The sequence below is a fragment of the Gopherus evgoodei genome, chromosome 2, assembly GCF_007399415.2.
Source record: "Gopherus evgoodei ecotype Sinaloan lineage chromosome 2, rGopEvg1_v1.p, whole genome shotgun sequence".
Classification (NCBI taxonomy): domain Eukaryota; kingdom Metazoa; phylum Chordata; order Testudines; family Testudinidae; genus Gopherus; species Gopherus evgoodei.
In genome coordinates this window covers 255893057-255965145 of record NC_044323.1, presented here as the reverse complement: position 1 = coordinate 255965145, position 72089 = coordinate 255893057, and positions in this window count along the sequence as shown.

Below are 72089 nucleotides of genomic sequence, written 5' to 3'. Positions count from 1 at the left end.
CAACGGAGAGAGGAGGATGTGCAATTGGTGTTCCAGGCCCTCAAAAGGGGCCCATACCATCAGGTACATACACCAGTCCCCAACCTCTCTCTCAATTCACTGGGTTTTGGAACCCATGTCCCTTGTCTAGCAAGTGTCACTTAATTTAGGTTGTGTCATTTCTGTCATAAAGCAGTCTCATATAGTTTCTCTTTCACATAATTAGGGTGACAGCACTTTTTTTTCCTTCTGCCCCAATAACAAAGAAATTGGGGATCCCAGCTGTCAAAATAACCATCCGAGGCTGCCGTGGGTTTATGCTAGATGGGGTGGGTGTGCCAATGCAAATACTTGGAATTCCTTTCCACACTCCCTGAGATTCTCTCCACACTCTCCATAATTCACTACCAGATGTCAGGGTAGAGCTCATCCTGACTCTGCTTACAATTAGTTACAATCACTGACTGTGGTTGGTTTAGAATCCTCAAGTTGTCTTCTTGTTCTGTGTCCAATATCTGTAGAGTTTACTCTGTTGATTGGTCTTTCTAAGGAACAAACTACAGTTGTCAAAGATTTCTGTTGAACTCTCCACTGTCTGTCTCAATCACATGTGATCTGGACAGTGAATTTTTTTTTAAACACATGACAGCTAGAGGTGTCCAACCTTTTTCTCCATCCAATTTGACATCAACACAGTCACCAGATTCTACACCTGGCAGTTCTCTGAGTGGCATTTGTTGTAAAAGACTCATAAGCTCTTTTATACTTTTTATCCAATTTAGCTACTCTCTTCATACCTGGTCAGTTTGGAGATGGATTCATTTCCAAAGTTGGAACAATAATTCTGAGTTGTCTTTCCATCTGGAGTTTTGCTAGACTATTTCCAGTAGCTGCTGTTGGTGTTTTTGTCTAATTTAGAAGAGCAAGGAATGGATTTTCCTGCTGTTGGATTTTCTTAGCAGTCTGTACAGCTCTCCCAGCCTCTCTAGATGATCAAAAGAATGACTTAAATTCTGCTGCAGTGAATTGTGGACCGTTGTCCATCCCTAGTTGTTCTGGAATACCCAGAGTGAGCAATAAGTGCACTTCAGTTTCTTGATAACACTGTGACATACTATGTCTTTCTAGTAAATTATTTCTATATACCTGGAAAAATAGTCCATGATGACCAGGTAATAATGTCCTCTATATTTGCATAATTCTGCAGCTAGTCTCTTCCAAGGTCTCTTTGTTAGGGGGTTTGTTGTTAAATATTCTTTGTGTTGGTCTGTCAGTCCTGTAATGTTCACACGCAGGTAAAGAATATAGTATGTGCTTGCTGATGCCCAGCCACCACACTGATTGGACAGTTTGTTCATAGCATTTAGTTAACCCATGATGTGCTTCATGGATGAGGTTTAGGATTTCTCCTTTCATTTCATTTGGATTTAGGATGTGATTGCTTTTAATCATGAGACCATTTGACTCACTTAATTGTCTACACACCATAAAGTAGATTCTTGTCATTTCTTCAGAGTCTTTTAGATACTTGGCCCCTACCCTTAATGTAACTTAAACTTCCTGAAGTTTCATGTTTGTTGAGATTGCTTTTTGTAGCTTGTGTACTCTCTTTTCTTACACTGTATGTATCCACAACATCCATATGCACCTTTACATCATCTTTGAACTCTCGGATAGTTCAGAGCAATGCTGGGCTTCAGGACAGAGTGTCTGCTACCATGAGGTTTTTCTCAGGAATATATTTACAATTGGGTTAAATCACATTTATCTTATCAATAGATGCTGGCATCTCAGCCATGCTTGATCCAGATCTTTTCTGTTGACGAGGGTTACATGTGGTTTATGGTCTGTTATCAATGTAAACAAATCCAATCCACCTAGACATTTGTAAAATTTCTCACATGCCCATTTGCTTGCCAGACACTCATTTTTCTGCATCTGTGAGTATGCAAGAGTAAAATGCAACTGGCTTCCACTCACAGCCATGTTATCGCAACAATACACCACATAGGCCAAAGCTTCTTGCATCTGCACTGACCATTGTGGGCAGGGCCGGCTTTAGGAAACGTGGGGCCCAATTTGAACAGTTTCAATGGGGCCCCGGCAGGGAAGACAAAAAAAAAAACCACGTAAAAAAAATACTTGGGGCTTGTGCTCACTGGGCGGTGCTCCGAGTCTTCGGTGGAACTTTGGTGGCGGGTCCTTCACTCGCTCCAGATCATCGGCGATGCTGAAGGATCAGAGGCCGAAGTACCGCCGAAGACCCAGAACAAGCGAAGGACCCACCGCTGAAGTGCTGCGGAAGACCCAGAGCGCCGCCAGGTGAGTAAAAATAAAAAAGGCGCCTCTAGCCAGGGAAGAGATTCTCACTGGGCGCGGGGCACGATTTGGGGGAATTGGTGGAATTGGCCTAAAGCCGGCCCTGCTTAGGAACTCTAACCCTAGGGAGAGGTGCCCTACCCATAGGAACCCTAACCCTAGCTCAAAGTGCCCTACCCTTAGGAACCCTAACTCTAGGGCGGGAAGCCCTACCCATAGGAACCCTAACCCTAGTTCCAAGTGCACTACCCATCGGAACCCTAACCCTGGCTCCAAGTGCCCTACCCATAGGAACCCTAACTCTAGGGCGGGAAGCCCTACCCATAGGAACCCTAACCCTAACCCTAGGGTGGGAAGCCCTACCTATAGGAACTCTAACCCTAGCTCCAAGTCCCCTACCCATAGGAACCCAAAACCTAGGGTGGGAAGCCCTACCCATATGAACCCTAACCTTAGTTCCAAGTGCTGTAGCCATAGGAACCCTAACCCTAGCTCCAAGTGCCCTACCCTTAGGAACCCTAACCCTAGTTCCAAGTGCCGCACCAATAGGAACCCTAACACTAGGGCAGGAAACCTTACCCATGGGAACCCTAACCCTAGCTCCAAGGGCCCTACCCATAGGAACCTTAACCTTGGGCGGGAAGCATTACCCTTAGGAACCCTAACCCTAGCTCCAAGTTCCCTACCCTTAGGAACTCTAACCCTAGGGCGGGGAAGCCTTACTCTTAGGAACCCTAACCCTTGCTCCAAGTGCCCTACCAATAGGAACTCTAACCCTAAGGTGTAAAGCCCTACCTATAGGAACCCTAACCTTAGCTCCAAGTGCCCTACCCTTAGGAGCCTTAACCCTAGGGTGGGAAGCCCAACCCATAGGAACCCTAATCCTAGCTTCATGTGCCCTATCCAAAGGAACCCTAACCCTAGGGCAGGAAGCCAGACCCATAGGAACCCTAACTCTAGCTCCAAGTGCCCTACCCTTAGGAACCGTAACCCTAGCTCCAAGTGCCGTAACCATAGGAACCCTAACCCTAGTGTGGGAAGCCCTACCCATAGGAACCCTAACCTTAGCTCCTAGTGCCCTACTCATAGGAACCCTAACCCTATGGTGGGAAGCCCTACCCATAGGAACCCTAACCTTGGGCGGGAAGCCTTACACTTAGGAACCCTAACCCTAGCTCCAAGTTCCCTACCCTTAGAAACTCTAACCCTAGGGCAGGAAGCCCTACACATAGGAACCCTAACCCTAGGGTAGGGTGCCCTACCCTTAGGAACCATAACCCTAGGGTGGGAAGCCCTACCTATAGGAACCCTAAGCCTAGCTCCAAGTGCCCTACCCATAGGAATCCTAACCTAGCTCCAAGTGCCCAGGGGTGGCTCTAGGCCCCAGAACGCCAAGCGCGTGCTTGGGGCATCATGCTGCAGGGGACACTCTGCTGGTTGCTGGGAGGGTGACAGGCAGGGTGCCCTTGGCGGCATGCCTGTGGAGGGTCCGCTGGTCCCACGGCTCCACCAAAGCAGCAGGACCAGCGGACCCTCCGCAGGCACGCCTGTGGGAGGTCCACCGGAGCCGCGGGACTGGTGAGCGGCAGAGTGCCCCCGTGGCATGACATTGTGCTTGGGGAGGTGAAATGTCTAGATCCACCCCTGCAAGTGCCCTACACATAGGAACCCTAACCCTAGCTCCAAGTGCCCTACCTATGGGAACCCTAACCCTAGAGAGGGGCGCCCTACCAATAGGAACCCTAACCCTAGCTCCAAGTGCCCTACCAATAGGAACCCCAACACTAGGGCTTGGCGCCATACCCATAGGAACGCTAACCCTAGCTCCAAGTGCCCTACCCTTAGGAACCCTAACCCTAGCTCCAAGTGCCCTACCCTTAGGAACTCTAACCCTAGGGTGGGGCCCCCTACCCATAGGAACCCTAACCCTGGCTCCAACTGCCCTACCCTTAAGAACCCTAACCCTAGGGTGGGAAGCCCTACTCATAGGAACCCTAACCCTAGCTCCAAGTGCTCTACCCATAGGTATCCTAAACCTAGGGCGGGGCGCCCTACTCATAGGAACCCTAACCCTAGCTCCATGTTCCCTACCCTTAGGAACCCTAACCCTAGGGTGGGATGCTCTACCCATACGAACCCTAGCCCTAGCTCCAAGTGCCCTACCCATAGGAATCGTAACCCTAGGGCGGGGCACCCTACCCATAGGAATCCTAACCCTAGCTCCAAGTGCCCTACCCTTAGGAACGCTAACCCTAGGGCAGGAAGCTCTATCTATAGGAACCCTAACCCTAGCTCCAAGTGCCCTACCCTTAGGAACCCTAACCGTAGGGTGGGGCACCCTACCCATAGGAACCCTAAACCTAACTCCAAGTGCCCTACCCATAGGAACCCTAATCCTAGCCTCAAGTGCCCTACCCTTAGGAACCCTAACCCTAGGCCGGGGCGCCGTACCCACAGGAACCCTAGCCCTAGCTCCAAGTGCCCTACCAATAGGAACCCTAATCTTAGCTTGAAGTGCCCTACCCTTAGGAACTCTTACCCTAGGGCAGGGTGTCCTACCCATAGGAGCCCTAAGCCTCACTCCAAATGCCCTACACATAGGAACTCTATCTCTAGCTCCAAGTGCCCAACCCATAGGAACCCTAACTCTAGCGCTAAGTGCCCTACCCTTAGGAACCCTAAACCTAGCTCCAAGTGCCCTACCCTTAGGAACAGGCCTGGTTTTAGGAAGTGCAGGGCCCAATTCAAACAGTTTTGATGGTGCCCCAGCAGGAAAGAAAAAAAACAAGTAAAAAAAACCACGTTCGGCTTGTACTCACCCGGCAGTACTCCGAGTCTTCCGCGGCACTTCGGCGGTGGGTCCTTAACTCGCTCCAGATCTTCAGCGGCACTGAAGGATCCGCCGCCGAAGTGCCACCGAAGACCCAGAATAAGCGAAGAACCCACCGCCGAAGTGCTGCGGAAGACCCGGAGCACCGCCAGATAAGTAAAAATTAAAAAGGCGGCTCTAGCCAGGGGAGAGATTCTCACTGGGCGCGGGGCCCTCTTAGATGTGGGGCTCGATTCGGGGGAATTGGTGGAATTGGCCTAAAGCCGGCCCTGATTGTTGGGTTGTTCAGATTGTAGTACTGTACTTGAGACCTGGAGCTACTGAGATCATTTCTGCTACTTCTTTGAAAGCAATGTCTTGATTTGGCCCCCATAGCCAAGATGTGTTGAGCTTTAAAAGTTCATTCAGTGGTTTTGTCACTGTAGAAAGGTCTTGTAGGTATCAACCAAGATAATATACCATCTCTAGTATGCATCTCAGTTCTGGTACATTCGTTGGTGTGTTCAGTTCTCAAATTGCTTTTACTTTCTGAGGGCTAGGACTGATTCCATCTTTGTTAATTGTCTGTTCCAAAAACTCAATTTGGAGTAGATGAAAAATGCATTTTTCCTTTTTTAGCTTCAGTCCAGACTGACTGATCGGGCTTAGGACTTCATTACAGATTTTGTTGCATTGTTCCTTGAAGATTCATATATTAAAATCTTGTACATAACTACAACTCCATTTGTGTTCTTTAACAGTTCAGCCATCTTTCTTTGGAGAATTTCAGGTGCACTGGCAATCCCAAAAGGGGATTCCTCAAATGGAAAATCTCCCAAAGTCTATGATGAATGTAGTCAGTTTAGCACTTTCTTTAATGAAAAGAATTTTCAGAATTCACTTGAGGCATCCAGCTTGGAAAATACTGTAGCTCTTTTCACTTTAGGGAGGAAGTCATACAGTGTTGAGAGGATATATTTTTCTCTCACATCTGCTTCATTAAGTCGTTTAAGATCCATACAGATTTGTATTTTCCTAATCTTCTTTATAACTGGTACCATTGAGGCACACCATGCTATTGGCACAGAGATTTTCTTGATTATGCCAATCTATTACATTCTCTTTAACACAGTTCCATTTTATGAAGTAATGGGATATGTATCCAGTGAGGTGTATGTACACTATAGGGTTCAGCATTGTCTCAAGATTATTTGCACCGAATCTCCTTTCAAAAGTCTAATATCAGCAAATATTCCATCGAGTTCTTTCACCTTTCTCACTAGGCCTATCATGGCTGCCATGCTGCGGCTGAGAAGGATTTTGGTCTATGGTCCTTTGATCACATACACTCTGAATGCATAGCTTTTGTTTTTATAAATTGCTTCTGTGGTGAACTGGCTCATGCAGTTCAAAATACTTCCAGGGCTAGTCAGAACTGTGTCAGGTGACTTCAGCTCTGAGAGGGGTTGAAGGTGATTACAAGTCCCTTCTGAGATGACTGTGACAACAGGTCCTGAGTCAATTTTAAAGTCAATAGTCTTGATGTGAATATTCAGTTTCACTCTCCAGGATGGTTCTGTGTTGTCACAAGTTCTAGATGACAGAAACAATAGTTCTTGATTGACTATAATATTATTCAACTCCCGGATTGCTTTAGTTTGGCAAACAGCTGCAAAATGTCCATAGTTTGTGAATTTATTACTCCTTTTTCTTCTGGCTTGACATGCAATATCTTTTGGGATATGACTTTTTCCACAACTTAGGCAGGTAGGCTGGAATTTGTCCCTCTTAGCCTCAGGGGTCTTATGATAATATCTTTTAACAGTCTCCTCCTGCGGTCCCTTCCAACCCTGATAGTCAATGATTCTATGATTCTTTACAGCTTCTAAGATAGTTGCTTGTCTTTCATAGCTGGTCGGTGGTTCTTGGTTTTGCTGTCTTATCAGCTCAGTCTGCTTTGCTGTCTGAATAGCTGTGTCTATGGTTAAGTCTGTCTTCAGTTGTAACTATTATGAAAGATTTTTATTTGTTAATCCAATAACCAGCCTGTTTCTGATATTTTCATGTTTTTCAATCCCCAATTAATAGTTTTCAGCCAATGTCTGCAGAGGTCTTATAACACATTCAACATTTCCCCCTTATTCTTGAATTCTTTGGTGGAAATAGCCTGTTTCATAAACCACATTTCTCTGAGATATAAAATATTCATCAAACATAGCCAGAGCCCTTTTCATAGTCATCTTTGTGACTGTCTTCAGTAAGTCAAAGAATTTAAAGACATGTTCTGTCCACTTTCCTTTAGCATAAATTAAAGAAGATATCGGTACCTCCAGGTTCTTTGTGGAGCTTGTTTGCAATTCATTGCCACCTAATGGCTGAACAGTATAATGCAGTTTAGTGTTCCATTACACCAAGGTCAGTCTATAAGGGTATGTTTATACTGGAGTTAAGGACCCATGGCACAGCTGCAACTGGCCTGGGTCAGCTGACTTGGACTCGTGGGGCTCTGGCTGAAAATTGCTGTGTAGATGCTCTGACTTGGGCTGGAGCCCTGGCTCTGGGACCCTCCTGCCTTGTGGGATCCCAGAGCTTGGGCTCCATCCCAAATCCAAATGTCTATACAGGAGTTCTACAGCACTGCATCTCAAGCCCAGTGAGCCCAAGTCAGCTGATCTGGGCCAGGTGCAGACATTTAATTGCCATGTAGATGTACCCTAAGAGGTCACAGCTCTCAGCAGACAGCAGGAGGTTCACACATTCAGTCTCCAGCTGCAGCTTTACTTTATCCTTGGAGTTCACTGCACTCCTGACATTTTCAATTTTCTTTACATTAACTTGGAGGACTCAAGACTGATCCAAAACTGCTTTTACTCTCCAGGATCTTCCTAATCAATTTGCCCACATTGACATAAACCTGATTCACCTTACTAACCAACTCCAAGTTCTCTCCTTCACTGACCCTGCCCCCCACATCGTACTCCCCCCTTCACCATCTTCTTGTCTCTCTTTACCCTTCTGCCTTCTTGACTCTTATCCTCCAAGTTTTTCTCAAACAAAAGAGAACAAAGAAATAAAATAAAATGTAGTGATTTTGTTTTTATGTAACAATTACAGGCTTGATACTCTGTGTATGTATTATCTGATTGTATAAAGAAAGTATTAATTGGATTTAATGAAAGCAAATGTTCTGGATTTAAATATTAGAAACTGTTGGACCTTTTAAAATATTTTGAACAACTGCTATTGACTAGATCCATCTTCTTCTAAACTTATGATATATGTAAAATATGATGAAAGGACTTGTATTCTTCTTGCATATTAATGTCTCAATACAAATATATATAAAAGAACAAACAAACAAAAGCTAATACTAGCAGACTATGAAGAGCATGCGTTACAACCCAAAGCAACACATGGTCATGTCTGTGTAGTCCTTAGTTAGTTGTTCTCTTTCATCTTATTTCTAAATTTAGGCCCTAAACCTTCAAACACACATGCAAGTAACTTTACATGGGGGAATAGTTCCACTGAACGTTGTGATAAAGAAAAAATATAATTTGTGACACTTGTCATGGATCTGCTATCAAGGTCATGTTTTCCTTGTATAAATACATTTCTCTCTGATATTTTTCATTAGAACATGCCATAACCCCTGGATATGCTTTCAAAAAGCAGCTAACCTTCAGAGGCCACTCTACCTATTAGCAGACTAGACAGCTGCTGATTTTTGGCTGACTGCCTAGGATGGAAGATTTGACCCAGCAATCCCTCCATCATGACAGAGGAGTGGCCAGGCCAAATTTGAGTGGCACTCTGATCTCGCATACCAAATCGCAATGGCACTCACTAAATTTGGCCTGGCTGCCCCTCTGCCATGGCTGGGCCACATCTGCCATCCCTTGGCCCATGAAGAAGGGGGAAGCACATTGAAGTTTTGCCTACAGTGGCAGATCATCTTGAAGTCCACTGCTAATTCTTTACAGAATAGCAGCTGGCACGGAGGGGTTTGTACTCAATGGAGAAGAGGAGAGTTAGTGTTTTTAAGAAATATGTGGGAGGACCTAATGCTACCTCCACATACTTGCTGTAAGGACTGGTTTCTCTTTGTTCCAGGAGCTATGAGCTCATGTCTCACCATGGGAAAACAGATGTTTAGATGAAAAGAGAGAAAAAAACAGAAGCAGGAATACATCCAAGTTCCCTTGGCTAGTATTCAGGTGTTCCACCAGCTGAGCTGATGGATCACATAGAGGGACAGATTCTTTTTGCAGCTAAATGCTACTCCTGTGTCTGTAAACAACAATAAAACAAAATTAGCTCCCTACCATATTCTTTGTTTGTTTTGGACAATGCTTAGTTATATCAGACTTCAATTGGATTATTATGAGAAGGGTAGAAGTAGACAACAATTAAAAGAGGATTGTATCCTTTTACTATAGAATAGGAGGTTGTGAATACTGTCAAATGACAGTGGTAAAGAACTGAAGGTTTTCTTGTAACAGAGCAAGGAACTTTATTAGCATAAGGAAGACAATATTATCACTGAAGCTACACTCTCTCTCTTTTGCTTCTGAATCAATTTTAAATTTATCAACACTATTGCAAATCTTGACACTAAGCTCCTGATTCTTCATTGTTCTGTATCTTGGGTAGTCATTTCTGTCTGTGCAAAGAGGTAGCATTTTGCACTCGCTTTGCACAAGTTCAAAGATTACTCAAGGTGAAAGGCAGTGGTGATTCACGAATGCTGTGTCTGGACACAGATGCCAGGAAATTGATCTGGATGCAGCAGTGAATGAGGAGAGACAGCAATGGATTTTAAGAGACAGGCCCTATTTTTATTATACTTAACACAGGGGAGGAGGGCTACATGCAGACTTTCACATACGAGGCTGTCATACCTTTCCTACTCAGATCTGAACTTTAGAGTTCAGAACATGAGAAGCTAGCATGAAACCTCCAAACTTAATTACCAGCTTGGATCTGATATCGCTGCCACCAGCCAGAAAATTCCAGTGTCTGGCTCACTCTGGTCTCCCCAAAACCTTCCCTGGGGAACCCCAAGACTCAGATGCCCCGAGTCTCACCATAAAGGGAAATAACCCACTTCCCTTCCCCCTCTTTACCTCCTCCCAGATTTCCCCACCCTGGGTACTCTAGGAGATTCCCTCCTTCAAGTCCTTGAAACACCGCACCGAGAAATCAAATATTTCTCTCCCCTCACCCAGAGGTTATGCAAATTCAGGCTTAGTAAATCTAACACAAAGAGATTCTCTCTTCCCCCCTGTCTTCTTCCTCCCACCAATTCCCTGGTGAGCTGCAGACTCAAACCCCTTGAGCCCCCCCCCCCAAAAAAATCCAACAGGTCTTAAAAAGAAAGCTTTATATAAAAAGGAAGAAAAAGACATAAAATTGGTCTCTGTATCAAGGTGACAATATACAGGGTTAATGGCTTTAAATAAAAAAAATGAATAAACAGCCTTATTTCAAAAGAAATACAATTTAAAACATTCCAGCAGCTACACACATGTAAATACACAAAAAAACCAAACAATATAAACCTATTGTCTTACTATCCTTGTACTTACAACTTGGAAACAGAAGATTAGAAAGCTTGGAGATAGAGAGATCACTCTCAGAGCCGAGAGGGCCACCGAACCAAGACAAAGAACAAAAGAACTCACACCCAAACTTCCTTCCACCCAGTTTTGAAAGTATTTTGTCTCCTGATTGGTCCTCTGGTCAGGTGTTTCAGGTCACTGTTTGTTAACCCTTTTATAGGTGAAAGAGACATTAACCCTTAGCTATCTCTTTATGACACGCCCCCCCAAATTGCAGACAGTGGGGAACCTCACTGGCGGCAATTTCTTTCTAGAACTTTAAAATAAACAGATTAATACAACACATGCACCTTTACATATACCACTAAGTATATAACTAACAGACTTTTACATTTTAAGAACAATTTTTTAACCGGTGTATTCTGGGAAACTCTCACGGGAGAGTGCATCAGCTACTTTGTTAGAAGCCCCTGAAATGTGCTGAATTTCAAAATCAAAATCTTGGAGAGCTAAACTCCAACGAAGAAGTTTCTTGTTGTTCCTCTTGGCAGTATGAAGCCACTTTAGCGCAGCATGGTCAGTTTGTAGCTGGAACCGCCGGCCCCAAACATATGGGCGTAGCTTTTCCAGGGCGTACACAATGGCATAGCATTCCTTTTCACTGACTGACCAGTGACTTTCCCTCTCAGACAGTTTCTTGCTGAGAAACACGACAGGATGGAAGTTGTGATCTGTTGCTTCCTGTATGAGAACTGCTCCTATACCACGCTCAGATGCATCTGTGGTTACTAGGAATGGCTTGTCAAAGTCTGGGGCCATTAGCACAGGGTCAGACATGAGCATTGCCTTAAGTTGGGTAAAGGCCTTTTGACACTCATCAGTCCACTTAACTGCATTCGGCTGGGTCTTTTTGGTCAGGTCGATCAGTGGGGCAGCGATTTGGCTGTAGTGTGGTACAAATCGCCTGTAGTACTCGGCCAAGCCTAAGAAGGATTGAACCTGTTTCTTTGACTTTGGGACAGGCCACTTTTGGACAGCATCCACCTTGGCCTGTAGGGGGTTTATGGTTCCTCGACCCACCTGGTGTCCCAGGTAAGTTACTCTGTTTTCGCCTATTTGACACTTTTTGGCCTTAACAGTTAGTCCGGCCTGCCTGATGTGCTCAAAGACCTTTTCCAGGTGTTCTAGGTGTTCGGGCCAGGAGTCAGAAAAAATGGCCACATCATCGAGGTAGGCCACTGCATATTCTCCCAGTCCTGCTAGTAGACCATCTACCAGCCTCTGGAAGGTGGCGGGTGCATTTTGAAGCCCGAAAGGAAGGACATTAAATTCATACACCCCCCACATGGGTGACGAATGCTGACTTTTCCTTGGCAGGTTCATCTAGCGGTACTTGCCAGTACCCCTTGGTTAAGTCTATTGTAGAGATGAACTGGGCACGTCTCAACTTCTCCAATAGCTCATCGGTGCGTGGCATTGGATAGTTGTCCGGACGAGTTACCGCATTTAGCTTACGGTAGTCCACGCAAAAGCGTATTTCCCCATCTGGTTTGGGTACCAGAACCACTGGAGATGCCCATACACTGGTAGATGAGTGGATTATACCCATCTGTAGCATGTTCTGGATCTCCCGTTCTATAGCAGCTTGGGCGTGAGGAGACACCCGGTAGGGTGGGGTTCTAATTGGGTGAGCATTACCTGTGTCAATGGAGCGGTATGCCCGTTCAGTCCATCCTGGGGTGGCTGAGAACAATGGGGCGAAGCTAGTGCACAGCTCCTTGATTTGTTGCCGCTGCAGACATTCCAGGGTTGTGGAGAGGTTCACCTCTTCCACGCCACCGTCTTTTTTCCCTTCGTAGTAGACACCTTCAGGCCACTCAGCATCATCTCCCTGGACTGTAGACTGACAAACCTATAAGTCTCTGGAATAGAAAGGCTTGAGAGAATTAACATGGTACACTCTGGGTTTTAGAGAGGAATTAGGAAATGCTATGAGGTAGTTAACAGCTCCCAGGCGCTCTTGGACTGTGAATGGCCCTTCCCATGATGGTTCCATCTTATGGGCCTGTTGCGCCTTCGAGACCATAACCTGGTCTCCTACCTTGAAGGAACGCTCTCTGGTATGTTTGTCATACCAGGCCTTTTGCTCTTCCTGAGCATCCTTTAAGTTTTCTTTAGCAAGCGCTAAAGAGTGTCGGAGGGTGCTTTGTAGGTTGCTTACAAAGTCCAGAATGTTAGTTCCCGGAGAAGGCATAAACCCCTCCCATTGCTGCTTCACCAACTGTAATGGCCCCTTAACCTCATGGCCATACACAAGTTCAAATGGTGAAAACCCTAAACTGGGATGTGGTACAGCCCAGTAGGCAAAAAGCAACTGCTGCAACACTAGGTCCCAATTATTGGAGTGTTCGTTGACGAATTTACGTATCATGGCCCCCAAAGTTCCATTAAACCTTTCGACAAGGCCATTGGTTTGATGGTGGTATGGGGCGGCAACCAAGTGATTCACCCCATGAGTTTCCCACAGTTCTTTCATGGTCCCTGCCAGGAAATTAGATCCTGAATCTGTAAGGATGTTGGAGGGCCAACCTACCCTGGCAAAAATGTCAGTTAGTGCCTGGCACACAGCTTTAGCCCTGGTGTTGCCTAGACCTACTGCTTCTGGCCATCGGGTAGCAAAGTCCACAAAAGTCAGTACGTACCGCTTTCCTCTGGGTGTCTTTTTTGGGAAAGGACCCAGAATATCCACAGCTACTCGCTGAAATGGGACCTCAATTATGGGGAGTCACTGGAGAGGGGCCTTTACCTGGTCTTGGGGCTTTCCCACTCTTTGGCACACCTCACAAGACCGGACATACTTGGCAACGTCCTTGCCCATCCCCTTCCAGTGGAAGGACTTCCCCAACCTGTCTTTGGTTCTGTTCACCCCAGCATGGCCACTGGGATGATCATGGGCTAAGCTTAAGAGCTTTCCCCAGTACTTTGTTGGAACCACCAACTGTTTTTGCAGCTGCCATTCTTCCCGGTGTCCACCAGAAAGAATTTCCTTGTATAAAAGTCCTTGGTCTATCACAAACCGGGATTGGTGAGCAGAGCTGAGAGGCGATGGGGTGCTCCGTGCCACCGCCCAAGCTTTTTGAAGGCTGTCATCTGCTTCCTGCTCAGTCTGGAACTGTTCCCTTGAGGCTGGGGACACCAGTTCTTCCTCAGACTGTGGACTTGGGCTTAGTCCCTCTGGAAGCGATGTAGGTGATGGGGTTGTTTCTGTTGCTGGTGAACCGCTCTCCAGTGGTGCACCTGGGGACATTTCAGGCTCTAGCTGAGCCTCTTCGGTATGGTTGTCTGTTGCTTCTGCCAGTTCTGGCTCGCTGGCACCTTCTGGCGGTGAGGTTGAAGATGGATTTGCAAGCACTGTCGTCAGTGCTGGCACCGGTTCTGGTGCTGGCTGCTTTTCCAGTTCCTGGTCTGGGACTGGAAGCACTGTGGCTGTTTCCATTGTTGGCATGGGATCCAGGTCCACTACCTCTGTCTGAGTCTCTTGTAACACAGACGGGGCCTCTGTGGATGGCTCAGGAACAGGAATGGTTCTGGAAGCTTGCCTGGTTTGGCTACGTGTAACCATTCCCACTCTCTTGGTCAGCTTCACCTGGTTGGCCACATCTTCCCCCAGTAGCATGGGGATGGAATAATTGTCATAGACTGCAAAAGTCCACATTCCTGACCAGCCTGTGTACTGGACAGGCAGTTCAGATGTAGGCAAGTCTACAGCTTGTGACATGAAGGGGTAAATTGTCACTTGGGCCTTTGGGTTGATGAATTTGGGGTCAACGAAGGATTGGTGGATAGCTGACACTTGTGCCCCCGTGTCTCTCCATGCAGTAACCTTCTTTCTGCCCACTCTCAAAATTTCCCTTCACTTCAAGGGTATTTGAGAGGCATCTGGGCCTGGGGATCTTTGGTGTGATGGTGGTGTAATGAACTACACTCGGTTGGGGTTCCTTGGGCAGTTAGCCTTTATATATCCCAGTTCATTACACTTAAAGCATCTTCCAGTTGACTGGTCACTGGGTCGAGGTGGGTTACTGGAGACTGGTGAGGTGGAAGAATAGGGCATCTGTGGCTTTCCTTGGGTTGTAGGTGGGGTCTTTGGCTGCCCTTGGTTGTAGGGTTTATTGTCGGTGTGCCCCCTGGGGTATTCATTCCCTTTGACAGTAGCTTTCTTGCTTTCTGCCACTTCCATCCATTTGGCTCCAATCTCCCCCGCCTCGGTGAGATTTTTGGGTTTTCCATCTTGTATGTACCGTGTTATGTCCTCAGGAACACCATCCAAGAACTGTTCCATTTGAATAAGGAGGTGAAGTTTGTCCATGGATTTAACATTGGTCCCTGATATCCAGGCCTCATAATTCTTTCCAATGTAGTAGGCGTGTTGGGGAAATGACACATCTGGTTTCCACTTTGGGGTTCTGAAACGTTGATGGGCATGATCTGGGGTTATCCCCATTCTGAATCTGGCCTTGGTTTGAAACAGTTTATAATCGTTCATTCTGTCCTTTGGCATTTCAGCCACCACCTCTGCTAAGGGTCCACTGAGCTGTGACCTCAGCTCTACCATGTACTGGTCTTCAGGGATGCTGTACCCAAGACAGGCTCTTTCAAAATTTTCTAAGAAGCCCTCGGTGTCATCACCTGCCTTGTAGGTGGGAAATTTCTTGTGCTGTGGAACAAGTATTGGCGAAGGGTTGTTAGGATTGGCTGTGTTCTGTTGCTTAGCCTGTTCTAATGCCATGGCCTGTTGGTGGGCCTCTGTTTTTCCAACTCTCGTTGGTGGGCTGCTTTGTTGGATCTTCTTGTTTTTGTAGCCTTTCCATCAGTTGTTTGTGAGTTGCCTCATCTCTGGCCATTTGTGTTCTTAGTAGTTCTATCTATTTTTCCATTGCTTCCAGCTGTACTGCTTCTGGTTTTCGTGACAGTCTGGTTCCTGTTTTCTTGTGTTGGGGTGCCCTCCGGTCTTTATTGTCTGAACTGCTGGCTCCCTGTTGTCTCCTGGGGTTTTGCCTAGCAACAGTGCCTTTTTTTTCCCTCTAGCTAATCTTTTAAATGTAAAGTAAACCAGAAAAACCACTTCATTTGCATGTGTGTTTTGCTGGGGTACTTGACTCACAGTCAGAGTGCTATAGTTTAACAAAAGACCCTTTGTCAACCTTAACAGTTCCTTGCTTAATATGCAAGCCAAACTGCAACGAGAGAACAGAAAAAAAAATTCTCTCCGGTTCCTTTTAAAACCACCCTTTTTCTCTGCTTAAAAGCCCTAGCAGAGAAAAAGAAAATAATATTCCTACTGGCTTCTGGATTCTTATCTTTCCACACCGTTGCCACTCATGTCATACCTTTCCTACTCAGATCTGAACTTTAGAGTTCAGAACATGAGAAGCTAGCATGAAACCTCCAAACTTAATTACTAGCTTGGATCTGATATTGCTGCCACCAGCCAGAAAATTCCAGTGTCTGGCTCACTCTGGTCTCCCCAAAACCTTCCCTGGCGAACCCCAAGACTCAGATGCCCTGAGTCTCACCACAAAGGGAAATAACCCACTTCCCTTCCCCCTCTTTACCTCCTCCCAGATTTCCCCATCCTGGGTACTCTAGGAGATTCCCTCCTTCAAGTCCTTGAAACACCGCACCGAGAAATCAAATATTTCTCTCCCCTCACCCAGAGGTTATGCAAATTCAGGCTTAGTAAATCTAACACAAAGAGATTCTCTCTTCCCCCCTGTCTTCTTCCTCCCACCAATTCCCTGGTGAGCTGCAGACTCAATCCCCTTGAGCCCCCACAAAAACAATATACAGGGTTAATGGCTTTAAATAAAAAAAATGAATAAACAGCTTTATTCAAAAAGAAATACAATTTTAAAAATTCCAGCAACTACACACATGTAAATACAAAAAAAGAAACAATATAAACCTATTGTCTTACTATCCTTGTACTTACAACTTGGAAACAGAAGATTAGAAAGCTTGGAGATAGAGAGATCACTCTCAGAGCCGAGAGGGCCACCGAACCAAGACAAAGAACAAAAGAACTCACACCCAAACTTCCCTCCACCCAGTTTTGAAAGTATTTTGTCTCCTGATTGGTCCTCTGGTCAGGTGTTTCAGGTCACTGTTTGTTAACCCTTTTATAGGTGAAAGAAACATTAACCCTTAGCTATCTGTTTATGACACAGGCATTTAAAGTGGTTCCAGTGCAGCGGTTATAGGGATCCTACCATATAACCCATAATTTGGGGTAGACTCTCCTCAGCCTATCCTTTGGACTCAGCTCACTCTTCTGAATTGTTTTGCTCCCTCCCTCCCGTGCAAGGGGGACAGAGAGTACTAAAAGGGAGACCTTGGCCTCTGAAGGCCACAAGGTTTCCCCCTATTCCATGGGCAAAAGGCCTATCAGCAAAATCCAAGTGTTTTTGCCTCTGGGAACTGTCACTTTTAGCCTTTTAAATGCACTGGAAACTGGCCTCAAGTTGCAAGAGCTAACATCCCTACCAGGTACTAACACAAATTACTAAATCCTCTTCCTATTTAACCTACCTGTGCCTTCGGGATGCTGAACGGAAGGCAAAACTCCACTGCCAGTTTGGCCTCAATGGGAAGAAAACATTCCTTCCTGACCCCACAAATAAGTGATTGGTTAGATCCACAGCATCTGCAAAATGTAACTCTGGACATATAGTTTCAGAGACAGGGTCGGAAAGCTGAAATGGAGCAAGAAGAGGCTCCTTAGGATCAAGATGGGGGTTTAAATTAATGAAATAGGAGAGCGAGGGCCCAATCAGCTCCCCACCTCCTCTGTCTGGCCAATGGATGGGTAGAGATTCCAGAGGAAAAGAGCAACCCCTGCATGTCCCTGTCTGTGCTCTCCTCCTCTCCTCTTTCTACTGGAGATGCTCCAGTCACTGCTGGTCCCATCAAGTTTCCCACCTGTGGAGGCAGGTGGGTGGCATAGGCATTACTTACACAGAAATGGGCTCTCTCCCTAGTTCTTTTGCTTCAGAAGACACATTCCCAATGCCTTTTTGCTTACATTTGCAGCATGTGTTTCTGCCAGGTGGACAGACCTCATCTGGCCTGAGATCTGCCACGCTGCACCTACCACGTTTCTGCCCAGAGAACTCCATGCTCTTAAGGAGGTCTTTTTGTGGCTCTTTTCTCTTTCCCGTGGATAGTTTTTCTTTTCTACTTCTTGCATCATGCCTCCCCAACTTTCTTGTACGGTGACTTGCGTGTTCACTTTCTCCAGCTGTTGTGGCAGTTGCAATGCCTGTTCCAGAGTTACCAGAGATATTAATTTTTCTCAAAATTCCTTGTTTTAAATTTTAACTTCTAGATGAACCCTTATGCGTTCATCCTTACTGACACCAATAGCACAATGATCTGCTTGTTCATAAAGGGCCCTTTGAAAGTCTTCCATGCTTTCTCTGGCCCTCACTCTGCATCCTTCACCCATTTGTGTTTATGTTTGGGAATGACATACACAGCATTTCGCAGAATGATTTAGTAGTTATTCTTCTCTCCTTCCTCAGCAAAGGCAAATGGTTTATAAGTATTTTCATCTTCATTCTCCATTGAATAAATGAGTCAGCTGGCCTGTGCTTTACCACTCTGTGTGTCAAGCTTCACTGCAGTTTAGAATCCAGTGCAGCAGGCCTTCCTCTCAGGCCATCCTATGAACCTATCAAGCTGAAAGTCCACTCAAGGACTGCAAGGTGGTGTTTTCTGTTCTGCTCGCTCAAAATGAGTCAGTGTCTGACACAACATCATGTGGTAGTGGTAAAAAAAAAAATCACAGAAAGTCACTTCCTTGTGGCTTTATTTGAATATAGAAGACAGTATTATCCCTTTAGTTACTCTGTCTTGTCTCCACTGTAGAGCTCCTGACCTGACCATTTCCTAACCCACTCCTGCCCAGCTTCTTTCTGTAGTTTCAAAGAAACAGCCTGTTTAGCCACACCATAGAAGTGTAGGACTGGAAGTGACCTTGAGAGGTTATCTAGTCCAGTTCCCTATACTCAAGGCAGCAATATGTAATAACTAGACCATTCCTGACAGGTTTTGTCTAATCTGTTCTGAAAAATCTCCACAATTCCCAAAGGCAATTTTTTCCAGTGCTTAACTACCCTGACAATTAGGAAATTTTTCCTAATGTCCAACCTAAACCTCCCTTGCTGCAATTTAAGCCCATTGCTTCCTTGTCCTATCCTCAGTGGTTAAAGAGAATAATTTTTCACTCTCCTCCTTGTAACAACCTTTTATGTACTGGAAAATTATTATCATGTCCTGCCTCAGTCTTCTCTTCTCTTCTCTTCTGTTCTCTTCTCCAGACTAAGCAAATCCAATTTATAAAATCTTTCCTCATAGGTCATGTTTTCTAGACCTTTAATCATTTTGGTTGCTCTCCTCTGGACTTTCTCCAGTTTGTCCACATCTTTCCTGAAATGGCACCCAAAACTGTACACAATACTCCAGTTGAGGCCTAATTGATGCAGAGTATAGCAGAAGAATTACTTCTTGTGTCTTGCTTGCAGCATTCCTGCTAGTGCATCTCAGAATATGTGCTTTTTTCTGCAACAGTGTTACACTGTTGACTCATATTTAGTTTGTGATCCACTATAACTCCCGGTTCCCTTTCTGCTGTACTCCTTCCTAGGCAGTCACTTCCCATTTTGTATGTGTGCAATTGATTGTCCCTTCCTAAGTGGATACTTTGCATTTGTCCTTATAGAATTTCCTCCTGTTTACCTCAGACCATTTCTCTAGTTTGTCCAGATCATTTTGAGTTTTAATCCTACCCTCCAAAGCACTTGCAACCCCTCCCAGCTTGGTATCATCCGCAAACTTTACAAGTGTACTTTCTATGCCATTATCTATCTAAATCATTGATGAATATATTGAACAGAACCAGACCCTGGACCAGTCCCTGCGGGATCCCACTCAATATGCCCTTCCAGCTTGACTGTGAACCACTGATAACTACTCTTAGGGAATAGTTTTCCAACTAGGTATTCACCCACCTTATAGTAGCTCCATGTAGGTTCTATTTCCCTAGTTTGAGAAGGTCATGCAAGATAGTATCAAAAGCCTTACTAAAGTCAAGATATATGACATCTACTGCTTCCCCCCATCCACAAGGCTTTTTACCCTGCCAAAGAAAGATATTAGGTTAGTTTGACATGATTTGTTCTTGACAAATCCATGTTGACTGTTACCTATCACCTTTTTATCTTCTAGGTGTTTACAGATTGATTACTTGATTATTTGCTCCATTATCTTTCCAGATACTGAAGTTAAGCTGACTGGTCTGTAAGTCTCCAGCTTGTTTTTATTCCCCTTTTCATAGATTGGCTCTATATTTGCTCTCTTCCAGTCCTCTGGCATCTCTCCAGTCTTCCATGAGTTTTCAAAGAAAATTGGTAATGGCCCAGATATCTCCTTAGTCAGCTCCTTGAGTATTCTAGGATATATTTCATCAGGTCCTGTCAACTCACAGACATCTAACGTGTCTAAGTAATTTTTAGATAAGAACATAAGAACGGCCATACTGGGTCAGACCAAAGGTTCATCTAGCCCAGTATCCTGTCTTTCAACAGTGGCCAATGCCAGGTGCCCCAGAGGGAATGAACAGAACAGGTAATCATTGAGTGATTCATGCCCTGTTGCCCATTCCCAGCTTCCGGCAAACAGAACTTAACTTTAACTTGTTCTTTCTCTATTTTAGCCTTAGACATTACATCATTTTCACTGGTGTTCACAGTGTTAGATGCCCAATCACTACTAAACTTTTTGTTGAAAACTGAAACAAAAGCGTCATTTAGCATTTTTGTCATTTACACATTTTCTGTTATTGTCTTTTCCCCCTCATTGAGTGACAGGCTTACCCTTTCTTTGGTCTTCCTCTTGCTTCTAATGTATTTGAGGAATATTTTCTTGTTAACCTTGATGTCTCTAGCTAGTTTAATCTCATTTTGTGCCTTGGCATTTCTAATATTGTCATTACATGTTTGTGTTTGTTTATATTCATCTTTTGTAATTTGACTTAATTTCCATTTTTTGTAGGACTCTTTTTTCAGTTTCATATAATTGAAGATCTCCTGGGATAATTTGTGTGTGCCCTTAATAATGTCTCTTTGAAAAACTGCCAACTCTCTCAAACTGTTTTTCCCCTTTGACTTGCTTCCCATGGAATCTTACCTACCAGCTCCCTGAGTTTGCTAATGTCTGCCTTTTTGAAACCCATTATTTTTATTCTGCTGTTTTCCCTCCTTCCGTTCTGTAGAATCATGAATTCATCATTTCATGATCACTTTCACCTAAACTGCCTTTCACTGTCAAATCCTGAATGAGTTCCTCCCTATTTGTCAAAATCAAATAGAAGAGCCTCTCCCCTAGCTGCTTTCTCTACCTTCAGAATTAAAAAAAAAGTCTTCAATGAATTCCAAGAACTTGACGGATAATCTGTGCCCCGCTGTATTATTTTCCCAACAGATATCTGGGTAGTTGAAGTCCCCCATCACCACCAAGTTCTGTGCTTTGGATTATTTTGTTAGCTGTTTAAAAAAAAAAAGCGTCACCCACTTCTTCTTCCTGGTTATCCATGTTGATAAATATCTTTTTAGTTGGATTAGAAGTATAAGTTAAAGGTGTCATTTGAGGCTGAACGGTGATCCCATAATATTAATTGAATGTATTTCTAATGATTTAATCCTTATTATTGGTATAGTTTAAAAAAACGAACAAACATAAATCATGGAAGTGGTACAGCATGAGAACTGATACAGAGGGTAAGTCTACACAGCCTGCGGCAGTCAGCCTCCAAGCCCTGCACAACAGACTTGTGGTAGCAGGGCTCATGCTAGTGCTCTAAAAATAGCTGCATAGCCAGCACTTTGAAGTTACGGCTTAAGCTAGAGCTTGGGTTTGGAGGTTCATCCCCCTCCCTAGGCTTCAGAGCCTGAGCTCCAGCCTGAGCCATAATTTCAAAATGCTGTTTACACAGCTATTTTTACAGTGCTAGAGTGAGCCCCACTAAGCCAAGTTTGTCAGCCTGGGCAGGGAGGCTCACTTTCACTGGCTGTGTAGACTTACCCACAAGGACTTAATACCCAAGCCAGTCTACTGAGCCCCATAAAAGGGAGCAGTATGGTCTCACTGGTAAAGCAGTAGCTTGGGAGGCAGGAGACTAGCGTTCTGTCCCTAGATCGGCCACTGACCTTGAGAGAGTAAATCACTTTGTGTAATTATTTCATATCACCCCTTGTCAGTCTTGCCTACTTGAAATGTAAACTCTCTGGGGCAGAGACTCTGTGTTTATAGAGTGCCTAGCACAAAGGGGCACCAATCTTGGTGGTGGCTTCTAATAAAATAAATAATAATAAAATTATTAATTTTAATAATAATAAAATAAATATACTCAGATTAAACATCAGAGTATATTGTCCTTTGGAATGTTTGGTGAGAGGATGGTATTAAAGGAATCAGTTATATCACAGTGTTTCCATTTTTTGAGGATTTTGTGCAACAAAATGGACTGAGTATCTTGAAAAATATGTTTCTTCAGCATATAAGAGATGGTTTAGAATCTGTGGTACCTTAACATTTACTTACAGTATGTGGCATTGAGCCACTAAGATGACGAATGCCTGAGAAGTACATACAATAGCATAGTAATTGTATAATAATTTGATCCAAAGTCATCCCTAGCTAGCAGGTTGCCAAGACATATTTGCAGCATCACATTATCTCTCTTTCATTTCTTTGGAATTATTAAGTCATTTTTGCCCAAGACAATTCTTGCTGAACTTAAATTGAAATGGAAACAAATACAGCAGGAAGAAGTAAAAGGCGACTGGGGAAAAGAATGATATATTGCCCTCATCAATCAACTAGAGAAATAAGATTAAGGGCTAGATCTTCAGATGCGCTGAGCTCATGTTCAACACAGCTGGGGGGAGGGAGAGGGGAGGTGGCTTTAAGCCATGTTTGTGTTTCCTGAACCTGAGGCAGAAATAAGTCCCAGAATAACTTATCATGAACAGGCCAGCCCTGGCTGCTCCCACCCTAACATGCAGCTCCTCACCTCCCATGTCAAGAGAGGGACAGAAATGCATAACTGTCTTTGTGCTATTGCTATCCAAGGATTTCCCTGTCCTGGAAGACTCCTCAGCTGCCTGCTTGAGGCAGTTTGAAGAGCCCTTTCCACCATTGGCTCCACGCAACGGACACTTAGTGAGGTCCAAGGATCTGGTAATTCTTGTAATTTTAAATAATTTTGCACACATTTCTTAGACTCCATCAAAGCTTTTCAGCAAAAGGCAGTTGCCCAATGAAAAATTTTGAAAATGTAGGGTGAAATCCTGGGTCCACTGAAGTCTATGGGAGTTATTTCGTTTATTTATGTGGCCAGGATTTCACCAATGATCCAAAATAGAGGGACTTAGGGCTAGATTTTTAAACCTAAGTAGGCACCTAAGATGCAGATAGGCATGTAGTGGAATTTTCGAAAGCACTGAAGCTCCTATCTGAGTTAGGCACCTAGGCTTTTTTAAAAAATCTTATCAGGCACCTACTTGAATGTTTACCTTTATATATCTGGTCCTGTGGTGGAGTGTATTTGACCTTTGTGGCTCCCTGGAGTGGGGGACATGGTCCTACTACACCTCGTCCCAGGAAGCAGCAAGTGGGCAGGAACAGATCAGTGAAGGTGAGTCCTCCAAAGCTTGCTTAGAAAGGACTCTCTGAAGCAGACATTTGGGAAATCACAGAGACTTGGTCCTCCAAGGGCTAGAGGGGCCAGTCAGGGCTGTGCTGGTCCAGATAAAAGGAGCAGCCTGGCCTTAGCAAGTCAGTTCCTGGTTGGGCCCAGAAAAATTAAGGAGTGCTGCTCTCCAGCCACAGAAGCCCGACAGGAGCATTTATGGCTGGTTGCATTTACACTGAGCCTGCAGAGAAAGAAGACCCTGGGGATGGTGGCCCTGAGATGGGGCTGGAAATAAAACAGGCCCAGGGAAGTAGCAGCAGTAAAGGATTGAGGTGAGCAGTATGTGACTGCTGTGTACAGGGGTCCTAGGTTGGACCCTGGAGTAGTGGGTGGGCCTGGGTTCCCCCACAAGTAAAGTGTTAACCTAGGGTTGCCAGCCATCTGGTTTTTGACTGCAATGCCTGGTCAAAAAGGGATCCTGGTGGCTCCAGTCACCACCAACGACTGGGCCATTAAAAGTCAGGTTGGCAGTGCTGCAGGGCTAAGGCATACTAGTCCCTACCTCTCCTGGCACCGCACTGTGCCTTGGAAGTGGCCAGCAGGTCCGGCTTCTAGGAAGGGGGGCCACAGGGCTCCATGCGCTGCCGCCGCCCAGATCACTGGCTCCACACTCCTATTAGCTGGGGATCACGGCCAATGGGGGCTGGGTGGCGGTGTCTGTGGGTGAGAGAAGCCTCCTGGCACCCCCTCCAAGGAACCAGACTTGCTGGCTGCTTCCGGGCCACAGCACGGAGTCAGGGGAGGCAGGGAGCCTGCCTTAGCCCCACTGCACCACTGATTGGGAGCCACCTGAGGTAAGCTCGCACCCCAACCCCGAGCCCCTGCCCCAACCCTGAGCGCCCCCTTAAACCCAGAGCCCCCTCCTACACCCCAAACCCCTCATACCTGGCCCCACCCCAACCTACAGTCCCAGCCCAGTGAAAGTGAGTGAGGGTGTGGGAGAGCAAGCCACTGAGGGAGGGGGACTGTAGTGAGCAGGGAGGCGGGGCCTCGGTGAAGGGCTGGGGAAAGAGGTGGGGCCTCAGGAAAGGGGTGGGGTTTGTGCATTTAGGAAGTTGGCAACCTTATGTCAATTCCAAGAAGGGGATAGAGCTTATCTGGGAGCCCAAACAAAGGACTGAATTTAAAGGACCTAGAGCTGTGAAGGTGAATAGACTACCGGATTCTTTAATATCCTAGAAGGGCTTCATTTGCACTCTGTGACTTGGATGGAGGGCCAAGCCACTGAAAACCTGCCAAGGATAGCTGGCAGCTTGCAGGGGGCACCAGGCTGAGAAAAGGCTGTGGTATTTCTTCCCACTGCTTGGAGATGTTCAAGAGGCATGTGTCCCTTTACACACTCTTACTCTTTATAAGACTTGCAAATGCTTGTCAGCTAATGACATTCTGTGCCAGAACAAAGTTGATGCCACATGGGAATTCTACCTGGCTTTGGAGAGAGGGAACTGTTTTCTTATCCCAGCCAGAAATGGCTAATGACATCACTTTTGTGCATAAAGGATCAACTCTGCATTCTCCTCTCTACTGGCACAGAGGATCCCCTATACGCAGTGGAACCAGAGTAGGATCTGGGGTTGGCCATAAACCTTGCATACTACAGAATCCAGCTCCATGGGGACTCAGTGTGGCAATGCAGGAGTTTAGGGGTGAGAGAGAAATCAGTGGACCAAAGCACTGTGAATTCTCTACCCATTTTTCCCATCAGGGAATGTATGCTGACCATGGAGGGTCTTCTAGCCTTGAAACTGCAGCCCACCAGGAAAGAATTCCTTCCACTCTCATCCCTACAGATTCTCTGGCACAGTGAAGATTACTGTGCAGTGAAGATAGGATTAGGGGCCTAGATGTAAAACAGTGAAAAGTCTACTCAGCTGCCAATGCTAAAGGATTTATATTCCCAGATGGCAGAGTGATTAAATAACATGCTCCTCACCAGCTAAAGATGAAATCCATCTCTTTCCCCTCCCCCACAACAAAGTAAAAATCAATAGCTTTTGTGGGAGAGGCCAATTTGGAAGAATTCTCTCTCCTTCCATCCTGAAAGCAAGCACCAGCGTACCTGTGCAGCTGAGCTAAGACCACTGCTACAGCATATGGGCTGCTCATTCCTATGGAGAATGCCATCATGCTGCAGGGCTTTATGGTACTCAAGGAACTGTAGATTTCCTCTCCGCAACCTTACTGCTTCTTAGCCGCCTCCTCAGTGAAATGGAGCAGTGGTATTTCTGCAGCTTTTTGACTGTTTCTGGGCATGGGATCAGGCTTTCTTCATTCTAAAAGAAGAATATACTGGTATGAGGCTGGGTTTAACAAAGGGACGAGAGAGAATGAGGCTGGTCACAGTGCTCAAAGATCTTCTCAAATATCTGTTGCAACGTAGATTTGTTTCCTGTCTTCCATACCAGGTATGTATTTATTTATTCTGTACATAAGGCAAATGGTTCTCCGACAGTTCCAGCTTTCCAGTTAACACTCAGTACATAAATTCTAAATTTAAAATCAACAGTTCTTCTTTGAGTGCTTGTTCATATCCATTCCAATTAGGGGTGTGTGTGCGGGTGTGTGTGTGTGCATGCATGGCGAATGGAAATTTTTTCCCATAGCAGCATCCGTTGGGTTAACCCAGGAGCCCCCTGGAGTCACACCTTCATGGTTCTCAATATAGAGCCCTGTCGACTGGCCACCCCCTCAGTTCCGTCTTACCACCAGTGATGGTTAGAGGGAACATCCTATAGCCCTTGCTTTAGCAAGTGCCTTTCTCTGTCATCTATAGTTAATAGCTGTTGTTATAGTTAGTAGTTATAGATAGTTAAAGTTTGTTGGGGGTTTCTCCCCACCCTTCCAGTCCATGGAACTGTGGTATGCCACGGTCCCCAGGGTTCAAAAAGTGTGAGGTCTGTGCTAAGTGCATACCAAAAAGTGACACAGACACTGCATGTTTAGAGTGTCTAGGTGAGGGTCACCAAAAGGACAGTTGCAGAATTTGCTGCAAGTTCTGCCCCAGAACTTCGAAAGAGAGGGAACAACAGCTCAAAGTTCTGCTCATGGAGGCACCTCTTTGCTCCCATTCAGACCCAGGACCCACACACAGCACCTCCTCCTCGGTGTGGAGCGCCCTGGTGCCATCATCCAAGGAACTAGTGCCGAGAAAGTACTCTTCCCAAGACTCTTGGCAGTGTCATGGCTCCTTCCGCAGTCAATCGGCAGCTGCTAGGCACTGCTCTCAATCACTGGTGCCTCAGAAGAAAAAGAAGCCAGAGAGGGATTGTTCTCCCCTGGATAAATCTAAGGAGCTGGCAACTGTGAGACCCAAGTTGGGCTACAGCACGATGTCGCCTGTGAGGGCCATGTCAACTCCTGCCCTGGAAGTGCAGTTGACTCTGGCCCCACCCTGCTTGCCAGCCCTCAGGAGTCAGCAGCTGCAGCTCCCATCGACCCCGGAGGCATTTAATGCAACTTTGGACTTGTTGTGCCTCATGGCACCGTTCTCACCTTCAAGGAGGGACGGGCTGCTGGCATTGACAGCACCGGTCCACCCTGCAGTACAGTCAAGAGGGAAACTGGCTATGCTGTCCCAGTGCTCGCTTTCTCCACAGCGCCCTCTGACATCAGTTGTTCGGGAACGAGAGCCCAGTCAGTCCCCTAGTTCCCAACACTCAGCATCCCCCAGTGCAGCTCCTCTGTGGTCTTCCTTCTCGGAGACCTTGGAGTCGGAGTCCAACTCCTATCGCTCTGGCACAACCAGAAGTAGGAGGTCCAGGTCACGGTGGAAGAGATGAGCTTACCCGGCACCGTGGCCCCCACAGTGGCAGAACCCAGTGCAGTGGCCCTTCTGGAGGCCCTGGGCCTTCCATTGGAGCCAGGGATGGAGCTAAGGGTTGTGCTCGATAGCAACATAGGTAGCCTTGGCTACTTTCGTTCCACCTTCCGCCCCTCAGGGACCTGCAGCCCTGGCGATCTCTCAGGCACAGCAGCCTGCTATTGAGGCACAGCCACTGCATACATCAATGCAATCGGCACCAGCATTGGCATCGGCACTGATGACTACAACGGTGCTGACATCGGCATCAATGCCGGCACCGAAGGCTACAGCGATGCCTGTGGTGCCTCCCGCAGCCACAGCATGGGTGTCCTCCATGCCGGCACCTATGGGCATGGCACCATCTGGGTTGGCTCCAGCCTGGGATCCCCAGGAGTTGAGGAACTTTATGGGGGCTTCTTCCTCCTCCTTGCTAGATGAGGCACTGGCAGGCACTGCCATAGCCCCAGCTCTGGAGGAAAACAGGGTGTTGCAGCAGTTGCTGGGGAGGGTTGCCTAGGACCTAGGCATTCAGGCGGAGGAAGTAATCAAGGATGTGTATTCCATGGTGGACATCCTAGCGCCCTCCGGACCTGCATGCATTGCCCTCCCTCTCATCAAAACTATATCTGCTACAACCAAAACTTTATGGCAGACTCTAGCCTCATTGCCCCGCACAGCTAAGCACAATGAAAGGCATTACTTTGTGCCATGCAGGGGTGGTCTAGGCACCAGCTAAACAAGCAGGTGCCTAGGGCGGCAAAATATATGGGATGGCATAATGCTGGGGCTCCTACCTGAAGCGGCGTCCTGGGCTGGATCCTGACCACCCCGGGAGGTGGTAACCAGCCTGTTGTTCTGCTGCTGGGTGCAGCAGGGCAGGGAGCCAGCTAAGTGGAGAGCGTGTCCCTGCCGCTCTCCCGCGGGCAGCGGCCACCCCCAACTCCTCAGGCGGGAGCTGGTAGCGCAGCCCTGCCCCGGCTGCAGAGGACGGGCTGCTCCTCCTTGGCTTGTCCCTGACGCTGCACGCTGAGAAGCGTCCCGTCCTCTGCAGCCGGGGCAGGGCCGCACTACCAGCTCTGCCTGAGGGGTGGGGGGTGGTGGTGACTGCTTACCGTGGAAGAGCAGTGGGAGCTGGAAGCATGGCCCTTCCCTGGCTGCAGAGGATGGGCCACTCCTCAGATTGTTCTCACTGCTCTCCCGCGAAAATATGAAAAATGTGTCACGTCATGACACTGTCACCCAAATCACGATTACGGGTGTGTACTGTGCTGCCCTATCAGCGCCATTTGCGTTAATTTCCATTTTGCGCCAGTGCCAGTGGTTATAGGGCTAAAATGCAGGGATAAAAATGAAAACAATTGTCTGGTGCTGCTTACCGCAAACAAAGAGAGAAACGGCAAAAAGAATTAGAAAAACTATCTCGTACTTCAAAAAAATATTTTTAAAAAGTTGACAATCAAGGAGAAAGCTCTAAGCAATGCATTGAAGGTGATTATTCATCAACTGATGAAGACCGATCGAACCAAAGATTACCTTTATCAGCTGATAAAAATGAACAACAATCTGACCAAGATTATCTTTGCTAACTGATAAAGACGAACAATCACAATCCATCCAAAGATTTACTACTTCAGCTGAAGAGTCCAGAAATGAAGAACTGTTATCCAAATCTAAAACTGAAGAACAATTATTGGAAGGTGGAGAGACTGACATAGAATCGGATCCAAGTACATGACCAACAATAATTACTGATACAATGTGAATTATTATTATGAAAAAAAAGTCCTTCAAAACTAGATCCTACATTTGAATATCCATTTATTGAGTAGAATCCTCAATTTATGCCATCCAGTATGAAGAAAAAAATGAAAAATGGGGAACAGATTAATAGATCATAGTTAGTGTATTCACAAACCAAAGATGTAGTTCTTTGTTTTTGCTGCCAACTGTTCTGTATCTCGGACATTCTTCTGGCAACTGTAGGTTTTAATGACTTGCAAAATTTGCATCAGCATTTGAACGAACATGAAACATCAAAAAATCATTTATGCCCATTGACAAATTGGATTGAGCTGTCAAACAGATTACGTTCCAGTACACAATCAATGTGGTACAGCAACGTCAGCTAAATTCAAAATTCTGCGTTGGCAAGCGGTGTTGAAACATTTACTGGCAATCATTAATTTCCTAGCCGAACAGTGCCTCGCATTCCGTGGATCCTTGGATATTTTATATGAGAATAACAATGGAAATTTCTTAAAATTGGTTGAGATATTGGCAAAATTTGATAATGTTATGGCTGAGCATGTAAGAAGAGTGAAAGATGGAGAGATTCACATTCATTATTTGGGTAAAAATACACAAAATGAGATAATAGAATTAATTTCTAATGGAGTGTGTAATGAAATTTTATTGAATTTGAAAAATGCCAAATATTACTCAATTATAGTTGATTGTACTCAAGATCTGAGCAAAACCAAGCAAATGTCAATAGTTTTACAATTTCTGAAAATTGATGAAAATACAGAAGTGAAAATTTGTGAACACTTTCTAGAATTTATACCAGTGAATGAAACTACTGGGAAAGTGCTCACAGATGTAATTCTACAAAGATTGGAACACTATGGAATACCTTTAGACAATATGCACAGCCAAGGGTACGATAACGGCTCAAACATGTGAGGATGACATGCAGTTGTACAGCAAAGAATTTTGAATTTAAACAATTGAGCTTTTTTCATTCCTTGCCATGCACATTCACTCAATCTGGTTGTCAGTGATGCCACCAAATCATCTAAAGATGCCGTTTCACATTTTACCACAGTGCAAGCAATTTACAACTTTTTTAGTGCTTCCACACACTGTTGGACAGTCTTGAAGAAGCATCTTGAACAAAAACTCACACTTAAACCTCTAAGTCAAACTAGATGGGAAAGCAGGATAAACACTATTAGATCATTCCGATATTCATCAGAAGAGATTTATGAAGCACTATTCGAAAAAAGCCAGGACTTATCATATGATCCTTCATTTCGACATGAAGCTGAAACATTGGCTTAGAAGATGATGCAGTTTCAATTTTCATGTTGCACAGTTATTTGGCACAATATTCTAAATCAAATTAATTTGACCAGCAAAGTTATGCAGAACATAAACATAGACATATCCGAGGCAAAGATGATTTTGAATAAAAAAATACCTTCCAGATGAAGGATTTGAAGTAACTGTCAAAGAAGCAACAACAATAGCAGAGGATCTTGATTTTGAACCGATGTTTGCACCTCAACAATTCATTTGTCCTCGGGGAAAAAAAACAAGACAGTTTTGTTATGAGGCTCATGATGATCCTATTCTCGATCCAAATGAAAGGTTTAAAGTTGAATGTTTCTATTGTATTTTGGATGTAGCTATAACTTCCATTGAAAAAAGATTTTGTCAGTTGCATGGTCATTGTGAAACTTTTGAATTTTTATATGATATTGGAAATACTAAAAATCAGTTTTCCAAAGAAGACCTCATGAAGCAGTGCCAAGACCTACATTTAGTGCTCAGTACTGATAACGCTGCTGACATTGATGCAGTAGAATTGTATGATGAATTAATAGCTTTATCTGAGCTAATAAGTCCTAAAACTTCTCTAAAAGTATTAGAATTTATAGCAAGAAATGATTTTTTCTCTCCAAACACTGCTATAGCATTATGCATTCTTTTAACATTACCAGTATCAGTGGCTTCTGGTGAGAACAGTTTCTTAAAACTGAAATTACTAAAAAATTATTTGAGGTCCACCATGTCTCAAAATCGTATGTCAGGACTTGCATTAATTTCAAGTAAAAGTACTATTGCAAAAAATTTAGATTTCACTTACTTATTAAAAGACTACGCAAGTATAAAAACCACAAAAATTCAGTTCATATAAATTCTCTTAATTTATGAGAAACTGGAAGACACTAACATTTTTCATTACAGTGTATAGCTGAACTCAAATTGTTTGTAATTGTGTTTTTGTTAAAATTAAATGTTAAAATTACATTAGTAGGAAATTGTTTTATTTCACTAACTACAAATTCTCTGTTTTCATTTTTAAAAAATTTTAAAAAGTCAAAATGAAACTGCAAAGTGAAAGCATGTGTAAAAGCCAAAAAAGGTGTGTGTGGGGGAGCAGAGGGGGGCAGCGAAAAATGTTTTTGCTTGGGGCAGCAAAAAACCTAGAGCCAACCCTGGTGCCATGGGAGGATTATGAGCATCTGTATTCACACTCACCCCCTGATTCCCTGGTTTCGGATGCTGCTAACCAGCGCGAGCAGCAGGGTTATCAGGGACTTTCCCCTAAAAATAGGGAAGTGAAAAGACTTGACCCTTTTGGTGGAAAGATCTATTCTACGGGTGGGTTGAATTCTGCATTTCAAATCAGCAGGCCATTGTTAGCAGGTACTGATATAAAACATGTGGAGCAATGGCAAAATTTGCAGAGCTGCTGACACAGGCCTCTCATGCTGAGTTCTCAGCCTTGGTCAAGGAGGACAAGCTCATCTCATGAACCTCCCTGCAGACTGTGCTAGATGGAGCTGATGCGACCTCCAGGGTGATGGCTACAGGCATGTCCATGAGAAGGGGTTCTTTGCCCCAAGTTTCAGGTCTGCCACACAAGGTCCAGCAGACCATACAGGACCTCCCCTTTGAGGGTGTGACTCTGTTTTCCAAAAAGACAGATAAAAGGCTTCATAGCCTAAAAGACTCAAGAGCCACCCTCAAATCACTGGGCTTCCATACTCCCACCATTCAGCTGAAACATTCCAGACTGTAACCTCCGCCGCAGTTCTACCAACAACAGAGCTCAGGTGGAGGCACAGGTCCACTTCGTAAGAATGACACTCGACAATCTGGGCCTTCTTTTGAATGAGGGAAAGTCGACATTGTCTCCAGTTCAGCAGATAAAATTTATAGGGGTAGTGCTGGACTCAACCCAGGCCAGGGCGTACCTCCTGGAGGTGAGGTTCCAAGCCCTCGGCAATGTCATTTGAGATTTCAGGCAGTTCCCCACCACTGCAGCAAGGAACTGCTTGAAACTTCTATGACACATGGCAGCCTGTAGCTATGTGGTGCAGCATGCCAGACTCAGACTTAGACCTCTTCAGTTGTGGCTAGCGTCGGTGTATCAGCCAGCCCTGGACAATTTAGACAGGGTTGTAACCCTGCCCTGCCAGGTTCTCGACTCCCTCCTGTGGTGGCTCAACCCACTGGTAGTATGTGCAGGGGTCCCCTTCTCCATCCGTCAGCTGTGTCTCTCCCTAGTGATGGACGCATCAGCTCTGGGCTTGAGAGCACATCTGGGGAACCTCAAAACTCAAGGCCTCTGGTCTCGGGCAGAGCTTGCTCTCCACATCAATGTCAGAATGCTGAGAGTGGTGTGCCTGGTGTGCCAGACTTTCCATACACATTTCCCTGATAAGTGGGTATCAGTGATGACAGATAACACCACGGTGATGTTCTATATCAACAAACGGGGGTGCACGCTCCTCTCCCCTGTGCCAGGAAGCTCTCATGCTGTGGGACTTCTGCGTAGGTGTATTGAATACTCTGCAAGCATTGTACCTCCCAGGGGTACAGAGAGTTGGCAGACTATCTCAGCAGGTCATTCCACAGCCACGAGTGGTCCTTATCCCCAGATGTCGCGAACTCTATCTTCCATCAGTGGCGCTTTCCCCAGATAGACTTGTTCACCACATGGCGCAACAGGAAGTGTCAGCAGTTTTGCTCCTTCCTAAGTCACAGTCTGGGTTCCATCATGGAAGCATTCATTCTCCCATGGGAAGACCATCTCCTTTATGTGTTCCTGCCCTTTCCACTCATTCACAAGATTCTCCTCAGGATATGGAGGGAACAAGCTTTGGTGATACTGATAGCTCCAGTCTGGCCCTGCCAGCACTGGTACACAACACTCCTGAAAATGTCTGTGGAAGCCCCAGTCCTTGTTGCTCTTCCTGGACTTATTGACCAGGAGCATGGTCATCTCCAGCACCCAAACCTCGAGTCATTACACCGCACAGCATAGAAGCTCCATGGCTGAATCCAATGAAGCTTTCCTGTTCAGACCCGGTCAGACAAGTTCTCCTGGGCAGTAGAAAACCCTTTATCTTACCTACCTAGCCGAATGGAAGAGATTCTCAATCGATGCAATATGGTTTGTTACCCACTCTCGCTTCTGTACCGTATTTATTGGCCTACCTTCTCCACCTTAAGTAGCAGGGCTGTGTCATCAATAAGGGTTCACTTGGCTGCTATCTCAGCCTTCCATCCAGGTGCTGAGATCTTTGCCAACCCTATGGATAGCCATTTCCTCAAGGGTCTCAACAGGCTACACCCACATGTCCGACAGCCAGTCAATCTGGTCCTGTCTAGATTGACAGGGCTGCCCTTTGAACCTCTGGTGACATGATCCCTGCTCTATCTCTCGCACAAGGTGGCATTTCTGGTAGCGATAACCTCAGCCAGGAGGTATCTGAGCTCAAGGCCCTAACATCAGAGCTTCTCTATGCTGTGTTCTATGAGGACAAGGTTCAACTCAGACTATATCCAGCTTTCCTTCCAAAGATGGTTTCCCAATTCCACATCAACCAGTACACTTTCCTCCCAGTGTTCTATCCTAAACCACATTCAAGCAGCAGGGAGAAGAGGCTGCCCTCACTGGATGTTCACAGAGCACTAGCCTTCTAGGTTGAGAGAACAAAGCCATTCTGGAAGTCTATTCAACTCTTTGTAGCTATGGCAGACAGGATGAAAGGTCTTATTGTGGATCACGTCCTGCATCTGGGAGTGCTACAACTTGGCAGGGGAGCCTGCTCCTCCACTCATGGTGCATTTCATCAGAGCACAGGCTTCCTCGACGGCATTCCTAATGCAGATTCCCACCCAGGAAATATGCAGAGCAGCAACATGGTCCTCCACATTCACTGCACACTATGCGATCACCCGGCAGGCCAGAGACGATGCAGCCTTCGGCAGAGCAGTACTCCAATCACTAGTCAACTCCAACCCTGCCTCCAGAACTTAGGCTTGGGAGTCACCTGAATTGAAATGAACAGGCACTCAAAGAAGAAAAAACGGTTACTAACCTTCTTGTAACTGTTGTTTTTGAGATGTGTTGTTCATATCCATTCCAATACTCATCCATTTACTCCTCTGTCGGAGTAGCCGGCAAGAAGGAACTGAGGGGATGGTGGGATGACAGGGCTCTATATTGCGCTCCATGAAGGCCCCAGTCCAAGGGGTGCCTGGGTCGACCTGGCGGATGCTGCTATGGGAAAAAAATTCCACACACACACCTGATTAGAATGGACATGAACAACACATCTCAAAGAACAACAGTTACAAGAAGGTGAGTAACCATTTTTTCTGTTTTTTAAAAGTCCATATGTTAACCCCACAAACAGAAAATAACAATAGCAGTATTTAAGGTGACATGGAAAGAATCATACACAGAAATAGAAAGTGGTAAGACGTGGAGGGCCTCTGATCACCAATAAGAGTAAGTTGGAGTCTCCTGCCCAGTGCCCAGTAGTGAAAAGCTAAAACCTGCAAATGTTTGTCTGATGCATACCGGGGAAATTGCACCCCTGTGCAGAAGGTCAACACTAAACCTATGCACCGCTTCAGCCTTAAGGTGCACGACCTTATGCCAGCTCTCTACAGAGGCGGGGGCGGCTCTAGACATTTCGCCACCCCAAGCATGGTGGCATGCCGCGGGGGGCGCTTTGCCGGTCGCCGGTCCTGCGGCTCCGGTGGACCTCCCTCAGGCACGCCGCCGAAGACAGCCTGCCTGCTGCCCTCCCAGCGACCAGCAGAGCACCCCCTGTGGCATGCCGCCCCAAGCACGCGCTTGGCATGCTGGGGCCTGGAGCCGCCCCTGTACAGAGGGGCAAATGTCATGCAGAGAAAGCACATGCTGCCTTCTTTGTAAAGACCAGTTCACTTTATTTAGTTAGTAAGTGTAGTAGGTGGTTGTGTGTGAGAGAAAGACAGCCCTGATCTTCATTCTCAGGATTAGCGTTTCTTTTTTTATTAAGCAAAACAGGTAGGAATACTGATTGATAATTGAAGTGATACCTCTGTATTAATACCCTGTTGTAATATATTGACTGATAAAATGAAAAAAGGGCCTATATACCTCAAGTGATATGGCGTAGTACTTATTTGGAACTTATCTGGTATTGTGCTTCATGTTGCCTTTGTATTGCAATTGTGTTATTTTGTACAGTATTCTAGTGTTACAAAGAGACCATATCCCAAACCTGATAGATGAGAATGTATTGTAAGACACATTTCAAGTGGTACAAAGAGCCACAATTTGTATTAATAGTGCTCCTTGGTGTCATCACATACAGTGATGCCTTGATGAAGTGTTAGAGAACTCTAAACAAAATTATTTGGCCTTTAGAAGCTACTATATTATGTCGCATGTGGTAATTCGTGTTTACTGTAATCTCAGAAATCCAGAAGAAAAGCATGGGTTTATGACTGGAGCTCAAGCTAAATACTCCTGTGAAAAAATTATTTTCTTGAAGCAGCTTTCTTATGCCTAGAATAGATCTATAAAGACATTTGACAGATTTACGCCAGGGTGACTGCAGAGGTAGATACTGAGGTACCAGAACTGGGGCTGACATCGCACTGGAATGACTGCACAATTAGATTTGCACCAAAAATCCCTGGAAATTAAAAGTCAAGCATTTTTTTTTTTGCTGAAACAAAGTTACTGGCCTGCCCTAAAAGCAAGTAATTTAATCTCCTTATCAAATAACTCAGGTCATTTGAAGGAAAATTGTCAAGTCTGAGCCCAAATTTAGTCCTATTGCTTCAACATGCATTAGACAGATAGTAGTCATTTATTAAAACAAAACAAAACAAACAAAAAAGCAATAGCCCTCAGTACTGCAGAACCTAAAGACATTGCAATGTTCATACTTCTTCAGAGGATCTGTAGAAAAAGTTAACTAACAAACTCTATACACATTACAAAGAGTTTGAAAGAACGCAATACCCCTGCATTTTGTGGATTTTACAAACTGCCATCTCATCCTGGTATAATTCCTGAAGGTTATCCCAGGAATTAAGTTGGCCCAGAGTTTTGTGATTCCTATGCTGATTGTGGAGCAGCAGGTAGCAACCAGTTAACTAAGAAACACCCAAAATCAGGATAAAATCCACTTTTTACAGCATGAGTAAGGCTTTCAATTCTGCAATCCTTCCACAGTTGCAGTTACTAGGAGGTTGGCCTGAATGAATGCAGCACTGCATGTACAGAAATGATTCTGTTCCAAACTGCATTAAATTTTACCACTAAATCACCTCCCTATAAAACCCTCCCCACCAAGAATATATAAAACCCAACAGCAAATAGATCACAGGAAGCCAAGTTTCCTATAAGCAGGAGCACTAGAGACTCCACAAAGTTCACTGCCAATCTAATCAACCTGGGACCTGCTCAAATGCTATGGTGTTGGACACCAGTAGGAAACTCTGGAAGATAGAAAGGTGTTCTCTGTCTCCCCAACAGGCACCTGAATTCCCTCTCTTAGCTCAGATGTTTTCAGGAGGCTGCTTGAAATTGAAATAGGGCAGGAATGGCTGTTGGAGGAAAGGAAGAGGGGCCAGCATGGCAGAAGGGTCACCACTGGCCTCCCAGGTGAGGGGAACAACATCAGCCTATTTACCAGATTTTCATGACCAAAGGCTGAGATGCACAAAAGCAACACACAGCAAACCCCAGGGTCTGTTCAAGTGGGTTTTGAGGTTTGATGCAAATATTTTGCCTTGCTTCAGTGGGCCTCAGGCACAAGGCTGTATTGTGCAACTTTTGCCTCTCCATGTGAATACTTAAGAGTGATGAAGTGTATCTATGTAGGATATTGGTTTAAAATAACCAACTTGCAGTATCAGACATTCATTTTACTTAGTGTTTCAGATTGTATTATTTTGTTTGGCTTTATAAGGTAGTTTAGTTAGAGGAGTAGGATGTTCTTATTGGAATGCAACAAATGTGCTGCTTTACAGCTCTAAAAGCTCCATGGATGTTTGCCATGCTCACAATGTAAAATTATGGTGTCATGGATGGATTTAGTAACAGTGACTATTAATCAAGAGGCATGGTCCTCCGGGTACTGGAGGATTAACTAACCCCATGGCTGAGGATAGACATCTTGCTGCCGTAGGCATTACCACCACCTGCTTTCATTGGAGAGGAGGGTGTTGGCCAGGCCAAAGCTACCCTGCTGCAGTGGCTCCTTGCCTTGTCTGCTGCTGGGGATGGGGAAGCAGTGCCAGTAAAGACTCTGACCCACACATCCCCATTATAGCTGTGCTGGGGCTGAGCATCCAGGCCACACCTAATCTGCAGTTTATCACAGTTGATCATACGATATAGAGGCAGGAAGAAGGTAGAAGTGGGAGGAAACCCTTAAAGGGGCTGGTGCAGCTCCCTGCTGGTTGTCAGAATCCCAATAAGGGCAGGCAGGGCCAAGGTCAAAGCAGGGGCAAAGCTGTGGCTGGGAGTAGTGGAGGAGTTCATAGATTCCAGGCCAGGGTCGACACCAAGGGTCAGGGTCCAAGTCAGGAGGCAAAGTCCAGACCAAGCAAAGGTCAAAGCCTGGAACTCAGGGGCAAGAACAGTCATGGCAACTACAGAAGACGTTGGGTTTATATAGGACAGGTAGTCAATCAGGAACCATGAAGCTGCTATCTGTCAAACCGCTGAGGCAGAGCCTCCCATGGCCTGTGTCCACAGTGGATCATGGGAAGCGGAGCACAAGCTTATCACAGCTGCTGCTGGGTGGCAGCCTGGAGATGCCAGCTGCCTGATAGCTCTACAGGCCTCAGTTATAGATGTGTGGGGGCCTTATGGTGGTGTGGGAACAGTTAACTGGACTCTTTAAAATCACTAGCACTGTAGGTGCTTATTGCTGTCATATTTAGCTTACCCAATACATCTCCTCCTCACCACCACCATGCCCTTCTATCCCCCAGCATCCCATGAGCAGTTTGAATAGCCTAAAACTTTTCATTTGATCTCTCAGCCTCATGAATGGTCTGAGTCTGAACTTGAAAATCAGTGAATGCACTCAACTTCCCTTGACTGCAACGGTAGTTGTGTCCTCAGCAACTTGCAGAACTGAGCCTTGGGACAATGTCTACCAATATGCAACTATAGCTCCAACATCATCTGCAACAGTTAAAATAATAATGTGAAGAAAAAGCAGAGGTGTAGAAGAAAAGCAACAGTCTCCCCCGGCATCTACCTTATTCCCTGCAGTTCATTGCAAGCACAAAACGAGGGGCTGTTTTACAAATGTTTGCCCCAAAAGTAAGTCATTTTTTTTTATAAATTCAATTCATATTTCGATTACCCACCTCTAAAGTTTACTATGTAGTACTGAGCAACAAGCCTGCTTTCATCTATCAATCATGTCTTCTCCTCAAAAAGATGCATTTTAATTTTTCATCTTCATTGATTTTCACCTGAGCTAACTTACCACATGTAGAGAAGCTTCGTAGAGTGGCAGCCACTGGAAACAGAACTAATCACCACATTTATTTTCTTTAAACCCAGCCTCTGCAGCCACCTTTAACAAAATAGTGTACAGAACAGGCGCTGAAGTTGCAGAACTGGAAGGTCAACATTTGATTTCCAGAAGCTTGTGATCTCTACAGAAACCTGCCTGTGTTTCCAGATCTTTTATATTCTGCCAAGTTGAATGTAGTTACACGGGCATTATGGAAATAATCTTGAGTTCTTCTTGTTGAGATACTGTATGAAGAATGCTTAATTGCAAGATGGATGTTTAATGAGTGAAAATTTTAGCTAGTACAGAAAACCCTCTGTGTAAGGCTGATCTGAGCTGTGTTGTACTGTTTCATGTTATGGAGTATGATTATTGTAAACTGCCGAACCACTGAGAGATAAAGCACAATAATCCTCAATAAACAGAAACAGTCTTAGAGTTTTTATAGTAAGGGTACACTGTATCCTTAGCCTTCAGGGTTTGGGGAATAGGTTCCATCCATCACAACAAATGTTGACTGCTTAAAATAGAATGCAGCCTTCATTCAGTCTCTAAAATCTCCCTCAGATTATCCTTTTTCTTTCAGGTCAGGATTTCTCTGCTCTGCACCAATGGGAAATATGAGTCTTCTTACCTTAGAAGTGCTATAAGTGACTCCCCTATTTTAGCTCACACTAAAATTCATGTGAACATCACCTCAGGGTAATACATACACTCTTTATTCTCTAGAACAGTGGATCTCAACCAAAGGTACGTCTATCCCCGGCAGTATGCAATGGTCTCTCAGGGGGTACATCAACTCATCTAGATATTTGCCGAGTTTTATAACAGGCTACATAAAAAGCACTAGCAAAGTCAGTACAAACTCAAATTTCATACATCAGAGGGGTAGCTGTGTTAGTTTGGATCTGTAAAAGCAGCAAAGAGTCCTGTGGCACCTTATAGACTAACAGACATTAGTGGGTATTCACCCACGAAAGCTCATGCTCCAAAACGTCTGTTAGTCTATAAGGTGCCATAGGAGTCTTTGCTGCTTTTACAAATTTCATACAATTACTTGTTTATACTTCTCTATATACTTTACACTGAAATGTAAGTACAATATTTATATTCCAATTGATTTATTAATTACATGGTAAAAATGAGAAAGTAAGCAATTTTTCAGTAATAGTGTGCTCTGAGACTTTTGTATTTTTATGTCTGTTTTTGTAAGCAAGTAGTTTTTAAATGAGGTGAAACTTGGGGTATGTAGGACAAATCAGACTCCTGAGAGGGGTACAGTAGTCTGGAAAGGTTGAGAGCCACTTATCTAGAAGAGTAAAATACTACAGGGCTCAGAGCTGCAATGGGGCTGAGTACCTGCAGCTCTCATTAGCTCCAGGAGGATTGGGGGGTGCTCAGAATCTCTTGAAAATTAGGTCATGGGTGTGTTTGAACAGATAATGATGCATGAATCCACATGAGAGATGGGGTCTGATGTTCTCATCACAGCTGTGAGGCAAACCCACAGCCAGACCAGAGCTGCTCACTTAGCTACATGACTCACCCCTCCTTAAAAAGCATATCACCTGCCTTCTGGTGGAGGAGAGCATCCCTCTCACAGATGCGTGGAAGAGCCAGGGGCTTCTATGCCAGCCTCTTCTCCCAGGAAACGACTGATGCAAACACCTGAGGGGTCCTCTGGGATGGGCTCCATATGGTCAGCATGGGTGACCGGGACTGACTGGAGCTGCCTCTCACTATGGCTGAGAAGTAAGGGGGGGGGACAAGGTAAAAAGATTGTGGACCACTTCCTTAGGCTGGGGGTAAGGGGATGGCTTTAAATTTGGGAGGACTTTCACCTGCCCATCCCCAGTGCTTCAATCTGTGTTCCAACTCATTCCTGTAGCTGTGGCAACCCATCTCCGGGCACGGGGCTGGGTCAGATGATAATGTAAAGTATTTCACTCTCACTGCCAGAGCCACAAGGTGGCCTGTGCAACTGCACCACTTGGCTAGGGTCCCTCCTGCTGCCTCAGGGTGTTACAGACTCCCTAGGCCAGCGGTAGTCAAGAGGCAGACTGCGGGCCAACTCTGGATTGCCAGACGATTTTGAAAGGACTGTGAAATCCTTTTATTTACTTATTACCATTATTGTAATTATTTTTGTATTATTTTCTCTGGCATCTGGATCTTGATTATACTTTGACCAATAAATTTGGACCTTGATAAAACATAATTGATTACCCCACCCTAGACTTCCAGCATGCCCTCAATCCTGTCCTTGTTCCAACCTGCTTCAGCTTTGTCCATGCCCTATTCTGACCTTGCTCCAGGCTTGCTCCTGTTCTGCTTGAGCCCTGAACCAGCCTCTTGATCTCCAGACTCTTGGACTGACCAGGGTTGCCAGCTGTCCAGTTTTCGACCAGAATGCCCAGTTGAAAAGGAACCCTGGCAGCTCTGATCAGCACCGCTGACTGGGCCGTTAAAAGTCCAGTTGGCGACACAACACAGGGCTAAGGCAGGCTCTCTCCCTGAAGTGGCTCTGTGCAGCTCCCAGCAGCAGCAGCTAGGAGGCTCTGCATGCTGCCCCTGCCCCAAGTACTGGCTCTGCAGCTCCCATTGGCAGAGAACCGTGGCCAATGAGAGTGATGTCTATGGATGGGCTAGTGTGCAGAGCTGCCTGGCCATGCCTCTGCATAGGAGCCAGAGGAAGGACATGCTGCTGCTTTTGGGAGCTGCTTGAGGTAAATGCCACCTGGAGCCTGCACCACTGAGTCCCCCCCGTGCCCCAACCTTCTGCTTCAGCTCTGATCCCTCTCCCACCCTCCAAATCCCTCGGTCCCTGCCTGGAGCACCCTCCTGCACCCCAAACCTCTCAACCACAGCTCCACACCACAGTCTGCACCCCTGCCAGAACCTTCACTCCCACCCTCCACCCCAAGCCTATGCCCCAGCCCAGAGCCCCCTCCCACACTCTGAACCCCTCAGCCCTAGCCCGAAGCTCCCTCCTGCACCCCAAATCCCTTATCCCTGGCCACACACCAGAGCCCACACCCCCAGCTGGAGCCCTCACCCCCCGCATGCTAACCCCCTGCCCTAGTCTAGAGCCTCCTCCTGCACCCTGAACTCATTTCTGGCCCCACCCCAGAGCCTGCACCCCCAGAGTCCTCACCCCCTTCTACACCCCAACCCCCTGAGCCAGCCTGGTGAAAATGAGTGAATAAGGATGGGGAGAGTAAGTGACAGAGGGAAGGGGGAAGGAGTGAGTGGGGGTGGGGCAAGGGTGTTCGTTTTTGTGCAAGTAGAAAGTTGGCAACTCTAGGACTGACTTCAACCCAGCTTCCACTTTCAGCCTGCATCCAGACTACGATCCTGATTTGGCTTGTCCACAGAGTTTGACCCTGGTTCTGACCCACAGCCTGTCCTAAGACCCTGGTTTCAGCACTGCCCTTGGCCTGGTCCTGACTCTATCTGTAGCTTAAACTCTTGGTATCTGTTCTCAACCACCAATCCAACCACCAGGCCTGGTTGCCTAAAACTTCCCTGGGTCAGCCTGACTGCATTCCAAGGAGATTTATCCCAAGGGAGAGCAAGTGGCCAGGGAATTTCAATTGACATCTTCTGATATCATCTTAAGTTGCTTCCCTAACTTGGGTTTTCCAAGGCTAGAGGGAGGCATTTTATGCTTAGAAACCTTTTGCCTGAGGTTGCAGAGGGATGCACAGGCTCAGCATTCCCCCAGCTTCCCTGATAGCACCACCCACTTCTTGGCCTATGTGGATGTTCTGTGGCCATAGCTAGTTGTAATTGCTTTCCATTGCCATAACATCTGTTCCTAGCAAGACTTTGTGCTTTGAATTAACCTTGGAAGAAGCTGGCATAAATCTGGGCTGAATGTAGGCTGGAGTTCCTTAAAAAAGCAAAAGTTACAATAAATTAAAATGCCTTAAAATATGCTATTAAATGTCACATACTATAAAAAGCAGATGATCTACTGCACTTCATTTCTGGACTCACAGAAGTGTCCCAAAATCACAATATAGTTTGTCTGAATTACTGAATAAGTTCTTATTGTTAATGTAACCCTTCTGCCAGGTGTAGCCAGCAGCAACCAGGGCTGGGTTCAGTATCTAGGCATTCCTTTTCAACAATACAACAGAAAACCAGCTTAAGCCCCCAGCCAGTGACCTGGGACAATTACACACCACCTCCTGGGCGCTTCTAAGAGGCAATACTTCTCCTCTTGCAAGCACAGAGTCTGAATGTAGGAAAAACTTTTAATAAAAGGAGGGAAGTAACTCAGCATTAATTTGGGAAAACACTGCAACTAGGGTTCATAAACATAAACCATGAGCAAAACACCCACCCCCAAGTACGTTGGGCAGTATCCTTTTCCCCTCAGGTGCTTAAGTCCAGCAACCCAAAAGTCCCTTTAATATGCCATCCTTCTCTGTACCCTACTCATAGTTGCTATCCTTGGCCACTGCAGCCCCAGAGTTCAGAGGTTCAGCCACAGAGTTCACCTCCAACCCTGTGGAGAGGGTAAGGAGGCACCTTACATGCTCCACTGCTTGGGCATTTGCTTGTCACCACAATGACTGATTGCTGCACCTCTCTGCAGGGCTCTGCTCTGGCTCTCTCCACCAATCTCCCTGCTGGCTGCTTGCCAAGATGTCTTCAAGGCCCCCCACTTAACACAGCTCTCAATGATTTCAGCTCTCAGTGGGGGAGCCTCACTGCTGGTGCACACTGGGCAGTCTCTTGTAATAGAGACTCTGTCCCAGTGTAGATCTAATACTTAGACCAAGGTATCAGTGATTTCAGCTCTGCTATGTGTAACAAGACTCTCAACTGAATCTAAATTAGCTCTTATTATACTGTGAAGAGGGTGGGTCAAATAGTATCTATGACAGCCCCCCCCCCCCGCCCATACTATCATCCCCACTCATTGGGGGGGTTGGAACCCGTGTCCCTTGCCTAGTGAGTGCCATTCCATTGAGGGTGAGTCCCTCCACTGGGGTATGCCAGATACATTTCTGCTGCAATCGGTTGACACAACAAGGATAACAACCCTTTATTACTCTTGCCACAATAACAAGGAGACAGGGGATCCAGCACCAGCCATGAGTGATCATTGGGCAAGCAATTCCATCATGCTGAGCACCTAGGCAGGGTCAGTGTGTCCATGCAAACGAGATCAGCTCCTGAAGTCTTTTTCAGGGGAGAGTTCATTCAGACTGCTTACATTAACATCTTTCCAACTTAAATATGATGTAGGCAAACATTTTATAGACCTTCTCTAGTTGCTATAGCTTTCACTAACTCGCTGTTTTGCCATCCTCCTGCCATTCTGCCTCTATTCCATTAGTAATCTACATAGGATTTTCTAGCACAGTTTTGTATCAGTTGAAAACTAGAGAACTGGATAATTTAAGAAGGACTTAAATAAATTCCTTATCTGGCAATGTACTGAAAATATCTTGTTTCCTAGCACAGCAAATATGCTGTGGAGTTCAATCTTCATTTAAAAAAGCAGTCGACCACAGTACCAGGATGTGGGAAGTCTTAAAGACTAATGTGTATATTTATGCAGATACAGTCTTCTGGGAGCCAGCATGTTTTTATCATAAAAGAATCCTTCAAGTAATTTTAACGAGGAGTTAGTTGAGGAATTTATTCTGAAACTTTAAACTATGTGTAAATTCCTGAGGGTCAAATTAAGTCGAAGGTAAATAATGTTCAGAATGATGTTTAGTCAAGGCAACCTAACAGCTAGAGACATTGAAATCCAGTTTAGAGAACATTTCTGATCCAACTAGAGATCTCCTTACAAAGACCAGACAGATGCCATATGCTGATGATAAAACATCTTTCACATCTTGACATTTGGAGCCTGTGCAGAAGATCAGTCATTTTATTTTTTCTAAGGCTGCCACTTTTAAAATAAATGGCCAGCAATTATGAGGTGGAAAAAGAGGAATAAACAGTAGTTATGTGTTGTCATCAATGATGAAAGACCCATAACCAGATGTTTTGCTTTACATGCAGGGATGTTCTGGATAAAAGAAACCGTGAGGCTAGGCACTGCTGTTTGGAGGATGCTTTAAAAGCACATTTTCTCATATACTCATAGAATATTCCTCCCTCTAGATATGGGGCCGTATTCAGGGTTCCCCTACTCTAAATAGGGACAGTGTGTAGCTTTGTCTAAATTGTTCTTTGTGTTTTCCAAAAAAATGATGCATCGTAGGGAATTTTCTTAAATATCTTTCCTGCTGGGTCATATTTTACTTAAGACTTAGAATAATCAATTACATATTCTGTCAGAAATACCAATAATGTCAGTGGAGGTGGTGGTGGGGGAGAATGAGAGAAACAACATTCCTCTTCTCCTCTCATTTGCCTCCATTTCTTTATCATCTCTTGGAAGATGTTGGTAGTATACATTGCCTCAGGCCCCACAGCTGAGCATTGTGTTAAAACATTTAAAGAGAATTACTGTCATTTAAATGTATATGCAAATTATATCTTTACTAACCAGGCAAAACATTTTCTAACACTATCAGATTCACAGAAGCGCACTGAGCAAGTCAAAAGCTAAGCAAGATTGTTTCGTGTTGATGATCAAATTACACATTGAGTTAGAAGAAAGTATTCAGCAGAGTACCTCATAGATCAATGTTAGGTCTAAATTTATTTATATCCCCATTAATAATTTGGAAGAGAGATTAAATATAGCATAATATTTTAAAAGAGTACATTATTATGCAGCCAGTACAGAAGAAAAACACAGAGACCTAGAAAGGTTAGAAATGTATTGTTTATATGTATTTTTTTTTAAATCCACAATAGAATATTTTGTTCCTCTTTTTATACTGCTGAGGTTCTACATATGTTTATTTGACTTGTACATATGTAGAACATTATGCTCCGACTGCAGGGCTAGGAACTCATTATTTTATTAATCTTTTTACAATACCTAGAAGTGTTATTCACATCAGAGGAACATATAAGGTTCCTGCCCAGAAGAGTTTAGACAATTTAAGATCCAGTCCTGCAAACACACTTGAATAACCTAACTTGTGAGCAGTTCCATAGAAGTCAGAGTACATGTTTGCAGGGATGGGCCCTAATTTTAGACACAACACAATGAGATAGTGACTGTAGCAAGGAGACATGGCCTCCCTCAGAGGCAGATGTGGAGGGAAAGCCGCAAGCCGCCTAATGGGTGGAACCAGGAGGGCCATGCCCCACACACTGGAAGCAGAGGGGCGGGACAGGAAAAAGAAGTATAAAAGGCTGTCCCAGCAACTCAGTTGAGAGAGAGCTGATGCAGGAGATAGATGCTGTTTTCCCACTGGAGTGGTAGGCCAAGGAGAACCACTGCTGCCCCAAGGACCTGCACAAGCTTCCAGAGAACCCTGCCACTCCTGATGCTGAGAAGCTGCTATGGCTTACCTTGATGGTGTATCCCAGGGAGACTGAGGACAATCCCTGGATGCAGGTACACCTGAGGGGGAGAGTAGGAAGCAGCCCAGGGGAACCAGACTACTGTCTGGCTGTGGTGCTGCTGGAAATGTGGCTAGTGTGTTGCAGGAGGATTCCCTGTTGACCCAGTGGCAGAGTAGTCTGCCACTGCAGGTCCTGGGCTATGATGTGGTGGAGTTGGGTGGGCTTGTGTCCCCCTACCACCCCACTATCAGGGGTGGCAGTACTCCTCTTCCTTAGGCCAGGAGGACTGTGTTCCTCAGTCACCCCTGCTGGAGCCCCATAGATGGTGCTTGGTGCTATAGCTCTCTGACTACAAGTCAGAGCCCTGCCTATTTGGAGCCCTGCCCTGCTTGAAGGTTGGGACCCACTGAGTATGGCAAATTCCCTTTCCTTTGATTTTAAATACTCTTGCAGCCCAGGCTCTGAGGAGGTGTGGCCTCCTCAGAGGCAGAGATGGGACAGCCATGCCCACCTACAGTGACAAATAGTAGAAGAAGCATGGAAGGACAGTGATATGCAGGTAGTCAGATTAGTGCCTTGAGGTTCTGTTATGAGTAATATGAATAATAATTTCTTTTTTTAGGCCTCAATGCTGCACACACTTTTGCATGTGAATAACTTGACACATGTGGGAAGTCCCATTATAATTCAATATGCAAACTCATTGCAAAAAATTATGTGTGTAACTCTTGCCATCTCTTGTGAGCTCATTAGTCTTCATCTCTTTTTACAGCACTGAAAACTGTTAATGCTCAGTAAATATTAATATCAGAAATATATGCAGGAAATAAGAGTGATTTGAACTGAAGTATAAACTAATACATAGAAGGGGAATTAATCCAGAATATGGGAAGGGGCAACTTGGAAGAGAGTAATGCTGGAAGAGACCACAAGGTAACAGTGGACAGGCAATTACATACTGGCAAGCAATAAAAAATTATAGAGAAAAGGGCAGTGCATCCTAGAGCTGCATAGAATAGAGGCTCCTTTTGTGGTTGTACCTCAATACAGCATTCAGCACTGGTCAGATCACACCTAGAATGTTGTCTTCAGTTCTGGGAGCTTCTATGTGAACAGACAAACAGAAAAGACTACAGAAAGCAACAAAAATGATCAATGAGTCCTGTGGCACCTTAAAGACTAACAGATGTATTGGAGTATAAGCTTTCGTGGGTGAATACCCACTTCATCAGATGCATGTGTTCACCCACAAAAGCTTATGCTCCAATACATCTGTTAGTCTTTAAGGTGCCACAGGACTCATTGCTTTTTACAGATCCAGACTAACACAGCTATCCCTCTGAAAAATGGTCAAGGGACAGCTGGATTAAAGGAAACTTGGGTCTGACTTTCAGAAATCCTGAGCACTTGACAACTACAACTGGTGATAAAATGGGGATTTTTTTTTTACCCCACAGAAATATTAGATTTTGAGAAACCAAATACCCGAAATTTGAAAGTTTTTGGCAGAAAGTTTTTGGTTTTCTGCCTTTATTGTGGTCATATTCCTTTAGAAGAGAGGCAGATGCTTTCTGCAAATATCTTTAGTTAGCTAAAAACTCATATTTTTCTATTGAAAGAAAGTCTTAACTGAATGTTTCAGTAGCCCTAATAACAACTTCAGCTGAAGCCAACGGGGAGCAGCAGATGCTTTGTGTCTCTGAAACTCAGATCCTACACAGCTGCAGCTTGCTATATGAGAACTAGGAGGACAGGAAACAACATTCTACAAAGACCTGATAAGTGATGATATCAAGTGGGGGAGAAGAACTGTTTAAGGCAGTTCAAGAGGGAATTTATTGTTACTAGGAGTAATAAGATGAAACTGAGGCAATGTCTCTTACCTCTTTTTGGTAAGATGAACAGAAGTTTTGACTGCTGGACCAAGCATGAGCCTGGGGTCAGAAAAACCTGACCTATAGACTTGATTCTGCTGGTGACTGGCTATGTGGCTGTACCTATTGGGTTCTGGGAAGAGGGTGGGCAGAAGCCTGCCCACTGATAAAGGATCCCTCCCCCTCCAGCCTAAGGGGAGGATCTACAGGACCAGAAACCCAACTGAGTTTGGGGTAGCTATGTGGCTGTATCTATTGGGTGTCTGGGAAGTGAGCGGGCGAAGCCCGCCCACTGCTAAAGGATCCTCCCCCAGCCTAAGGGGAGGAACCACAGGGCCACAGAACCCACTGAGTGCGGGGGACAACTAATAAAAGAACAGGGACAGGAGTGAGGTCAAAGGGTCAGAAGGAGGGAACCTAACGGGGACACCGAACAGAGAACCCCGGACAGCGCCCACTGCTCCTCGAAGGCGTCAAGGGAGCCAGTGGACGCCGCCCAGAGGAACTCCGCCCGGATGCGTGATCGGACCATGGAGCGGAAGCAAGCCCCACAGTCACCGGAGTCTCCGTCGGCCAACCTCCCCTCCCTGGTTGCGTGGATGGCCTTTTTCGCCAGGGTGAGGAGGAGGTTGACCAGGAGGTCCCGGGACTTCGTGGGGCCACGGATAGGGAGTGCATACAAAAGGAGGTGAGGGGAAAAGTGCAACCAAAAACGTAAGAGGATGGCTGTGAGGAGCCGGTGTAGGGGCTGCAACCTGGCACACTCTAAATACACGTGCGCCAGGGTCTCCCTCACGCCGCAGAAGGGGCAGGTGTCCGGGACAGGGGTAAACCGCGCCAAGTACACGCCCGTGCTCACGGCCCCATGGAGGAGCCGCCAACTGATATCCCCAGTGGGCCTTGGGACCAGGGTGGAGTAGAGGCTGGCCCACCGGGGCTCCTCACCCTCCAAAGCTATGTGGCTGTAATGGGGCAGCTCCCCCCTCCAACAGAAAAGGGGTTAAAATAAGCCCTGGGAGAGGGTTGTGGCTAAGTTGGGGAAGCAGCTGCAGCTGGACCATTCCCCAATCAGGCCACAGCTGATCTGTATAAAAGGCTGTGAGTCAGAGACCCAGCAGAGTCTCTCACCAGGCTGGGTGAGAGCAGGGCCTGGCTGCCTGCAGAAAGGGTACTGGGAGTGAAGCAGGGCTCGGAGAGCCAGGGGAGCTCTAGGCTAGCAACTCCCCTGGCTGCAGGGCCTGATCCAAGGCCTATAGTGGTGTTGGAAGGCAGCAGGTCTAAACTGCTTTGCCTATGGTGAGTGGCTTTTACACTGCAATCTGCCCCAGAGAGGACAGGACTGGCAGTAGCCCAAACTGAGGCAAGGTAAGGATTAGAGGGTTGGGGGTTCCCTAGAGATGGGATACCCAGAGGCAGAGTGTGGGGGGGTATTGCCAGGGGGCAGCATGCCAGATAAAAGGGCACTGGGGTCTGGGAAGGACATGTGGCTGGAAACAAGTGGGACACCAGCCTGCAGAGGATGCCCAGGCTAGGAAAGAGCTAAATCTTAGATGACCAGCAGGAGGCACCGCAGGGGTGAGTCCCACATGTTTACAGTGGCCTTGACCAAATCACTTAAACTCTCTTGTATAATTGGTTTCTCCATCTATAATGTTTCCTCTAATGTATTATAGATGTTTCTTCATCTATAATACTTGCCTGCCTACCTCAAAAGGGTGTGGGGACAACTAGCTATTTAATGGATGTACAGTGTTTTGAATTGGTTAAACACTGTGTAAGTACTAAATATTATTCAGTCCTTGGCCTCAGGGTGACCAGCTGTCCTGATTTTTATAGGGAAAATCCTGATTTTGGGGCCTTTTTCTTATATAGGCTCCTATTACCTTCACCCCCTGTCTGGTCACCTTAGCCTCAGTGAGACTTTTCAGAAGGGTAGTATTTGTTACAGTGGTTTGTGGTGTGATTGCCTGCTTACAATAATCTGGATAGGAAGCAGTATAGACACTGAATACTTGGAAGTGGGCATCTCTACCCTGAAACTTGGTATTAACATACTGATCCCTTTCAGTCATAGGTTTAAATTTGTCTCAAGTTCAAGTTTTTTTTGGCCCAACTAAAGTTATTTAATGGTCTTAGTCCAGTTCCAAGTAGATTAAAGTCCAAATCCTGAAAAGATCAGGATGTTTTGAACAGGAGGAAGCTGCTGCAGCCCTTCTCTGCCACTTATACAAATCTCTGTTCTATTTCTTGTGTAATTGGAGATCTTGTCCAGGGGTAGTCAATAGGCAGACCGTAGGCCAAATCTGGACTGCCAGATGCTTTTGAATGGACCCCAAGATCTTTTATAATTTTGTATTTTCTCTGGAGTCTGGACCTTGACTATCCCTGGACCAATAAATTTGGACCTTGACAAAAAAAACTGACTACCCTTGTTGTAGGCCCTTCCTCTGACTCTCCCCACATTGCAGAGCTCTGCATGGGCCAGTATGAAGCATCCCTCTAAAGTATGCAGGTGTCATGACTGAGATGTGAGCAGTCTGACCTAGTGGTCAGAGCAGGAGTTCAGAGTCTGAGACAGGCCAGAGGGCAAACCAGAAGTCAGGCAGGGTCAGGTTATCCATAGATCAGTAGGAGCAGGTGTTGCAGGGAAAGCAGCCCTGAGGAGGGAAAACCCAGTTGTATGACAACTTCCTGTTCCTGTGCTTGGTCTCCAGTTTCTGTTTAACCTAGTCAGGACCCTCTGTGTTTCATCAATCAGATCCTAGGCTTGGGTCCTCAGGCAGCTGTTAGCAGGTCACTGGGTGGCAGGTTGGGACTGCCTAGCTCCTAAGAAACCTGTGGCTGGGGGTTCAAGAACCAAAGTTCCTGCCATCACCCCTTTCTCTAAGGGGTGCCCTTAGGGTGATGTGGGACTAAGCTTTATAGAGTGCAAGCATTCTATTGGAATCAAGTGCGGAGGTATGTACAAGTTCCCAGGTACACTCCTTAGACATTATCCCTCCTTCTCAGTAAAGTATCAGAGCCTGCAATATTTGTTTGGAGTCCAGAATCTTGTGAGCCATGTATTCCTTGTGGCTCTGTCCCTGTGAAGGTGGCTAGGCTCTGAGAGAGGGTTTTCAGTGTAAGGTTTCAAAAGGTATACATAAAATACCAGGTGACTCTTCAGAAAGCTGGGTAGTGGAAGTTCACATCCTGTAAATGGTTCTTTGGCCCTTTTGAGATCCTATAAGTCCAGCTTGTGAGTAGGTATGTCGCTGTGGAGAGCTATACCTTATGTCCCACTGAGTAGGTGGGGCATTGCAGTTGATGCTGGTCTGCATATCTCCTATAGTCTGCTCTTTCCTGCCCCTTCCCCCAGGTCGGGTTCCTAATTTTGGTTGGATATATTACTGGATGTTTAATCTTTAATTAAAGATATAGAGATTATGAATCTTTACTTCCTGGAACTGCAGGACAATCTTGGATGGTTGGCAACCTTACCCCCAGGTGCATCTTCAGGGGCTGACAAATCTGCTGCACAAGGTTTGAGGCAGACAGGTAGGGACACTACGTGGGTAATTGTGGGTGGAATCAGTGGTGGTACCCATATTTAGTAAAATGGGGACTTTGACCTGTAGATGCATGGCCTGTGTTGTAGGCAAACCCCACATAAGGGAGAAGTGAAGACCAATCATCCTTAAGAATTTGGTTGGCCCTTGCTGTCTGGCCGTTGGACTGAGGATGTTAAGCAGAGGAAAGATTTGCATTGACTCCCAGCAGGTGCAAGGTTGTGCCAGAACCAAGCTGTGAAATGAGACCCTCATTGCAGCACTAACAGCAAAGAACTAGTAAGTGATTGACTTGTAGCATGTCTTTAACATTGTGATTTGTGTCTGATGTTTTCTGATTGTTACTCATAAATGAACTCCATTAATAGTAAGACACTGAGATGAGTTAATTGCTGAAGTTGGAAAGATGTTGTGAATGATCCTTCCTGGATTGGTTTAATGAAAACACCTGTTCTCTACTTTGACCTTTTTCATGTTTTGTTTGTTTTCTGTGACAAGGAAAATGCTTATAAAGGAACTGGTCCAAATAAAGGAATTGCTTCCAATGTAGTGGAGTAAAACTGCAAAGCCATGTCTGAAAGTCCTGGGTCCCACTGCTCATTAATGAATTTAGTGTTCCTGAGTTCTGCTTGTAAAATTATCCCATCAAAAATGTGCTTTCTGTGTTATTAGAAACAGAAGTTTTTGTACTGCTAGGAAATGCTTTGAACAACCCAGTTTCCACCAAAACAAGGATCTTATTTGTAGGGGGTCTTACACAGAGATCAGATAGAGCTGAAACTCAATAGTATCTGTATCAGCACTTCTCTGGTGACCCTCTCAGTCTACAAAACATAACTTTTTTTTTTTTTAAAAAAAACAAAACAACCCAGTTTCTGTCCTTTAAGGCTGCAAGAATAAATTTCCAAACATGAGATTTATTGCCATGTTTGGAAATAGTGCAGCATTAGCAGAAAAGTTGATAGTTAGACTTCTGGAGGTTGAGTCTCTAAGCATATTTTGAATTCCATTCTCTTTAATGTGAAATGTTGTGTGTAGTTTTTTTTTTTTTTAAATTGGCCTGGAGTCAGTTTCTTTCAGCTTGGCTTCATCTTTCCTTCCCAGAAGCAGTACTAGTAAGCTTCTTATGACTGCATTACAGGATTTCTAATCAATGTTACTGGATATTTCACCAGTTTTGGTGATTTAAAAATAGCTTTCAGTTTCCTTTAAGCAAAGGCTAGTTGGCAGGACCGGCGCTAGGGGTTTGAGCGCCCTAGGTGGACAGCAATTTCGCGGCCCCACGTGCTGGTCCCGTGGCTCCGGTGGAGCTGCCACAGTGGTGCCTGCAGAGGGTCCGGTGCTCCGCGGCTCTGGTGGAGCTGCTGCAGTCGTGCCTGCGGGAGGTCCACCGGAGCCCCGCGAGGAGCCGACCATCCGCAGGCATGACTGCGGCAGCTCCACCAGAGCTGCCTGCTGCCCCCTCCGGCAAAATGCTGCCCACCAATTATTCTGGCACCCTAGGCGATTGCCTAGGCTGCCTAAATGGTAGCCCTGGCCCTGCTAGTTGGTCTTTAAGCAATAAGTTATTCACCCTCCAGGGCCTCTGCCTTGCCTTCACACTGTTCACATAGGATAACTGAGGTTGAGAAATGATCACTCCAAAATCAGCTGGCAAATATCTTTTTCTAAAGGAGCTAATTTTAAAGGCAGATTAAATTATCTAATCAGTTGTCATGTACACATGGTTTGGATGAGAGAAATAGACTTATTCTGTAGGTTGCTTAGCTCTTGCATCCTTACACTCTGACTTCCAATATGAAACAAGCATCTCAATATCAGAGGCTCAAACTCTCAATCAGCATGGATTGGTGAACAACTGGTCCATGTTCCACCTGACCATGACTGCAATAATGTTAAACTACAGGACTCTTCCAGGCAGGGAGACAAAGACCCCAGCCAAAAGCATCCATTGCATCTCCTCAACCAGAGACTGGAAGAATGCTAAAAGCATTCTCTTTTATACAAACATGTTTGGATATTGCCACATCCATTCATATAGCCATGGAGTTATGACCCCCCTCCCACCTATGCCCTGATATGCAGCTGTAACACTATTAGAATAGAGATATGCAGGCAGGCCTGCATAGGCCTATACTTTAAGAACTTCGGTGTATTTTTATCACTTTGCTAGTTATAGAGGTATAAATGAGAGAATCGATCACAGTCCACCTATGTAAGGGCCTTCTCTCACTAGGACAGTTTGAGGCCTGGTTCTTAGGCTAAGGGCTTTCTCTAAGCAGCAGAGGCAGCCATAAGCTGGGAAGCATAAGGTCACATCCTCACATTGCAAACTAGTCACATTGAAATAAGCTTAATAAAGAAAACTTAGTTTGCTAGCATCCTGTCTGGCAATAACTCCCTTATCAATAGTTGTGGTTGTGAAAGTATCATTTCTATGTATCTTTATGGGGCCCCCACTTTCCTATTAATCCATCTGGTTCTCTAATGGTTTGTCTGTATAATTTTTGCTAGGTGTAAAGTGATTAAAGTAGTGGGATATTCATTAGCTAATCATGTTACAATGTGCTAGGATTGGTTAGGTAAATGTCAGTAAAATGATTCATTAAGGTATAGCTGAGAATATTATGTAAATTACAGGCAAACAGGAAGTAAGGTGGAATTTGAAAATAAGGAAAAGAACTTGGATTTAAACTTGCTGGAAGTTCACCCCAATAAATATCAAATTGTTTGCACCTTCAGATTTCAGGTATTGTTGCTCTTTTTCTTCATATGAGAAGGACCAGGGAAGTTGGAGAGTGAAGGAATACACCCTCTAACACACCCTCCTGCAAAGTTTCCTTAATATCAGTACAGAACCTTATCCGTAACTGCCATACAGATATGGTGACACAAATAGCATCCTTAGTTATTAAGCTTGTCAACAGAATGTCACCAGGTCACTGGCTCTCAACCCAGCTTATGCAATTCAGCCAGCCCCTCAAGTAACAAAGAAGGGAGACTGATTTCACCTTTCAAAAGAGGGTAGCTATTTCTTCCTTTAATACTGCCCAGTTGACATTTTGGGGTTAAATTAGTAGAATTGACATGGACAGCTGTGAAATGAGGATAGATGCATGCATGGAGTTAAGCATCAGGCTGTAACTTCTATTAGATTTTAGCATGGGGAGATGCACTACACACCCATCACCCAGACTCTCCTATACCAGGCATTTAATTGTAACCATCACACTGGAACCAAGGCTTCTTATCATAGAACTCATAACTAGTACACGGGTTACAGATCGTCTTGCCATATAACTTGTAACTCAGGTTAGGTTCTCCTCAGTCTACATCTCAGGATTCAGCTCTGAATCCTAGGACACTCCTCACTGTGTGGAGGACAGAGGATGAAGATCTCAGCCCATGAAGGCCACATGGTCTCACTCTATCCATGAGCCCCTGGCTCTTCACTAAATCCCAGCTCTTACCTCTGGGAACTAATCATTTTATTCTTTTTAACCATACTGGAAACCAGCCACAAGTTGTGACAAATTAACAATTCATTTAGGGATGAAATGCATTCCTACTTAACCCACCATGACTTGAAGGTGCTGCAAGAAAGGCAAAAAACCCACCCATCCCTGGTCCACTGCCAATTGGCCTATGGGAATAAAAATTCCTTCTCTTCCACCCCATAGGCTATTGGCTAGACCCTCCTGTCAGGCTGGGTTCCCATTCCTAGTTTGGAGTGGGTAGGGTGGGGCTCCTGGAATGGTGCCACAAGAGGCTCCACATAGTCCCCGCTCCCTGTTAAATCCTGGGAGCTCAGGAATGCTAACCAATGAGCAGCCCTTCCCCACAGCTAGCCAGTAGGGGCCAGAGGGTAGGGGTTGGGGGTGGGAGGAGCTACCGGTTGTCCCTCAGCCAGTGTTCCCTCCCTTGTGCTGGGACTATACCCCCTTACCACTGCCCCATCAAATTCCCCCACCCTGTTGTGGCATCTGGGTGGCATTTCTAATCATAACAATATAACTATCGGTGTTTTGAAATAGTAATGAGAAATTGTTGGTTGGTCCAGCTTAATCATAAAGGTGGAGACAAAGCCAATACTTAGTTCAGTTATCCTCCTTGTCTTCCCCTTTTTTTTTAAAAAAATTTTTTTACCTCCATCTTTATTTTGATCCTGCTGAGGACTTTTTTGGCCAGAGATTTCTTGCCAGTGAAACCACATGGAGGTAACTTAGGTAAATAAAAGCAATCTGGCTATTTCCCATCTCATCACTGCCACCCTTATTCTTTGAATCAAATTCAGTGTTCAGATGTTTGGGAATCTCCACCTCTTACAGTAAAAATTGTAAGATTTCAGTTTTATGGGAGCAGCACAGTTTAAGAGGAATTCCCACCAATCTTGGATGTTGGCTTTGGAGGGAGAGATCTAAAATGGTACTAATGATCTACCATTTTTCAACCTTCGAGTTGACAGAGCCTGGCAAATTTCTGTACTCTAATCTTTGATCACTAGAGGACCTCTGGATTTTCATGTTTGTTCTGACTTGGTCCTTGTGAGCATAGTAACAAAGAGGAAGGTCTATGTCTCTAGGGTTTGAAGGAAAATAGAGCATAATGAGCTGTGTCAATTAGCACTGGAAACGAATTTTTTGACAATGTTTTTGTAGGAAAATGCCAAGTCATTGAAGACAATTTTTGAAAGAAAGGGACAATTTTAATGAATGTTCCATTTTAAATTTTTTTGGAAAAAGCTTCAAAATATTCAAGATACCTTGTTCTGAACTTTTTCATCTAAAATACCAATTTTGTGGGGTCAAAACAGCATATTGTTTTGAAGTGAGTTTGTTTTGATTTCAACATTGTGTTACTGTAAACAATGTTTCAACTGACCCAGTCCACATTTGAAAGAGTGGGCAGGTGAAGCACTCTTGGTTCATGAACCTTTTAGTGACTTTTTGTCCCTATTTAAGATGGGGAAATTTCATGGAGGACAGGAGAAGAATTTCCCACCCACTTTTAATATTAATCTTTACCTAACTTAATTGGAGCTCCCACAGAAGTCACAAGGTTCCCTTTTTCTGCCCTCCTTTTCTGTGGCACATTTTATTCTTACATTTTTTTAGTCATCTATTTTGAGCTCCAGCTCATTCTCTTTTCTGTCTGTGGCCATGTCTGCATGTTCATTCAAGTCTGCTTTCATTTTAGTGACTAGAGGTCTGATCCCTCTCCCCTGTAGTTCAATAACAAAATTCCCATTAACTTCAATGGTATAAGAGGGAGGCTTTGGTCTTCTGCTATTTCTGTTTTTAAGCTCTTTAATTGCTGCCTGAATGTCAGACTTCATGGATTTTTAACTCAAACAACTTTCTTGATTGTCAGCTTTTGTGAAAGGGATACACTTGTCTCTTTCCCTTTTTTATTTTACTACTGGCTGCTTACTCTGAATCAATGAGCAACTCCTCCAGCCTGAGGCTTAAATAGCAGAAGATCTTATGCAGCACTTGTTTAATATATTGTTTCTGGCTTTTATTTATTTTTTATGGGTCTTTCCCTCTTTAAAAATAAGGGAAGAACGTGTCCATTGTTCATAATATCTCTTCAGATGCTGAAACAAGGTTGTGGAAGGTAAGGTAGACAGGGGAAGATTTGTCCCTTTCCCCTTCTAAGACCAGTGAGCCTCCATGAGGAGGAAAGAGCAGCCGTCACAGACCTTTAAAACCGCTTCCTTGTTTCTTAACACTTTTGTCCCTTTTCCTTCATCTTTCCCATCCTTTGTTGGAGATGCATTTTTCCCACTCCCCGCCTCATATGACTCTTGGGGTGGTGGGATAAACCAGGCACATGTAAGGCTGGGCCAGAGGCAGCTAACTCTGAGGAAAAGGTACAGATTTTCTTATAAAGAAAGTGTAGCTAGTCTAGTCCAAAACACTCTTGCATTTCCAACCTTAATTCCTCTAAATTTGTGTGGGAGTTGTGCAATTCCCCCCAGGACATCTTGTTTTGAAGCATAGAAACAACAGATACAGCATTTACAGCTCACTTGCTCTTTTTCTAAGAGGTTTACAGGAATTGATCCAACAAAAGCCACTGCACTTGTAACAAAGTAATTGCCATTCCATATGTGAGCTATTCCCATGCCTTATTCTACCTTCCAACACTGAGGTCTCTCTCTTGCTAATATGCTCTTCAGCTAGTACAGCTGACTGCATCAGCCACTGAGTCAGTTCCTGTTCATTTATAGTACTAGCTTTAGGCCATGTCAACACCTGCAGAGGTTTTTTCCCAAAAAGTTTGGTCAATAATCAAAAAGCACTGAAAGAAAATAGTTATTACATGTTCACACTGGCCTCCTCTGTTGGCAGAGCACATTCACACTTGGGGTAGTGTCATTGATTGAGAGCAATGTACTGTGGATAGCTATTCACAGTTCAGCTCTCCACCTACTGCTGCTAGTTCCTGTGGGAAGACAGAATGGATTGCAGCATATCATGGGTGTGGGCTCAGTGTCCCATGATGCAATGCCTTCTATCCCAGCATTCCATGTGCTTCCATGTTCAGTTCATGGTAGGGCAGGCATAAAACAAAGGACATTGAAAAAAATACCATCTGTCTGAAAGAATGAATCCCACAATACTCTCCAATGCTCGACTAGCTGTCAGTAGCACATTGCAAATAGCAGTGCAGTTAATCATGAAGTTCCTAACTCAACTGAATTCATAGTTGCCTGACGTGCTGTCTCCCATGGATAGGAGCAACATTAGATTATTTTTGGCATTCATAGAACAGCTGCACATGGTGGACTGTTCCTTTCAGGCTCAGGAAACTAGCACTGAGTGGTGGGATTGCATCATTAGGCAGGTTTGGAATGATGAGCAGTGGCTGCAGAACTTTCAGATGAGGAAAGCCACCATCCTGGAACTCTGTGCAGAGTTTGCCCTAGCCTTGTGGTGCAAGGACACCCAAATGAGAGCTGCCCTTTCAAAGGAGAAGCACCTGGCAATTGCAGTGTGGAAGCTGACAATTCCAGACTGCTGCTAGTCAGCTGCAAATCAGTTTGGAGTCAGGAAGTCAGCCATTAAGGTGGCATTAATGCAAGTGTGCAGGGCCATTAATTGCATCTTGCTATGAAGAACCATGACTCTTGGCAATGTAGGTGAAATAATGGATGGCTTTGCAGAAGTGGGTTTCCCTAACTGCAGAGGGGCGATAGATGGCACTTGTATTCCAATTTTGGCACCAGACCATCTTGTGACAGTACATCAATAGGAAGGGATATTTCTCCATGGTGTTGCAGGCACTGTGGATCACCACAGGCATTTCACTGACATCCATACAGGGTGGTCTGGAAAAGTGCATGATGCATGTATCTTTGGGAACATCAGCCTGTACAGGAAGCAGCAAGTGGTGGCTTTCTTTCCAGACCAGAAGATTACAATAGGGGATGTTGAAATGCCCATAGCAATCCTGGGAGACTTGGCATGCTCCTTAATGCCATGGCTCATGAAGCCTTATACAGGAAACCTGGATAGTAGTAAGGAGCAGTTCACTAATAGGCTGAGCATGTGCAGGATGACCATGAAATGTGCATTTGGCAGATTAGAGGTGTGCTGGCAATGCTTTTATAGCAAGCTAGACCTCATGAAGATAATATTCCCATGGTCATAGCCATGTGTTTGTATGCTGCACAATATTTGTGAAGGTAAGGGTGAAAAGTTTGTTCAGGGGTGGATTGCTGAGGCAGAACACCTGGCAGCTGCTTCTGAGCAGCCAGTTACCAGGATTATCAGAGGGGCACAGGTTGGGGGGCAATTAGAATCCAGGGAGGCATTGAGGCAACACTTTGAAGATGAGAACCAGTAATGTATGTTGGTATGATTGAAACTGCAATGCTTAATGACATCAAGTTTTGCAAGGAAGCACTTGTGACTTGCGTGGCCAAGGATTCAATGTCAGCAAACGATTACACTGCTTGTTTATGTGTTGCTGGAGACAGATTGCTTATCATTCAAAAAACTTTCCTTTTACACAATCCCCCACCACCCACAAAATGTTTATGGAGAGAGGAGGTACAAGGGGAGGGCTGACTTTCAGAGCTATGCATAAGTCCAGCTATCATTTGAAAAAGGGTCCATGGGGGTGGAGTGAATGGGAAAGAAGTCTCAAAGCAGAAGGAATGCATTGGGAAGGACATAAGAGTTCTAAATATGCTTAAGGGGAGGGCAGGCCTGTCATAAACCGATAGCTAAGGGTTAATGTTCTTTTACCTGTAAAGGGGTAACACCAGTAACCTGAAACACCTGACCAGAGGACCAATCAGTAAACAAGACTTTTTTTCAAATCTGGGTGGAGGGAGGTTTGTGTGGGAGTTTTGTCCTTTAGTCCTGGGTCTGAGCCTCTCAGCTCTGAGAGTGATTTTTCTATCTCCAGGCTTTCTAATCTTCTATTTCCAAGTTGTAAGTACAAGGATAGTAAGACAATAGGTTTATATTGTTTTCTTTTGTATTTAATGTGTGTACTTGCTGGAAGGTTTTAAATTGTATTCTTTTTGGATAAGGCTGTTCATTCATTTTTCTTTTTAGCAATTGACCCTGTATGTTATCTTATTACAGAGACTCAAGGCATCTGAGTCTTGGGGTCCCCCAGGGAAGGTTTTGGGGACATCACAGTGAGCTAGGCACTGTATAATTCCTAGCTGGTGGCAGCCGTACCAGGTCCAAGCTGGTAACTAAGCTTGGAGGTTTTCATGCTAACACCCATATTTTGGACGCTAAGGTCCAGATCTGGGAGAAAATGTTATGACAAGGCCTATAACTGATCAGTCTGGACTGTTATGAGGAACTTCAGCATCTGTTTGTTGCTCCACAGCTCTAATCCTCTCAGTTGTCTCTCTCCCCACCCCCCACCAAAAAAAAGCAGCATTAAGTCCTGCCTTTCCATTTTCATCCCCTGCCTGTGTTCTCTTCTGCATCTGAGTATTGCAGCACCTCCTGGAACATGTCTTTTTGTGCCATCGCATGTGCTTTATCAGGCAGAGGCACTGTGCTGGTGTGTAGTGAGCACATCTGCAGGAGCACAAGAAACAATACACAGAAGCATGATTAAGTACATACACAACACTGAAACATTACAGTAAAATACACCTTTGATAACATCAATCCCTTTCACACTGATCCTTGATAAGCACACATGCCAGCAAGCATCTCAAGCACAGTGAGTTGCTCCCAGAGCAGGGGGCATTGTACAGGGGGAGAACAGCAATATGAAAGGGTCATGGTGCAGTCAACTAGAGGTAATATTCTAAAGTTTCCCACCCTTTTCCACACATGGGTGTCATTGTAGCAGCTCTCTTACTCCTGAAGGGAAACAAGGGTGCATCTAATACATGCTTGCAGCTCCTGCCCCAGTCCCTATACTGCTCACCTGTGTGCCACTCTGGTCTCTGCCCAAGTAATTGCAGAATGGAATGGAAAAGTTTGGTGGCTTTTTTTTTTCTCCTTCTGAGGGAAGGAACACAGCAGCTCTGCCAAGGAACCTGTGGCATGTGACTGCCAAGTACCTCCAGGAAAGTTTCCTAGAGACCTCTCTGGAGGATTCCTGTGAAATCTCCATGTGCAACACCATGTTCCCTGTGCAGCTAAGGACTGCAGTGGAAATGTCCAGCAAACAAACACTTCAAGCCTTGTACATTTTTATGCCCTCAACCCACCTCCATACTTCACAAAGCAAAACCACTTACAAGGGGTCTCCTCTTCTGCTTCTTGCTTGTCAGAGTATGACTGGCTAGACATCTCCAGAGTGGCAAAGAGCTCCTGACTAGACACCACTGGGTGACGCCACTGTAGGCTTCATGTCATTGTTGAATTCCACCTCTTCATCAATAACTTCATCCTCTAGGTTAGGTCCACTTTCCATCCACTCCAGCCCTGCTGAAGTATCCCTGGGGCTCTTGGTGGTGGAGGTGGGGTCGCTGCCCAGGATAGTGTCCAACTCATTAATAAAAATGTCAGATCTGTGGTGCAACACCAGAGGGATGGTTTGCCTTCCTTGTCTTCTGGTATGCATGCCTCAACTCCTTCATCTTTGCTTTGCTCTGCAGCGTGTCCTGATCATAGTCCTTTTAGCACCGCTGTGAGAAATCCACCCATTTGTATGGAAATTCCTATGACTGGAGTGCAGCTGGGACTGCACAGCCTCCTCTTCCCAAATACTGAGCAGATCCAGAAGCTCCACATTGGTCCAAGTGGGAGAGCCTTTGCCACATGGAGCTTCTATGATCAGCTGGGAAGATGCAATGTGAGCTCTCCACACTGGGGCTTTAAAGGGGTGGAATGCAAGGTTACTTACCCAGCTGAAGCACAGCAAAGTTGGAACTGCTGATCACAGTGGTCCAGATGGGCATTGTGGGACACCTTCTGGAGCCAATTATAGTGATTAAATCAAGTGTGGTGTCTACACAGGCACTTTGGCAACACAACTTTTGTGTAAAAAGCCCTATGACACTCATCAAGGTGGTTTTTTGTCACTGAAACTGAGCAGTTTTGTTACCAAAAGTGGCATTGCCCTGTGTAACTCCACTGTTTCTTTGGCAAAAGTTTTGCAGTGTAGACAAGGCCTTAGTTTTGGATTTCTATGGTGCTAGGGTGCAAAGGTTGCAAACCGGACATCAACTTTCTCATTACCCTTTCTTAATCCAAAAACTTACTGAATATGGAATACATTTTTAGCTTGGGTTTCCTTGGGATTCATGATGTGACTCAACTCAATGTTTCAACTCCAACTTTGCTTCAGTAAAGAATAGATAGTCCAGTATTAAGGGTGATATCATCTATAGTTGTGCAGTAAGTATGCATAGTCAGGTACTAAGGGTTAAACTGCCAGACAATCAGTAACTGTTCCCTCTGTCCAATTCATGCAGATTGGTCCCATAGTTACACACCATCTTCATTGCTCACATGGACTTTTTTACATCAACTATATGCAAAATATTTGTAACCAATTGTTTCATCTTGTATCAGATATCCTACACTGAGAATATTGTGTTCATGGGATTACTTTATTGGCCTTCAGATAGTCCATTATACTCCTGGGGTCAGTGTTTATCACACAGTTGTAGCAACGTTACTATTTATCTTTGGGTGTTTCATACTGAATATGAGTAAAACCAAAGATGTTAGTTTTCTGTAAGAAGATCAGGATTCAAATATGAGTTTTACAGAAGAAAAATAAAACAGGTACTTAGAATTTTACACATGGGGAAGACTTTATAAATAACACCATCTCAACCATAGAAGAAATCCTGGCATAATGCATATTACTATAGTTCAACAATTTCTACATCTTTCAACCTGATGAATCAGCACAGTGTAGAAAAGCTGGTTACAAAGCATGTGGTTTACAAGCTGCAAGTTCTCTCTGAACTGGAATTTACAGCAGTAACTGTGTCCCAAGAGATCTGAGACCCATTTTTAGAGTACAAACATTCACTTGTATTGTGGATTTCTAGTTATTCATTAATGTTTGTACTCTATGTATTAAAGGCAAAGAAGAAATAAACAAGCTGCTTAAGGACTTAATCATCTGTATGAATGGCCAGGGCTCAGACTATATCACATGTTAATCAATTTCACCCAGGCTCACAAACAGCAATTCCAGGGCAGAACAGTCAATGGGCCCTGAAGCATCCACAAGCTGTGCCTATGTGGACATGGTCCACTTGACATCTGGGCAGGGCTGAGCTAGTGCTGGCTGGTGCATAGCAAGCTGTCAGCTGCGCTACTGGGCACAGTCTTCCAGTACAGCCAGGGCTTTCACATGCCCAGGGCCAGCTTTAGGCCAATTCGCCCGATTCCCAGGAATTGGGCCCCATGCCTTAGACATTTTTTTTTTTTTAAATTTACCCCGGGTCCCTGGCTGCGATCTGCTCAGGGGTCTTCCGTGGTCCCACTCCCTTGAGCGAAACTCCGGCCGGAGCGCGGCAGGCCCCGCGGCCCCTCACTACCCCAGGGCTCTGGAGGCTATTTAAAGGGTCAGGGCTCCAGCTGCCTGCCTCTGCCACCCTGGTCCTTTAAATAGCCACCAGAGCCCCGCCACCCCCATGCATTCCCCAGGGCTCCCGCAGCAATTTAAAAGGTCCAGGGCAGGGTAGAAGCTGGGGAGCCCCGGGCCCTTTAAATAGCCCCCAAGCTCCCTGCTATCCCAGGGCTTTGGGGGCTATTTAAAGGGCTAGGGCTTCAGCTGCTTCTGCTGCATCCTCTGCCTTGCCCACACCAGCCCCGCTCCCCCTGCCTGCAGCCAGCTCTGCACCCTGTGCCCACAGCCAGTCCCTGTCAAACCCCCTGCTGTGTCTCTAGTCAACCCCTGCCACACACCCGTGGCCCTGCCTAAAGCCAGCCAGCCCCACACACGCTGCTGCCCGCACCAGCCCTGCCTCCAGCCAACTCCTGCTGCACCCCCCTGCCTGAAGCCAGCCGGTCTCTGCCTCTGTCTCCAGCCCTGCTTGAAGCCAGCCCGCCCCTCGCACCCCCTATCTCCAACCAGCCCCACACCCCTTGCCCTGCCTCCAGCCAGCCCCATGTCCACTGCTGCCCTGCAGTTCCAGGACAGTAACCCTGCACACCTGCTTCAATGAGGTGGGCAGGGAGCAACTGGGACCCACACATGTGAAACAGCTGTCATTAATAACCAATCAACAGCATATATGATGCAATGTACATTAATAAAATTATAAATTCTTTCCATAACTATATAAATAAATAATACATGAAAAATGAGAGGCTTTTTTCCACTTTTTTAAGTCATCCCTGCCAGGGCCTCGCCGAAAATGTTCAAATTGGGCCCCACACTTCCTAAAGCTGGCCCTGCACATGCCCACCCAGTAGGGTTGCCAACTGTCTAATCATGAAGACCCTTGCCCTGCCCTTTCCATGAGGCCTGTCCCTGCCCCTGCTCACCCCATACCCCCCTCCCTTTGTTGCTTGCTCTCCCCCCACCCTCACTCACTTTCACCAAGCTGGGGCAGGGGATGGGGTGAGGGGTTGGGCACTGGGAGGGAGTTTGGGTGTGGGAGGGGGTGCTGGTGAAGGCCTGAGGGGGAGTTTGGGTGCAGGGTGTGGGCTCTAGTCTGGGATAGGGGGGTTGGGGAGAAGGAGGGGATCAGGGGGTCAGCACTTACCTGGGGTGGCTCCCAAAAGCACCTGGCACATGCCCTTTTGGAAGCTGCTCCGAGGCAGGGGACCCAGGAGGTCTCCATGCACCACTGACCCTGTAGCTCCCATCAGTCGCAGTTCCTGGCCAATGGGAGCTGTGGAATTAGTGCTCAGGGCAGGGGCAGCATGTGGAGACTCCCCATCCCCTCAGGGGCCACAGGGATGGTGCCAGCCGCTTCAGGGAGTGGCTCGGAGCATGAGCGAGGGGTGGGCAGGAAGCCTGCTTTAACCCTGCTGTACTGCTGCTAGTGATGATTGCCTGGGCTCTGGGCAATTGTTCTCTTTGCTGCGCCCCCTGCCCCACCTCTCCCTGTCAGCGGGCCTGATTCACCTAAAGGGAACTTCTCTTGTAAGCCCGATATCATTACTCCACTAAAGTATCACTAGGAAATCTCATAGGAGATCTGCATCCATAAACCTTCAGGATCTTTTCTCTGTCGAATTTGTCCATCGCAGTAGTTCCCAAACTTGTTCCACTGCTGGTGCGGGGAAAGCCCCTGGTGGGCCGGGCCGGTTTGTTTATCTGCCGCGTCCACAGGTTTGGGCGATTGCGGCTCCCAGTGGCCTGGAGCAGTGAACCGCGGCCACTGGGAGCCACAATCAGCCAAACCTGTGGACACGGCAGGTAAACAAACTGGCCCGGTCCACCAGGGGCTTTCCCCGCACCAGCAGTGGGATAAGTTCGGGAACCCCTGGTTCATGGGATTGCCATAATGAAATACCTGCTGCAAGATCTTTTATTGCTGATCTGCATTGAGACTGCTAGAACTTTTGGTGGGAGATCCCAAACCCTTCAACAGTAAGGACATAACAGAAAATACCTTTGAGACCTCTAATTTGTTCTTGAATATTTTCCTGGTACCATCAGTCTGTAGGGTTTTTCTCAGATATGCATAAATACAGGTGAAATTGGACACTTGGAACAAAGCAAGTGACATTGGCCTAATGGAATTGGGATCTGTGAATAAAATAATGCTTTGCACATATCCCAAAGCACCGTATTATTAATGAACCCTAGCCTTACAATGCACCTCTGAGGTAAATCCATTTTGATGGCTTTTCTATATGTCAAGTTATGCACAACAAGCTGGTGCACTGTAGAATTACATTTTGGCTTACTGCATGCTATCTCTGCCATATAGATGAGCCCTAACAAATCATAACTGCCTAGTACTTCAGGGTTGTTGCTATGCTATGCACCCTGGCCACTCTCAACTGCACTGAAGGGGATAAATAGAACTGATCCTCCTACTCCAAAACCAGAGTGGAGGTCTAAAGAAATTCCTCCAGTGTAATATCTGACACTGTTGAATCTGATTCTATACATAAGAAGTCAGTGGTCTCTTGTATACTCGGTGCATTATTATTATTCTAATTTTGCAATTAAACTCCCATTTATTTCAATGGTAGTTAGGTGCCTAGGCACCTATCTTTTAAGCACTTATATAACTTTAGAAGTCTGGTTTTAAGTGACTTGCCCAAGATCACGCAGGAAGTCTGTGGAAGAGCAAAGATTAGAACTCGAGTGACTTTATCACAAGGCTACGTTTCTTCCTATGGGGCACACCTACACTAGAAAAACTGCTACCTATATTACAGCAGTATCCAAGAAGGGTGCAGCTGTTAGTGCAGGTTTTCATGACATAGTGATTTAAACACTTGAGCCTGGAATAGACTAGTACTCCATTGCTATCACCACTGTGGAAGCACTATGGCTAGCAGCTGCTGTAGCTGTTACTAGTTTTTCTAGTGTAGACAAGGCCATAGAGTATGGCAGTCTGTCAAAAGCACTTTAGGTATACTACCTGCAGTGTGACAATTGCAGCAGAAAGATGGAGACAGAAGGAAGAAAAGCGATCAAAGATTTTGACCAGTCTTTCCCAACAATCTTTTGTAAATAAATGCACACAACATGCTTCAGCTGGATTGTGTTTTCATTGTATAGACAATTTTTTCTATTTTCTCCTTCGTCCCTCACCACCTTTCTTTCTTAGTAGTTCACTACTTCACTGCACTCCTTATCCATGTGCTTTCACTAAACACATTAGGAGGGAGCATAGGCTTCTGGAAAGCCACTTACACTGTGATTTCCTGTGCAGTCATCTTGTGCTGCTGGTACATCAGAAAAGCTGCTTATGCTCCCAGTAGAGCAAAGCCACATTGCAAAAGGACATACGCTGTGTTGGGTTAGCTCTGCTGAGAATCATGTACAAGAACTCTATCAGGACTTTTCTTTTTCCCTACAGGTCAGTTATTTCCTTCACGTAATTTTGGAGTAGAACTCAGAATACTGACAGGTAAAGAAGTTATGGGAAGAATGTGGGTGGTCCCTGAGGTCTCCGTACCATAGCAATAAACCACCACATGGCCAGAGTTAATCCAACATCAAACTTGGTTTCCTTTGGGCTTTTCAGTGAGGTAATGCAAGTTTAGTGTTTGCCTTGTGTTAATGAAAAATAGAAGCGAGGCTCAAATGGTCATGCAAGGTCATTGTGGGCAGGTGGTGGTGTTTTAACATCTGTATTGCTGTCTTACTTGAACTTACTTAAAAGTGGTTATGTTGGTCTCCTTTCAATTTCATTCAGACAACTTTACAGCAGAAGTTTTGTTTGCTGTTTAAAGCAGGGGACTGGAGCTGAGGCCTGTGGGTTCTACTCCTAGCTTTGCCCTCAGTGGGTTTTTGAGAGTATTAGAATTGACGTGTAAAGGGCTTTGAGATTAATGGATGAAAAGTACTCAGCATGCCTATTTGAATGTAGGTAGAAGAAAAGGTTAACAAAGAAAGTGGAAACCATGTGGAACAGAACAGAAAGCTAATTATGTTTGAGGAAGCTCATTGTTATGTGCCAGCAAACTCAGAGGAAGCCAAGAGTTGCTTAGAAGGCCATGTAAAGAGCCAGAATGCACATGATCCAGTCACAGTGCAGGCACTATTTGAACAAGAGAAGGAACATAGGTAGCAAGATTTCAGTTTAGGTACCAGGTTGGTGGTATTTTTATTCCCTAGTCAGTCACTCATTGAAATCACTTCCTTTGAAGTGACAAACTGAAAAAGAAATTCCCAGGTGGAGGCATTGTAATGTACATTTTCATCTGGGGCAAAGTTTTAAAGGTGACTGATACCTCCATGAAAACAGAGGTTTGCATCTGAAACGCTCAGAAACCTTAACAGCTGTACAGTGTTGGGGGTGGCGACACTCACTAGAATGAAAGTCATGGTCCAGGCATTTGTGCAGCTGTTGTGCATTTACAGTTCTCCAGTGTTCCTGCTTATCACTCCATTTCACTGACATGCAAAGTACACCTCTTCATTAGTTTGTTTTAGGTGACCATTATCCCCAGGAAGAAAAACATCTCACGATAGTGTCTGGAAAGTGAGACTTGCTGACCTCAGCTACTAGATGAACTAAGCCCAGCTCTGGAATGGTATGAATTTTATCTCTGCATTTCCTGTCAATGCTTCTTCACCATAACATCAGATAGCTCACTCTCATAGTTCATTATGTTACCATGGTGATTTCCCCTGCAAAGTTAAAAATAAAATCCTGCTCTGCTGCTAAAATTTGGAGAGAACAGGACCTGTGTAATTGCCTACTAGCTCTTTCTGTATGAAAGCAGATACCAAAAATGGGTATCCTTTTACTTTGTTCCGGTTATTGAAGCTGAAAAAGGAGTGTAGCCAGAGAGCTCAACTTCTGTGTCCCCACATACTACCAATGAATCAGTCCATGCTGTTTCATTCATCTTTCTAATTGTATTGTATGCTTTGCCATGCCTCAAATTTTACTGTTTTTTTTCCCCCAAAACCCAATGTTAGAGATGTTTATGTATATGCATAACTGATGGTTAGTAATTCTTAGGCTGAGTATACTTGACAGGCAAGGTATCTTTATTTTCATGGCTATTTTTGAGCTGGAGAGAGAAGTGAAAAATATTAATCTAGTTGATTTGACTGACCTGGAATTGTACTCATGGCAAGTAGAGACTTATGCGGGCAAAAATAGAGGAAATTTACATATTTACAGGGGAGACCGATCAGAAATAAAGTTTTCTGTAGGGAGGAGACTGGTAAATTCTGTGTTCCTCTAGGGAAATCAAGGAAACAGGATAATACTGGGGGAGGGGGAAAAATTAAGACACCTATAGGTGAATAGCAAGAATCATACAAGTTTGTTTCTTAATTGATAGTGTTGCCTACAGGTTCAAAAGTGGAACAGAACATGATTCTTCTTAAATTGCACATCTGCCATATTTTGATAAAGTTAAGTGTTTTAAATACATAACTTATTGGCAGTGGTTACTTTTGCAGTAAGTACCTTCACTTTAAAATTAGTAACCATCCCATGCAAAGCAATAGTCATGCAATTTGGAATGTAGCGAGATATAAAGTAATTTGCAGTATAGGGTGGAGTTTCATGACAGCCTTACACCTCATAATACTGGAGGTTTTCAAGAGTTTCATCATTAAGTGGATCCCTGTTGGTAATAGTTCTAATTCTTGAAAAGGAGAAATTTGCAGCTCAGGACCTCTTGTGTGTTAACTGTTTGTGAATGTGGGAATGTTTCTGGTGTTCATAATTTATTGAATGTGTCAATTTTATATAGAAAAGGCCAAAATAAAGACAGTAACACTATGAAGTAGATATAGGATATTCAATATATAGTAAAGTCTAAAGAATTCCTGAGGTTAACATTTTAAGTGACAAGAACAACAAGCTGCATCCTTAGCTGATGCAAATTGTCATAACTGCAGGGAGTGCAATGGAGCTACACTGATTTACTAGCTGAGGATCTGGTCCACCATATTTAAAATTACATCCAAAAATAAAGTATGTAAGGAACATTAAGGTTGCAAATTCAAGCACTCAAGTTAGGAAATGTCAGAACTAAAGTTGACTGTACAATGTTAATTTGGCCCTCTTGTATTATGCATTAAGATATAAACCATTCCTACATGATCACAGGAGTCCTGTCTTAGAGTGAATGGGTAGTTATTCAATATTTCTTCTCCTTATTCAGGATGTGGCCCTAGGCTTATTTAATGCACACTACCCAACCCCTGCACTGAAGATAAAATTACTAATTTCCTCATGGGCATTTCTGTGATGCTGTGACCATAGTATCAGTGTTTCATAACCCTTAATGAGTTTATCCACACAGCACACCTGAGGGATTAGGTGGTACTGATCTGATTATTTTTTCTTTAATAGCAGGGGAACCAAGGCACAAGTCATAATTGTAAAAGTTGTGCACTAATTTTGGGTGCCCAGCTTGACGACACATGATTTTTCAGAGCCCTTAGTATTTTTATGGCACTTTGTGTTCAAAGCACAGCTCCAATCAACTTCAGATACAGCTCAGAGTGCTGAGCACTTCTGTAAATCTGTCCCTGGGAATCTCAAATTGAGTAAAGTGATGAAACACAGAGTTAGTGGCTACCTGTAAAAGCTTTGGTTTAAATGACTTACCTGACTTTACATAGGAAAACTGTGGCAGAGGCAGTGATAAAAATCCTGTTCTCCAGGGCAGTGTTCAGTGGCCTTAACCAGGCACAAAATAAATTACACCTAACCAGGGACATAAAAGGCAATAAGATTCTAGAAATACCTTAGGAAAAGAGAGATGAAGGAAGTGTAGATCCATTATTTAGCAGGGAAGAAGAGCTAATAACAGATGGTATCAAGAAGACTGAGGTGTTTAAGGCCTATTTTTTCTCAGTCTTCACTAAATTAATTTTTGATTAGATACTTAAACAATTAACATTAAAAAGAGAAGGAACACAAGCCCGAACAAGTTAAAGAATATTTAGAAAAGTTAGATGTATCCAAATCATCAAGACCTGATGGAATTCACCACAGGGTACTTAACTTAGCTAAAGCGATCTTGGAACCATGAGTGATTATCTTTGAGAACACCTGGGGGACAGTTGAGGTCCCAGAGGACTAGGGAAAAGCAAACATAGTATCTAGGGACCCAACATAGGACCCAGGGAATTACTGAAGCAAGGCTGACTGGTCTATACCCAGAAAGATACTGGAACCAACTAAATAATTTGTAAGCACCTGGATGAAAAGAGTTAAGCAATAACATTCATTTGGAATTAAAAATTGTTCCTGACAAATCCAACTAAATTACTACTTTGACAGGAATGCTGGCCTAGTGAATAAGGGGGAATTTGTAGACAAGTTCTTAATTTTTAGTAATTCTTATGAAAATGCCATGTAGCAGTGTTTCAAAAGCAAACCAGGTACATAATGGCCAAAGGTCCATCTAGCCCAGTATCCTCTCTTCCAACAGTGGCCAGTGCCAAGCGCCCCAGAGGGAATGAACAGGACAGGTAATCATCAAGTGATCATCCCCTGTTGCCCATTCCCAGCTTCTGGCAAACAGAGGCTAGGACCATCACCCCTTCCCATCCAGGCTAATAGCCATTGATGGACCTATTCTCCACAAATTGACCTAGTTTTTTTTTAACCCTGTTAGTCTTGGCCTTCACAACGTCCTCTGGCAAGGACGTCTACAGGTTGACTGTGCACTGTATGATTGTTTTTTAAACCTACTGCCTATTAATTTCATTTGGTGAGCCCTAGTTCATGTGTTTTGAGAAGGAGTAAATAAGACTTCCTTATTTACTTTCTTCACACCAGTCATGATTTTAGACCTCTATCATACCCTGCTCTTATCTCTCTTCCAAGCTGAAAAGTCCCAGTTTTATTAATCTCTCCTCAGATGGAAGCTGTTCCATACCCTTAATAATTTGTTGCCTTTTTCTGAACCTTTCGATTCCAATATCTCTTTTGAGATGGGGTGACCATATCTGCATGCAGTATTCAAGATGTGGGTTACCGTGGATTTATGAGGCGGCAATATATTTTCTGTCTTATCTATCCCTGTCTTAATGACTCCCAACGTTGTTTGCTTTTTTGACTGCCGCTGCACGTTGAGTGGATGTTTTCAGAGAACTATCCACAATGACTCCAAGATCTATCTTGAGTGGTAACAGCTAATTTAGATGCCATCATTTTATATGTATAGTTGGGATTGTTTTCCAATGTGCATTACTTTGCATTTATCAACATTGAATCTCATCTTCCATTTTGTCTTCCTGGGACTTAACTATCCTGAGTAGTTTTGTGTCATCTGCAAATTTTGCCACTGCACTGTTTATCCCCTTTCAGATTTATGAATGTTAAATAGG